This window comes from Lonchura striata, chromosome 15, assembly GCF_046129695.1.
Source record: "Lonchura striata isolate bLonStr1 chromosome 15, bLonStr1.mat, whole genome shotgun sequence".
Classification (NCBI taxonomy): domain Eukaryota; kingdom Metazoa; phylum Chordata; class Aves; order Passeriformes; family Estrildidae; genus Lonchura; species Lonchura striata.
This window is the reverse complement of record NC_134617.1, coordinates 9727692-9799780: the sequence shown is the minus strand read 5'-3', so window position 1 is coordinate 9799780 and position 72089 is coordinate 9727692. Positions and strand designations below refer to the sequence as shown.

The 72089-nt window shown below is 42.6% G+C and overlaps 2 protein-coding genes across 2 annotated transcripts; both read right to left on the bottom strand.

Annotated features, from left to right (window-relative positions):
- Window positions 1-44926: 44926 nt before the first annotated feature.
- Window positions 44927-50993, bottom strand: C15H5orf15 (chromosome 15 C5orf15 homolog). The gene is made up of 3 exons (XM_021549478.3): window positions 50881-50993; window positions 47538-48109; window positions 44927-46493 (listed from the first exon to the last, which is right to left on the bottom strand). The coding sequence occupies exons 1-3, from the start codon at window positions 50981-50983 to the stop codon at window positions 46362-46364; spliced, it is 807 nt and encodes a 268-aa protein (XP_021405153.1). The 5' UTR covers window positions 50984-50993; the 3' UTR covers window positions 44927-46361.
- A 1016-nt stretch (window positions 50994-52009) lies between these two features.
- VDAC1 (voltage dependent anion channel 1) lies at window positions 52010-67403 on the bottom strand. Its single transcript, XM_021549463.3, has 9 exons — window positions 67295-67403; window positions 60842-60911; window positions 60233-60282; window positions 59869-60021; window positions 59726-59778; window positions 57376-57603; window positions 54306-54456; window positions 53774-53831; window positions 52010-52947 (listed from the first exon to the last, which is right to left on the bottom strand). Exons 2-9 carry the CDS (start codon window positions 60906-60908, stop codon window positions 52856-52858), a joined length of 852 nt encoding a protein of 283 aa, XP_021405138.1. The 5' UTR covers window positions 60909-60911; window positions 67295-67403; the 3' UTR covers window positions 52010-52855.
- Window positions 67404-72089: the final 4686 nt, after the last annotated feature.

Sequence of the window (72089 nt, the reverse complement as noted above, 5' to 3'; positions counted from 1 at the left end):
CTTCAGGGCTCCACACCACCTCAATCAACACAGAAGAAACAGCAACCTCAAGCACCTGCAGGCACTCTCATCTGGCTCTGAACGTACTGTAATGACCAACAGCTTGAGCACTTTTTTAAGCTATTATGAAGAAAATAAACTCATATAACTGTTTCCCCTGCCATGGGCAGTGACTGGTCAGGACAAGGTTGAGGATAAACACAGATGTCCCTCACCTTTCCACATGCCATGCCATGAAATCTTGAGCCTGGCAAAGTCACTGCTGATCCAAGGAGCCTGATGAGACCAAAGTTGTGTTTGTTTGGGGGATGTGACCCCTGCAGAAGAGCAGTCTGGCATTAACACCTCTCACTACTCTGCAAGCTGTTTGCCCAGGAGGATACAGCCCAGATGAGAGCTTGTCTTCAGCCCAGGCTGGTGCAGGGGAAGAGCCCTGGCCACACTCTTCCCTGCTCCAGGCAGCATCCCTCACTCCTGTATGATGGGATGAGCTGAAGGTGAAAATTTCAGTTTGCTGTGTCTGCTCTGGGGCTGAGAACAAAGCAGGGTCCAAAGGCGATGCTTCTCTCTCTATGGCAATTGTTAAATCTACTTTTATTTATTTATTAAGCACAAAAGCTGACATGAAAGCCCATGGATAGTCACTGTGGCTGGCACTGGCAGCCAGCTCAGGCTGGGACCTTCTCAGCTCTGTGCACAGCAGAAGATGAGGGTGTGAGCTGGTGTCCACAGGGGGCTGCTCCCCTCCACTCTCTGCTTCGTGGGGAGACTCAGACCCCTCAGTGTCTTTGTCCCCCCCTGGGATAGCCAGGCACCCACCAGCCCTGGTCCAGCCCAGCACATCCTGGCTGTGACCACACAAAAAACCCACCCCAGCAGCAGCACAGCCTGCCTGCACCATGGGACAGGGGCTGCCTGGCACAAACACCCCAGCCAGGGGGATCACGCTGGGAACCCTCAAAGAGTGCAGGAAAATCAAGGATATTTTTATCTGCATACATGAATCCTCTAGGAAAGGAGTATAAATAGAGGAAAGGCAAAAAAAAAAAAAAAAATAGGTGAGCTAAGGTCCTTTACAACTTTTGTAAAGTATAAAATACATCAGAGAAAAGAGGTCTGATTACCCCTGATTTACAGAAATATGCAACCATGGGGACACACATGTTATGCTGATAAAATATACATGTCTGCAGCTGGGACCTGCAGCAGAACTAAAACATACTGAGAATACTCAAATCTTTTCCCTCCCGTGTACCTTAGCTGTTCAGAGGGATTTTTTTTTTCACTCAAAATTGAAATGAAAGTGAAAAAAAAAAACACTTCTAGAATTAGATCCTAGAAAAACAGATTCCAGCTGGGAGCTCAAGCACCTGCAGAGAAATATTTATAAATGAAAGGACTGACATGACTTTAAATACAGTGTCGTCAGAAACTTAATTATGCAGCAGCAAGTCTCTAATTGGAAGTCACAGAGCAATATATTGGCTTTGTCATTTGATTTGATACTCTCCAAACTGCTTTCCCAGGGTTGTTTGTGTTATCTGTCTCAGGTTTGAACAGCAGTGTTTGTTTGCAGGCTGTGGTGGGATTAGCCCTATTTATCTTCATGGGCTTTGTTTCCTTGAACACAGACTGAATTCACATGGGTTTGTTTCAGGGTTCCAGGAAATCCTTGGCTTTTCTTTACCCAGCCCAGAGGCTGTTTTGTGCTGGCTGAAGCTAAGTATCTTGGACACCCAAAAACTCCATGTCCAAGTCAGCATGTGTATCCCACTAGCAAGAGGAGGGGAAAAAGACCACCTACCTGTGATAAATCAGCTTGAAAGTTCTAACATCTGTGTAGTTTCACACCAAAACATTAATTTCTGTAATTACGTTTTTACAGAATAATTTTAGTGTGCTATTATTCCAAACTGTAAATAAATACTTCTAGAGAAAATTTTGAAAGAAATGACTCTCAAAAAAACTAAAAGTCCATTCTCAATGCCTTCCAAATAGTCACATTTTCATTTGAGGGAATTTTGTAGATACAGTTATGCAACATCTTTCTCCTCCTTTGGATTGTCTTAGCTCATCTCAGTCTAAAAACACAGTTATTTCAGTTCCTAAATTTAATTCTTGCTTTAAACTGAGTGCATATGAGTTAAACATAATTCATGTTCCACCAACTTGTGTTTTCTCAAGTTAGGCATCCTTCTGGTATCACTGACAAGTAGATACAAATATTCCAGATTGGGGGGAATTTCACATTTGAAAATAGTTCATTACATTCCTCATCTCTGCCTCACACCATATGACTCCTCAGGGCCTCCCAATCGTCATAGAATCACAGAATAGTTTGGGTTGGAGAGGACCTTAAAGCTCATCTCATTTCACCACCTTCTGCTACCCAGGTTGCTCCAAGCCCCATCAACCTGGCCTTGAACAAACACTTCCAGGGATGGGACACGGCTTCTTTGGGCAACAATTAATTGAAGGACAATCAAAATCACACTAATCACACCTATGGTTTCCTTGCATCACATCCTCTGGTAGCTCCTGCCTGGGAAGTCCTCCCACTGTTTTCCTCCCTTTTTCCTGTCCTTCCCCTGCCCTCTGCTCACCCTGCCACAGGAGCTCTCCAGTCAGGGTCCAGCTGTGCTCCACTATTCCCCTAACACCTGGAGGCTGGTGTCTGCAACACCAAATTTGAAACAGGAGATGACAGAACTATGATTACTTGAGCCAGAAGCTTCCAGCCCAGCTGATTCCTCATGTCATTTAAAAATCTACTTGTTTCCAAACGGGGTGGGCAGAGTTACAGACACACAACCCTCTGGCAGGGGTCCAGGCAGCACCAAGAATGCTGAGCTGCTCACAGTATGCAAGTGAGGTTTTCCATGGCTGAAAAAAGACAACAGTGAAATTGATACCATGTTTTAACCTAGGGGTCATGAAAAGATGAGACAATATATTCACTCCACTTCAGATAGCCTGGAGGAGTGTGACCTTTTCCCTATCATTTATAACCCAGACGGCTGAAATGAGCACCAAATCCAATTACAGTGTATTTTTATTTACCTAATCTACCAGCAGATGGCCTTTAATTCTAAATTTTCTTAATTTTGGAAATCTGTTTGGGCAGAGCTGGCAGCACAACTCACATTCCCCTCTCCACAGGGAAAGGCTTAATGACAGCCCCATGCAAGCTGCCACTTGGTTATTGCCTTCCTGGGCCTCTGCTCATCAGACCCTTCCCTTGTAATTAGATACATATATTTTCTTTACCTTCCTATTGGATTATGAGGCATTTAAGGCAGGTGTCATCTTTCTGAGCTATGATTGTACAGTATCTAGCAAAAGCAGAGGCTAACCCTTAGCTGGAGCTCCTAATCACCACGGTAATGAAAATATTTCCTTTTCAAATGTAAATTGAAGACTCAGTTCTCCAGTACCTGGAATTACCAAAGGATAAATACCTCAAGCATAGCAAAAATTGCATTTAAAATGCAGGTAATTTAAGCTGAGCACAATATGCTTTTATAATTTATGTATAAAATTAAATCATTGAATGAAACCACGTTCCTTTGTTGTGTCAGCCTTACTAACCACATGCCCATAGAAAGGCTCAAGCTCATGGATTGAACTGAGAACATTTCCTTTTGTTTCAATTTGCACAGTGTTTTAGGAACATTTTTGGATGGGATTTCTCCAAGAGAAAACACTCAACACAGCCAAAGGTGGGTCAGAAACCTCCCATCTGTCAGCTGCAGCATCTTCCAGCAGCTCAAGGCACCCAAAACACTGCAGCCTGCAGGGATCACTGAGGCTGGAAAAGAATTTAATCTCAAAGCCAGATGTCCAGACAGGCTGCAATAAATGCCCTTCCCACTCCCCAGAGCTGCCGTGAGCCCAGGCTGGCTCCAGCAGCCACTGGGGGGGCACATTCACCACCCAGCCCTGCTCACAGAGCCCAGGAGCTGCTCTGCAGGGGATGAGCAGGTTCATCCTTTTCCCCACTCCTCTGCCCAAAGGAGCCCAGCTGAAATGAAATGCCTTCACAAGTAAAATACCCAGACCTCAACAAATCCCTGTTTGCACAAACCTGTGTTTTTACTAACCACAAAATGTAGTATAAATTACTCAGAGACACTTTCTATTTTCCTCACCTTCTAGCAGAGCAAAGCACAATTTACATTCTGTTTGTGGGTGAATCAAGTGAAATGCTTAATTATAAATAGCGCTTATAAATATAATCCTTTCAGCTGGAATATTTTTATTAAGAAAATAAGCAAGACCTTAATAATTATTTCAGGTACAAAACTTAATTAGGCCTGTTTCTCATTCTAGCTCAGGCCCTGTGCAATGATTGGTTGTAAATTTGCATTTCCTCAATAGGGCCATGAAACACCAGAGAATAAACTATGGATAGGTGTTAGGCATGCAAGCTCCACTGGCTGCAGTGATGCTATGAGCACCACCTCAGGAGCTGTCCACAACTAGATACAAGTGGTCCCTAGGAAAAATTAAAATTATACCCATTAGTTTTATTTATGGAGAGCTAAAATACACACTTCCTGAAGCCAAGTCTGTGTTCAGCAGATAAAATATGCATGGAACTTGCCACCAAGGTTATGGAAAGGTGGAAGAGAGTGTTTATCAATGTTGTTAGGATTTTTTTCCTCTGGATATATCTACTAGGATAGAGCATCTTCTACAGGAAATAGCATACAAGATATTAATTTTATGCTTAGTCTAATTGCTCAGACATCCTGAGATGCTACCACGTTGGAAAGCACTAACTCACCAAACTCCATCCTTGAGGTCACTAAAACCTGCTAGATAGCAGGCAGCTGAACAGCCACTCTCTCACTCTTCCCCTCCCCAGTGGGACAAGGGAGAAAATCACCAAAAAAAAAACCCAAACCAAAAAATAAAACATACACCAAAGAAAAAAATCACTACAAAAGAAAAAAAAAAAAATCACACCCCACAACAAACAAAAAACTCCAGTAGTGATGGGAGGTGGCCAAGACAAGAAACATCTCAGGCTACAGCTGTGTAACCCAGTTGGCCTGGGATTACAAACAGGTTTGCATCCCCCTGGTAACACGGGCTGTCCTTATCAAATCAGTGAGAGAAGCCCTGAAGGCTCCTCTCCATCTTCTCTGTACATGGCTTAACCATGAGCAGGGGGGACAACCCCAGCCCTGACAACAGTAAAAAACTAAAGGATTAACCCTTCTGTGATCAACACCTTGAGAACCTCTTCCTTAATTTTATAGGGAATAATAAAGGCTCATCCTAAAAACTTGAGGTGTACATATAGATGTCTGCACTGTACTAAAAGCATAACATGCTAAGCAGGATGTGAAAATGTTAAAGAAACACTCAGTCAGATATACCTTGTGATTTCACAAGATCCAAGACTCATTAAACCAAAAACGAACACAGGCAACACTGGAGCAACAGAAATTAACTCAGGGTCAGCTCTGGGTTCAGATGCACCAACACAGCTCTCCAGTCAAGGAGGGGGTTTCCCCAAAAAACAGCCAGCAAAAGCTTTGCACAGATTTTTGCCTCTGGCCCTTGGTTAGAAAAAAAGGAATTCTGTACTCTCCTAAAGCCATCCACCAAACTGAGTTTCATGAAGGAAAATAAATATTGAGGACTGGAAGCACTGATGAAGCAGGGACTAGTACCTGTCAGCTTGGACAAGCTTTAAACACCTCATAAAGCACCCAGCAGCTTCAGATACAGATTTCTGCTTTAGAAAACGGAACATACTGGAGGCAAATAATATTAAATTTAAGAAAATAAATAAATAAAAAATAAAACACAAGAGTTTCAGTTCACTAAACCAATGCATTTGTTAAATAGCCAGATATGTTACACAAACAGAGAGACGTACTGATGTGCTGATTTGTAAGGTAGGAAAAAACTACCATGTTGTGATTACACAGCTGGTTAATTTTAGGAAGAAACTTCATCTTTTTATTAAGAAAAAAGAATGCAATTATAACTTTGACATGAAACAATTTATCCCATACTTGGTATTTCTTCCTGTTTCTTGGTTTAATGCCTCAAAATTATTTATCTTATTATTCACCTCTGTGTTTATTTTTGAAGAACATCTTTTTGTGCCTTCAAGCCACTTTACTCATTAGTTCTCTGGAGTTCATGTCCTATTTCATTATGTTTTAATCTTTACAGTTGTTAATTTGCATTTCATTTCCTGTTGTAGCAAAAAAAAATTACTAATGAAAAAGTGATTGTAAATATTAATACAAGTCAACTGATAGTCATCGAAGAAAGCATTTTGCAGCAATAGCTATTACCTATGTTTGAGGAAGAAAGTAGCAATTCAAGCAGCTACAGAGACAAAGCACTTCAAGTTGAGGGCACAGCACCTTCTTAGAAGTGGAGACTGGGCCATCACAGAACAGCACTTACAATTAACAACAACTAGCTGAAAAGAGAAGCTGCCCCGAGCAAAAACAAGATATATTGGGAAATCAGGTGTCTAAAGCACATCAGAAGTTTGGGTACATACTCCACATCATCTGTTACATGCAAGCAACTGCTTAATAAATACCATGACACTGACCTACAGAAATTTGGAAAACAATAAACCAAGCAAAAAACCAAAAAATCCTGCACCAGAAAAGCCAATAAACCAGGTAGGTCCAGCTTCCCCCTCCACATACCTTCTCTTTCACCCCTGGCTCCTGGCATTGCACCACAGCAACTCCAATTTTCACTTTAGGAAGGACACACTTGGCTCAAAAGAGGGGAAATCCTTTCACTCCGACCTGGACCATCGCTCTGCAGGCTTTGAGCTTTGCTTTTGCTTCCTCAGGCCAGTTCCCCACCATGCTGCTCTGCAGGGACAGCTCAACCACCAGCAGGAAAGGTCTTCCCCATCTCCAGTTGTGGTGCCTTAGCACCAGGGGATCATATTGTTCTGACAGTGGCTAATTATCCTCGTTAGATAAATAAAAGGCAGGATCGTAAATACACCTGAGTTTTAACAGAAGAAAGCACTTAGTGACTCCTAATGTGTGACCAGGGCCCCAGCTCCACCTGGCTCCATCATTAACCTCCCACAGGTGCTGCAGAGGAGTTGGAAGGGAAGAGGGCAGCAGGAGCTGCTCATTAAAAAAGCTCCACCAAAGAGAAAATGAAAGCTCAGGGACTGCCGTTTGAACTTGCCCCTTGTAACTCTGCTTGTTGGCCTCAGACAAAGCCCCTGGTTGAGAAGGGCCTGGCCCACAGAGAGCTCCATAAACTGTATTTCCTGCCTTGGTCACTGCTGCACATCCCCAGCACACGGATGGTACCAGTAAAGGAACAGCCACATGCAGTGGTGACAGCGGGATTTTGAGCAGAGCCTTGTAAAACTCGGTCCAGCCTTTCAGCTTCCCAGCGTTTGCAAGAGGATTGCCTCTAATTCCTTTCACTTGTGACTTTGTAAAAGCTCCACCAACTCACAGCAAATTGCTCATCTAAAGCCATTTCTCCGAGCAGCTCCTGTCCATCTGTCACAGCAACCTGCCCTCCCAGACATGCTGCCCGCAGGCAAAGCATGACAGCTAGATGGACTTAATACCGACAAAAAAAAATAAATTAGGTTCTTTTTTTTTCATTATTTCCTTTCCAGTTTCTCAGCTTTTCTGTGTTTCTACAACTGTTTTGGTAGGGACCACACTCAGGCCAGGGGAGCTCTGCAGCCACTGATCAAAGGAGCTATGGTCAGGCCAAAATGTCCCTACTAAAACTCTGAGGATCTTACAGGATTGATCCTTGCAATAAAAAATTAAAAGTTTAGACCTGGCAAAATAAAACTTTTCTTGATGACAAATTTGAGATAATTTACTTTCATCATTAATTTAGAAAAACTTTGGAGGTGACCTTTTAGATGAGCACAGTCCTCACAGAGTTCACTCTTGCAGGAACAGGAAACCATTTCACAGGCGTTTCAACATCAAATTCATTCTGTTAACTCCCCTGCCCCCATGACTGGGAGGAAAATGGAGGGTGAAACTGGGGAGGGAAGAAGTCCTGCTGTCCTGCAAAGCTGTGGAAAAAAACAGAACTAGTGTGCTCTGCCAATGGTACAATTTCCTGGAGAACTGAAAGAAAACAGGGTTGGCCCAACAGGGACAAGAACAACATCCCATCAGAAAAACCCATTATATCTTTAAAGGAATAAAGACTGACAGCCACATAGTGAGAACTGCTGCTAATGAGTTCAAATAAGGAAGCACCCAGGAATTAACTGGAATTTTGCAGCTGCAAATTTCCTGCCGAGCAAAGTCAGGCTCACATCTGCCAGCTTACTACAGATAAAACTCCCTCCCTGCAAAACAGGATCTGTACCCAGCACATCCTCCAGATGGTCTGGCTTCCCTCAGTGCTTTACCAGTGCCACAGCCTGTCCCAGGAGCTGTCACCCAGCTTCACTTCTACCAGCCTTCTCATGGGACAGCCCATGTGTGGGAAGAGTCTCAGCAGCTTTAATGAATTTTCACATCCTTTAAAACAGATTATCTTCTTCTTTACAGAGGAACTAACAAACTCTGTTCTTGCTAGACAAAGTGTCGAGCAGCCTCTCTACAGTCGCTTGAGTTTTGCTGGGATTTAGAGTGATGTAGCTGGAAGCAGGGAGGCTTTAGCTGACAGATAAAGTTTGGCAAAGCTGTCCCAGATTCTGCAGCAGCTGCTCAATTCACATGTGATAAAAATACACAAGAAAAATGAATCAAAAAGGCAAAGGTATCAAACAAGATGAAACAAGAACTAAACAGAAGCACCCATCCAAGGTTTAGGCAGCAAATTGTCCCATCCCTGGTTTATGATCTCTGATCTGTGTTAATTCTTCTTCTCCCCCTTCCCAAGCTCATTCAAGAAAACTTGGCACAAGGGATGATGCACTAGTGCCATGCACAGGCACAACACTGAGCAGAAAACCAAGGCCCCCTCTCTGACCAGCTTTAATGTTAAAAGAATGCACAACATCCATCTTTATCACACTCCTTTTTTTCTTCCCTCCTGCCTTCCTCTCTTTTTTCCTCCCTATTCAATCTATTTCCATAGATTCTGAAAAGCTTGGAAACAGTGTGGGTTTTTAAGCTGCTGACAGCAATCCAAATCCTTCTTACCCCCATCCTTTCTTTGTTTCCTGCTGGATTCAAACCCATCCCTGACTGGCTGTTGTCACTTGTCTTGTTGCTGACTGCAGGCTCTCCAAGACAAAAATCCTGACCTTGTACTGGGCTTAGTGAAGCCCTGGATCATGACTAAGGCTTGAAACATTAAGGGACTCTCAACTGGAACAGGTTTCTGCAGTCAAAACTTCCGTCATAAAAAGCACCTATTTTATAATCACCACGAAATTCTCCTTTTTCAGTCCTCGCTGCCGTGATACCCTCAATAATGCAGAATTATACCTTTGCAATGGTTTTCTCTACTCAGGGTTAAACTCTGAGTGGTGCAGAAAGTTACATTCCCTTTGCACCATCTTCTCTCTAAGCTGTGGAATGATGACCACAATCCTCAGCAGATGGTGTGGTCACTGAGGTTGGTAGGAAGCAGCTGCAGCCCCTCCCCATCAATAACAGTCAAGCACATGCCTTGACTTTGGCTCCCAAAACAATCATTAGTAATGATCCATCAAAAAGTTTTTTGATGAGTGAATGATAAAAGTAAACAGGACATGGTAATAATCAGACTTTATTTATAGCCAGGTAAAACACTACTGTTGTCAATTTTACAAAGTGACTTTGAAGGAACTTTCTAAAGGGGATATTGAGAATGTTTTCCCCCCACACCTGCAAACAACCATAACCATTATTGATAGCATTTCTAGAATGGCAGGTACAGAGAAACACAGACTGTTATTTTGTGTCAAAATTGGTTTATGGTGCCATATTTTTCCCTTGTTTAAGGCAGCACCGCTCATTCACAACATTAAACAATGTGATTTATGGACTTTAGCAGAGCTTACTACATTTAAATGTTTTAGGCATTTCATTTTTACAACGTACCTTGTTCCAATATAATCAATGTGCTTTTTTCTTGGGCTGTGATAGGAATGCAGTTTGTGTTTTATAGCAAAATCAATATAAGAATTAATGGGTGACGGACAAAGTAAATTGTAAAAAGTGCAGTGAGGTTGTGAGATCTCTTTCACTGTATTGATTCCATTAGCATGAGGTTGCCCAGTTGTACACAGTTTCATATTTGATAAGCAAGCAGCAGACCTCATATTCTGTGGAAGACAAAATGGGCGAAGCTCAGCACTGGAATAACTATGCCAAAGTCATTGAGGTTAAAGCAAGAATGGAGACAAGCCAAGGTGGCTGCTGAAACACAATGAACTTCAGAGGCAGCAGCCGTAAACATCAGATGGTCACAAACGGTGCCACTGACTTTTATTAAAGGCTGTGATACCTGAGAAATGACATTTTTGGCTGTTTTATGCTGCTGGGTTATCTGTCTTTTAATTAATTCCAAAAAAACGATGAGAGGAGAATGCTGCTCCCAAGGTTTCTTTGCTAGTAGATGAAAAGCAACATTTTTTTTTTTTTAATGCATGCAACCTAGATTTCTTGTTAAAGACAAGCAGGGAGGAGCTGTAGCAAGATACAAGCAGTGTAATATGGAATAGATTTTTTCTTTCCTTTGACATCTTTTCACTTCTGAATTTTATTCTTACTCTTAGGGGTACATGTACTAGGGACTGGAAAGGCCTCCCTTGAAATACCTCTGGAGTTATCTCCACTGGGGACTCATAGCAAAGCTCATTCCACGCTCACAGGAGACAGAAAGCATCACAGCACCTCGTATCTGGGTGTCCCATGAGCAGAGCAGCAGCAGCCCTGGCACAGGTGAGGGGTCCCCAGCCCCATCCCCATCCCCCCTGGGTCCTGCTGCCCTCTGCTCTCCATCCCCAGCAGCACGGGCACGCTCCTGCCAGGGCTTCCAGCTCTGCCAGACACAGCCTGGCCCTGCAGCTCACCACCCAGCCTTGTGCAAACTAACAGAGGGGGGTCAAACATCTTTCCCAGTGTCCAGCTGTCCTGGTTTCAGCTGGAGGAAAATTACTTCAACCCCAGCCAAGACCAGGACACCAGCTAACTCTGACTATTACTTCACAGTCCAACTTGTATTTCCATTTCACAATCTGTATCAACAAATTGCAGTGATGACCTTCCACCCCAAAAAGCATCTATAATCATTCTTATTCCAAATAACAGATTAGATGCATCTGCTCATGTTGCTACATTACTTTTCAAAGCTGTGACCAAACAAAGCAATTACTGTTCAGATTAGATTCTGGATACCTTCCATAACCAACAGTAAAGAATTCTGGGGTGCTGTAGCATCTGTTGCTATTCTCATCTTCTCCTTTTCCTTTGGGAACCTCCTTTTCATTTCCATAACCATCAACAGAGCCCAGAATTTTAATAGAGCCCAGCAAACAGGTCCAGGAATGGTAGCCATGACAAACATTTTCTGCAAGAATATTATCCTCCAAATGTTCAAAATCATCCTTACATGGCACATTTGTTCCCTCTTTGTTGTGAAAGTCTGAAAGCTTATTGCTCTTCGGGACGTACTTGGAGCAAAATAATTTAATTATATTCTATTTCAAAACAAATTGTTGATACAGACTCGAAGTGTCAGTAAGTAGATAATTTCACAGTGCACATTGCATTGTTACTGTCATACCTAGTGACTGTTTATTTGAAGAGTCCTTCTAGCAGTGCAGCTACCCCAGTATTAAATATAATAATAGATGGTGTGATTGGAAAGGTTCACCCATTGCTCTCATATTTAAAGTAATGAACTCTCCTACTCAAACATGGAGATTTAGATGGCAAGGAATAAAATGCTGGCCTTAGTGGAATTGGTAGTAAAATACTCATTGGCTTCCCAGGGCTTAAATATAATCAGTTCCTTGCAAGTAAATATGATTGGTAACATAAATTAAATATTAAATAAACAATTATTATGAACTCTATCCTGACTTTGAGTGTCAAGAGGGCTAATGTAGGAAGACCCTGTTCATTCACTCATGGATCCCTCAACCCAATTAAAAGCATGTTCTACACACTCCAAATCTGCATAACAGCCCCTATTGAACGGCTTAAACCAACACCCTGTGAGTTTTGACTATTTACACATACCTGGAGATGGGGATAAAATCCCTCAGCAGGGGATGGGAGCAGAAGTCTTCAACCACACGCAGCACATCTCCCAGTCTGGCCCTGGCAGGAGAGGACAAACCGTGGCACTGCTGTGGGAAGGGTGCTGCTATCCCAGCACAACCTTCCTGTGAGGGATGCAGAGAGCTGGGAAGGGGGTCCCATTCCCTCTTCTTGCTCTGAGCTTCCACCTACTGCAGTGCTAAAGTCACTGAGGTTTTGTGTCGTTGTGCCATGAACTTCCTCTGGGATATTTCTGCAGCAAAGCACAGAAAATTCTGCAGCACTTTCTAATTTAACTGAAATTGCATTTTTAAAATATTTAATTTTTTGGTTTACTTTTTCAAGAGAGCATGATGTGCAGATAATAGTTTTTTTAATTATGCTATTAAAATGCTGCAAATTAACCATCTGTATTTTTGCCATACCTGATTTTGGTTCCTTTTCAAGCTGTTGATTTTAAATACACAGAGCACTGCTTAAGCCACACACAGCCAAGCATAGTGATTGCCAGTCTCATGGCATAGGATCCTACAATTCTAATGTTATTCAACAAGACATGGACTAAATTTAGGCTCACTTAATGAGGCTGCTTTGAGGAAGCACCAGCTGAAGGATCTGTCAATATGTGGTGATCTCAGCCCCAAGCAGCTGGAGCTTTCAAATGAAAGCACAAGCATCATTATGGGCTGGATATTAAAGATGGTTTACTTTCAACAGCCTTAGCTTAGCAAAGTGTTGGGTAAATAGAATTATCTATTTTTAAAAGAGGCCCTGTTCTATTGCTGAAGCTGTGCACTACATCTGGAAATTAGAGGGAGCTCCATAAAAAGCTTTAGCTTGAGTCCACTTATCCTAATGGAGTAGGAGCCAAGGTCTTTATCTGAAATAGAGTGCTTCAAGAAATGTGTTACTGTTTATTAAGAGTGAAATGCCTTTAATGACCACAAAGAAACACAAGCAAGGAAAACACACTCCATTTTCAGACACAGTTCTTCAAAATGCATTGGGACATGTTTATCCCCTACATGCCAAGATTTATCCTTTTTATTTTAACTTAGGCATTCATTTGAGCAGCTTGTATTTCTGGTCAGCAAAATAATCTAATGCCAGGTTCTAGTGGCATGGGGGATAGAGGCTCAACTCCTTAAAACAGGCACAACCACTCTCCCAACACAGCAGGTTCAGAAATGCCCTTGCAGTTTCAGTGCCTTTTGGTTTGGTTTTGGTTTGCTGCATTTGCTGCAGCCAGCCCCTCTTAGATGTCTGCTAAGAACAAATCACCAAAAATGCATAATAACCAAATTCACCCTGGTTTTACCTGCGCCAAGTTTTCTTCCACTGCTTATTGGTGCAGCATTTTCAGAGATTTAATATCTCTGAGCCTTCAGCTGATCAAATTCAGGCGAGCCCAGTCAAGGGATTCAAAAGGGTTTGGGCAGGAGGTGATGCAGGAAGGTACAAAATAGACTCTCATAACTCTCGTATGCGTTAAAAAAATAGGCCTGCAAGGGAAAAGGAATCAAAATGTAAAATACACAAAGGAAGGTTACAATAACAGCTATCTGAATATGCAGGATGTCTCTGCAGCCTCTTTTCCCCTTAAAGTGAGTAAAGAAACTGTCAGATAATGGCCAAATAAATCAGTCAGTATTATCAGCCACAGCTGCTGCCTGTGCCTGTGAAGTGCAGCATAAGCTCTGCTCCAAGACTTAGGAAGCACTTCAAAATTCAGATTGTTCTTCACGAGGCATGCTGAGATCTGGATATCATATTTCACTTTTTAATTAAAATATATTTTTCACTCTCTACCTACATAAGGAAAAACAACATAAAAGTAATTGAGACTTCACATTTCACATGTCAAATCATGATAGCTTTTATTATTCACTGGCATGCCAAATAAGTACTTATAGCAAGATTCACCATCAAAAAGCAAGCAACCTCCTTTCCAAGGATGACGGAATCAGGCTTAGATAAAATAGGAACCAGCTCATGCTCAGAATGAATCCTTATGTCAGGCTTCTGCACCTTTGCAAAGTCCTTCATCTCTCTAAAACCTGCCATACTTCATTATAATATATGAGAAAATGCAACAGCTTCTCTAGGCATTTCACAGAAATTACCAAAGCAGACAGTATTCAGAAATTAACGCCTTTAGTACCAATGAGCAGGATTGAGCCATATATTGCAGGCTGTAATTCCAAGGTCTCATTTATCCCTCCCAGGTATCAAATATTTTGGTGCAGCCTTTTTGTGGAAAGTTTTTATTTCTGGGGCTTTTCTGACACTAATACAGTGTTTAAAAGGAAAGAAAATAATTTCCTGCACTTGGAAGACACTGCAGGTCAGAAGGGATATGAAACCACAGAACAGGCTGGGAGAGATGGGGTTGTTCAACCTGGAGAAGAAAAGGCTCCAGGGAGACCTGACACCCTTTCAGTGCCTGAACAGGTTCCAAGAAAGATGGAGAGGGATTTTGCAAAAGGGTCTGGAGTGACAGGGCAAGACACAATGGCTTCACACTGACAGAGGCCAGGGTTAGATTGGGTGTTAGAAAGAAATTCTTCACTGTGAGGCCCTGGCACAGGTTTTCCAGAGAAGCTGTGGGTGCCCCATCCCTGGAAGGTCAGGTTGGATGGAGCTCTGAGCAGCCTGGTCTGGTGGAAGGTGTCCCTGTCTTTGGCAGGGAGGTGGAACTGGATGAGGTGATTTTTAAGGTCCCTTCCAATCCAAACCACTCTGTGATGCTTCTATGATGACGTGTCACCAGTGATTCAGAGCTGAGAGGATCTGACAGCTCGGGGACTGCTCCTGCAGCACAGGAGGGGTGTGGTCCTCTAATGGATGGATTTCACAGGGGTCTAGCCCAAAAACAAGCTTACTTTTTATACACACAAACATGAACAACATTAAAAATGAACTTTCAACACTCATTTATTCTTATGAGGATTTTTAACACCTCCTCTAGTGCTGAGAGTGGGAACTCCACTGCCCTAAGATAGCGATAGGAAATGCAAAATTTACTATAATTTAAAATGCACCTGCCTCTGCCATGATGCCTTGTCAACTGCAGAAGTAATTTGGCAATTTATGCTATGCAAACTTAGAAAATACGGGACTGAATGGTGCAGAAATAATGATTAGTGTAGTGAGAGTTTGAAGAAACCCGAGATCACTGTTGAGGAATGCTGAATCTGCCCATTACCTCAGCTTAATGGAGCGCTTTCAAGTCTAAACAATTAATTTTCTGGAGATTTTCCACAGCTTCCTGAAGATCAGAACACAATCACAAACTCCCTACACCAACCCAATTTCCTCTCTGCAACAGCTTTTCAATTAGTCTAGGTAGAGTAAGTGTAGAAAATACAGCACTTATATCAATCTATATACCTTTACAAAAATTTCCAGAAGCAAATGACTGGTGTCAAGGTTGGATAAAGCATAAAGGAGAGTTATTGTACTGGATCTAAGACATTAGAAACCTTTTCAATTACTGACATTTAATTTCCTTATTATTTTCATTTGTTAGTTCCACCTCATTTTAGATATATTCTTTTATTTCACCATTAAATCTGTTTAGTTCACAGCCTACCTCACATTTAAGGTCTGTGGGTAGCCAAGACATCAGACACAAAAGAAAAGTGATTAGAAACCCCACACTTAGCATGCTCTGTCTCATATCTTCTAAAAGGTTGTTACCGTAAATGCAAAACCAATGTGGCCTGACACTGGTGAAAGTTGGAAGAGTAGGAGACATAAAATGCATGAGTTATTTTTTACATTAGGTAGCAAACTGAGTTCTTCCTTAACCACTTAATTACCTTTGCCTGTCAGGAAAAAACATTGCTATGAAAATTAGTATTATCTTTATTATGGATGTGTCCCTGAAGATGTTGATGCACTGACAGATCTCCATGTACGAGGCCTGCAAGCAATGAAATAATTCTACCTTGTGAGCAGATGCAGGTTTTGCACTATCACCAAGGATTTATTACGTAGTTTAATGGTCGTTACTTAGCATCATCTGCTCTTTTTATATATTCTCTATCAGCATACTCATTTTCATCTTTCAGCCTTATTATCTTATGTATATGAACAAAGAATATGTGATGGGCAGTGGGATAAAAACCAGACCTAACTGGCCACAGGCAAGTCAAGCTCAGTTTCCCTGACTCAGGTAGAGCAGACTCAGCATAATGTGTCTTGGGTACACGACAATGTTAGCACAGTGCCCAAGGGAAGGACAACCTGACACTTAACAAAGCAGATCTGCCTTGTTTTACCAATTTGTGGGTACTTTCAGACTCCTATGTGCTATTTGCTCATTTCTGCCCTCAGTGAACAGGACATCCAAAGAACCACAGAATGGGTTGAGTTGGAAGGGACCTTAGAGACCAGCTTGTCCCCCCCTCCTCCACCAAGGGCACGATACCTTCCAGCAGACAATCCAAGCCCTGTCCAACCTGCCCTTGGACACTTCCAGGGATGGGGCAGCCACAGCTTCTCTGGGCACCCTGTGCCAGGGCCTCCCCACCCTCACAGGGAAGAATTTCTTCCTCAGATCAAATTTAAATCTACCCTCTTTCAGCTGTGCAGCTCTCTCTTCTCTCCTGGAGGCTCCATGCTCCAGAGCTGACACTGCCAGAGAGGAGTATGAAGTGGAAAAAAAATTAACATTTCCTTATTGCTGTTGAGACTGCAGGTTCCTCTGTGGGAGCTGAGCATGGCATGCAGGACATCTGCCCCAGACAGGTTGTTTGCTCCAGCACCAGGACAAAGAAATGGTCAGAACCATCTCTGGTATCCTCTGCTGCCATGCTATACAGAATAAATCATTCATATTTCAGAGGAGCAGAATATGTATAGTAGTGTTAGCAGCTACCTGTACACACAATATTTCCTCTTTCAATACTAGTTTTTCCAGCATCCCCCTCCATCTGAACACTCTGCAATTAGTTCTAAAAGATTTGTCGCATTTTTCTATAAATTTCCAGCCTTTACTCCAGATGAACTGTAATTTTTCCTTTACATAGATCACAAGTACAAAGAAGATCCAGACAGACTTTTTTTAAAAAAATTGATATTTAGGGCAGCAAAAATAAACACTCATTGTGAATTCTCTACTATATCACCAGGAGAGATAAAATGCAGAGAAGGAGCTGCTGGACAGAGATCCCTCCACTCTCCTAAGTGCATGGGAGATCTTCCTCTGCTTTTCAGGCTCAGGTGCTCCAAGTTCTGATCCAGGCCCTTCCTGCACTCCCTGAATACATCTTAAATTCCACTTTAAATCCCACATGGAGCAACAACAGCTCTCCAGTGATGCAACCTATGAGCCCTCACATTACCCTTTCTCTAAAGAATACATGGCTGGGAACAGGACAGCTTTTCCTTCTGCAATCCATTTGAATTCTTGAACTGGATGCTCCTGTGGAAAGCAAATGCAACCTCAGTTACTCTGGTGGCATTCCCCTATTGCTTTTAGGATTCTTGTCACCTCCAAGTTTGGTTCTTAGTTACCCAGGTGCTGCTGCTGCTATGTGCTGGTTGTTTCCCTGGCTCTGCCAGGCATCCTCCTCTCCAAAACCTCCAGCTGAAGTTCAGCCTGTGACAGCAAGTTCTCACACTGTGACCTGGGTCACTTTTGAGCCTATTGCATTAGAACTGAAATAAAAGGGGGAAAAAACAGAGATAATCTGAAATAAAAGCATAAGTAAATGACGTGTGAAAACTAAATTGCCATATCACAGCTTAGTGCCCAGCCCAGATCTGGGTATTATGGCACTTATGATACAACAAGCCATTGACTCATCAGCAGCATGACAGTTAACTGCTCTGCTGACAAGCATAAATCTATTCCAACACTATTTTGTATTATTAATTAGGAGAGGGGGGAGCAGTATTTGTAGCATATACTGGCGGCTCATCTACTGCCTAATGTGATAGGTTTTATTTGTCTTGAAAAATCATCTATTTAAATTGTGCATCAAGGTCATAACACATGGGTAGTTTCACTCACCGTGGCATTTTGATGGTGGCTGTGCTAGGTGGGAGCTCATATGCCATATCATTATTTCCCACACATCAGCTGGAGAGGCAAATAAACTTTTGATTCATAATGGGAGCACAATGGAAGCAAGCTGAAAGCCTGCTTCAAACAGCTTCAGTCAAAGGTATTAGGAGTTAAGGTACAAGCTTGCACAAGGATAACAAGATAAATCTCGTCACACTGTACAGAAATATTTATCACTATTCCCCAATATTGCTACCTGTGTATGGATCTGATCAATATTCAGTATCACTTCCACTTTACCCAGAGGCTGTGCAATATGCTAAATTAGCTTTTTCTATTACCATATCAAAGGTATGCTTGAAATTGAACATCTCTGTAATTTAACTGAAATTACAGGCAGACCAGGTCTGTCTTGATCAGTTTGCAAACCCCTCTACATTAATCATATTAAAGACACTGCAGATGAACAAATCAGCAATGCAGGCAGGAAACTGGCTGCTGTGGAGAAAGTCCTCAAACGCCCCTGACACCGGGGACACAGGGAGGCCTGAATGTCACTGCAGATGTCTGGGGGCCGTGCCAGCACCGTGGTGCCCACGCTGGTCCTACTCCCTGTCTCCCATTGCCCAGCAGTGTTCCACCATCCCACATTCCCCATCAGCAAACCCTCAGCCAGGCCAAAGGCTGGTCCCAGTGCACTCCCTGGGGTGTATTGGCCAGTCTAACACCATCCTTTCCCCCAGCTTCAGCAATCCAGTTCCCAGTGCTGCCCACAGCCAAAGGTGCTGGCACTGTGCAGGGGCTGGCTGGCTTGGAGGACACACTGCTGTCCCAGCACAGGGGTGTGGGTGGCTGGAAAAGCCAGGACAGGAGATTTTTGCATCCAGCTGGGCTCAAGCAGCCCCTGAAGGATGAGGGAGACACATCCAGTGCCCTTCCTCACCACAACAGGTGTTTGGTTCCTGGTTCTGTCCATTTCTAAGATCAGATATTTAATTTTTGGTAGAATTTTCTTTTTTTCTTTCAGTGACTTTCTTATACTCGGGATCTCTCTGATTTTGACAATCTTCAAATTATGTCCTTAAAATAAACCTGACAATCATCAATATATAAATTATAATTTCCTTCTCCACATGCTTCAACTATTATCCTAATCAAGCAATCATGTCACTTCACTTATAGCCCCCAATTATCCAAGTCGTGCCCTGTTTGTATTATATCATCCTTATCTGATGGCACACCAAGCCATCTGCAAATCCTCAGGGGTGATGCAATCCTGAGTTCTTAAAGATTTTCCCATTCTTTTGTGCTGCAATAACTGATTTCTATGTAAAGCACTGACTATGAGATGACATCCAGGTGATGAGAGGGTTTTCTTCACACATTCACCACTTTATTTGACCTGTTAAACAAGACCTAACAGAAGAAAAGCCTCATTCTGCTAAATACAAGTGACCCAGGGTACCACTTAATCTTTAACATAAAACTCTAGAATCAAATGTCCTTGCTGGGATGACTTGCACAAGTGAAGCTGGCAACAGTCACATGTTTTTGGAGACATTTTAAAAGCAAAAACTCTCTGTGGCATTTCCATACACTTGCCTGGAACATGAACCTCCAGCTCCTCAGTCCCCCTGCTCTTTATGGTCCTCAACTTATGAAATTGTCCATGAGATGGAGATGCATTTTCCTGGGACATGGTCCTCAGCTCCTCCAGCTGAGCTCTCCAACTCTGCAGCACTCTGAGCACCAGGAGCAGAAACCTGACCAATGAAACACAGAATCCTGATTCTGCAATCACAGCTGACCACTCAGACCTGTAATTTCTCCACAATCTCTGCACAGGGAGAAAATTTCTAGCATGGAAACACCCCATTTGTATGCTTGGAGCCAGCCCACCTTCTCACCCAGCACCAGCCTCCCTCCATGAATTATTAATGAGCAATATCAGTCTCCAGTTTTCAGTCAGCTAATTTGTTCTCACAGTCATGATTCCAAATATCACACAAGCAATTCATCACATTATTTTAACTGTAGTTAGATAAGCCTGTTAGCCATCATAAATTTAAATAAATTATCCTTTTTCACACATGGAGGTGCAAGAGGCAGAGCACCTTGGCAGGTGAGATATACCCCTCGGCATTTTTGATGACATGTACAGTACTGGGTGGAAATCTGTGTGGAAATGTGCCCCAAAGATCTCCTCCCTGCTCTGCAGCAGGGAACAGGGGAGCCAGTCCTGGCCACTAGCCCTGGGTCACCATGAGCACTTCAGATGGAAGGTCTCAGCCATGAGATCTCAGTGTCTCAACTTCCAGAGTTGAATGATGAACACACCCCAAAATGGAGAGTCTTTGCTTACTCCTACCCCTCAGGAGCTCTTGGTTTTCACTCAGACATCTTATTTCATTTACTGAAGCCAAATACCCTCTTTTCTCACTTGCTCCACTCCTTTGAAAGAGAGATTTTTACAGCAATTCAAGATTTCAGGTGTACACCATCCCTTAGGCTTTGCATTGCAGGATCCCATTCAGTACCTTGGAAGTCTTTCTTTCTCCCCAGTTTTTGAGAAACAAGGTGTATCAATGCCAGAGCCCTGGGACTACAAAAGAAGAGGCACATCCAGGCAATATCTGTCACTGTCACCTCTTGCTTTGATCATGGGGATTCTGCTCTAGGGAAGAGGAATAGCTCCATGTGACCCCAAATTCCTCTGAGGCTTAGCCTCCCCAGAAACCAACAGAAGAGGGTGAGACACTTCAAAAACCCAGTGTGAGTAGCTGTTATAAGCACTGACTGTCATACAAGTAACCTCAGCAAGTGACATTTCACAGATGTAAATCATTCCTGACTTTGAACACGCCACGTGAGGAGCACCCTGTGCTGCCACATGGTCCTGTGGGGGGTTGTCATGACAAGTTAGCAACTGAATTTTGCAGAAAAGCCACAAAGGTGTTGTATTTATTGCAGCAGGATGATGGCAAACAACTGTACATAATATAAAGGGAGTCTAATTTTAGTAGGCTGAGAAATGAAATTACACCAATCTTAGTTTAAATTGCTGCGATGAGGTTTTTTCCAAGAATTTTAGATAAAGGTGCAGAAAATCAACAGAGCTGACTGAGGTTTATAATTAAAAACAGGAGGAAACGTTACAAAGAATATCAGACTTTGGTGTTTCTGGGACTAAGACACCCACTGTCTCTTAGGGTTAGGATCAGGTACTGAGAGGCAGAGGTAGATTATCTAACATCTGCCTACCATGAGGCTCTTTCAGCATTTGATATCCACCACCATGAAAGAGAGACAACACAGCCTGGAGTGGAGTCACTCAAGCAATTTTTAACATCCTTGTCTCTGCAAGGATGCTACAGCCTATGTGGGAAAGGTGTTTCATTTCTTAATATCACAGATCTAAACAAATAGTTTTAAATTAAATTAAATTAATACAAGTACAGAAGGAGCTTACTTCCAAATATTGCTTAGGAAGCATAGAGAATAAAAAAGTCCTTTTCAATCTAACTGTCCAATTTATTTTTAAAAAAGGCAAAAAAAATATGAGTTCTCTGTGAAAGGGAATTAGCCTGTGGGTTTGGATTATTCCCATTTCTGAGGCCAACAGAATATTGGCTTCCTTGTATCTGTGGGCTACCCAGAAAGATTCAATAACCTTAAATATTATGGACCTCTTCCTTCCCATTCATTGTTGCACATAATAGGCTGCAGATATGCAGCCACATCAATCACAGCAGCAAAGTTCTTTAGCACATCCTTCCAGGAGGACAGCGAGGGACCAGGCATTGATAGGGTCACCTGGCTGGAACTCCAAATGCCACAGTGGGAGAGAACAGTCCTGGTGTTGGATGATCCCAGTCAGAGCCACCACCACACTTAATCTGGGTCAGAAAAACATCTACACCTCTCTAAAAATAGGAAGTGTTCAGGCACTGACTCAGCCACAATCACCCTGCAGGCAGAGCAGCACATGGGTGCTTACAGATGCTTTCTAATCCCTTCTGGTAACTCTCATTTTCCCAGACCATTCTTTTTTGTGAGTCTTCAATGGTCTTTTTCCTGCGCCTCCTTGTCACCTTCCAGGTCCTGCTTTTGCCATTCCCTTCTCACTCAGGTCTGCCCTTCCCTAAATTTTCCTGCTTAATCTCCTGTCCTTTCCATCTGTAACTTTCTGTCCCAAGATACTTCAGTTCCATCTGCCCCAGGAGAACTGATAAATAGGGCACAATTTTTGACCTTGTTCTCCATTTCAGTCCCCTTTTATCCTTCCACCTGTACCAGTCTCTACTCAGGACTATGTTTAATATTGCTTCCCCTTCCTTAAGTACTGGATCCAAAGCTTTCCTGTCATTCCCACAGTGCTGGAGGCACCCAGAGGTGCTAGGAACTCTGTCAGAAAAACCCATAGCACCCTAAGGAGAGAAATGGGGGTGAGAAGTCCAAAACAGGGTGCCTCTATCCTCACTCAGCAATTAGCAGGTGGAAACAGGAGCTGAGGTTTTACCCCCACCCTGGCACAGGCTCCCTGCACAGCAAGGGCTCCCCAGATCTAAAATTAATCTCAGACCTCACCATACTATCACAAGACTCAGTTAATAAATATTAGTGAAATGCAGAGATCCCTGGATGAAAACTGGAGTGGACTTGTAGGCTGCCACGTTTCATTAATTTCTTATTATCTTATAAGGGCTTCACTGGAGCCCAGAGGATTGCATGAATAGTGCATGAATCTGAAGAGTTTTGCTGTCATCCTCACCTTCAGCTTGAAAATGTGGCTTGTGGGGACCCAGACCTGGAGCTTTGGCTGAGGATAGAAAACATGCTCAAGAGCTGATCCTGGCTGTTGGGAGAGGGCTGGGCTCTCAAGTCTTTTAAAGCTCAGCACAATGTAAATAAAGCACATTTTATTATGGGAGAAACCCTTCCTGAAGTTGGAGTGAGCATGCTGGAGTGATGCAGGAAAGTGCTGGACTGCGCAGGTGAAGCAGGAGTGGTCATGGGCAGATAGGAGGTGGCAGGAGAAGAAGGATGGTGGTTTTTAGAAGATCACAGAATCATAGAATCATTAAGGTCGGAAAAGACCATCAAGAGGACATTCCAGTAGTCAGCAGAGCAGCGTCACCCAGCACCTCCAACCACCCCAGCTCCCATAAAAGATTTCTTCTGTCTTCTCACTGAGACACGAGGTCTCAGCTACCACAGGAAAAAGCTAAGGTTGGGATTTGCCTCTTCTAGGAAATCTGCTCTGCCTCCAGACAAGATGGGGTCTGGTAGGAAAACAGCACTGCCACAATTGGCCATGCATCACACTGAGCAAATAAGTCATCTCTTACTGCATTACAGAGACTTCCCAACTACTCCTCTAATCAGTACAAGGTAACTCTCATTCATTTATAACCACGTCACCATGTTATTTTAAAGGAAAATTATCTCTCTCTCATTTTGCTCAGCAGTCTGAAAGTTCATTTGGCTGAAACATACGAACATCTCTCACCAGGAGAGATAGCAGCAACCAAGTTCTGAAAACAGCATTTTAAATCACTACTGGCATTTATTTTCTACATATAATAGTACTGGTATCAGTTAATCTGCTTAAAACCACAGTGCTACTGCAACATTCCCATGGAGAGTGTGAGGAGACAGCCAAAAACTCTCACTTTCCCACCAAATCCAGCATAGCTCTGGTCCCCACACTCACACCTACACACATTCTGTACTCTGTGTGTTTTACAGCTGAAGCCCAGCTACCTGGAGCGTGCTGGGCTCCAGCTGACCAAGCAGGAATGCTGGGCAGCGTGAAAAACACCAAGTTACAGATCCTGGATTTGGCTGTCCTTGGCACTGTATATTTTCTCACCTGTACGTTTAGAACTTATTTCATTTCTAAATATAATCTGTTCTCCATCAATGATCTCAGAATCATGGGAACACAGAATCATAGAATGGTTTCAGTTGGAAGGGACCTTAAAGAACATCTCATTCCACCCCTGCCATAGGCAGAAACACTTTCCACTATCCCAGGTTGCTCCAAACCCCATCCAGCCTGGCCTTGAACACTTCCAGGGATGGGACATCCTCAGCTTCTCTGTGCAGCCTTTGTCAACACCTTCAGGCACAGTGGAGATCTTCCTAATATGCAGTCTAACCCTGCCCTCTGTTAGCTTGAAGCCATTCCCTTCCCTCGCAGCTGCTGGGCTCCACAGCTCATCTCCAGCTGCCTCCTGCTAAAACACACAGCAGGAGATGAAGGCAAACACCAGCACACAGACTCAGGGTCTGAGGGTATTTTTGAGGTGCTGGTGGCACTGGGTGGCACATGGTGGCACTGACAGCTCAGTTTGAAGCTTGGAGCAGGATCTGGGCACAAGGGTACAGCTGGAGGAGCAGGAGGTGTTGCCTCCTCAACAGACATCAATGTAGCTCTCTTTGTGAGCAATGTGCTAATTCCAGGCAGAAATATGTGTGTATCCTGCTACACAAAGCCCTTTCAGATGTTAATGACTCAAGCATTGCAGCACTGGTCTTAGTTCAAAGTCTTTTGATATTCCCTTCCCTCATTTCACTGCCTGCTCCTGCTCAGCATTGGGTTTTGTTTTGGCCCCTTATTTCAGGACAAAGCTTTTGCACTTTAATAAATACAGAGGCTCCTTAGACTGCTGCAGTCCATGAAACACAGACATTGAAGAACTTCATATTAGGGACATGGATAAACCTTTCATTTTTCTCCAAGACATGGGGATCTTACAACCCTAAAAATCTGCCGTGTGTCAGCAGTGCAGGGCCAACAGCACACAGCAGAGCTACTCTTCTTCCAACTTGGCAGAGAGCACTAAACCCAAAGGAAAGCATCCCCTGATGGCACTCACCAGCCTGGCTCTGATGCCAGCCAGAGCCTGAGCCCACCCCAGTGGCTTTGCAGTGACTTTGGAAGTTGGCACAGTTTGCTTTCCCAGCTGACATTGAAATAACTTTGCAGCAAGAAACCCACAGACACCCTGTGCTCCATTTACCTCCCCCGAAACAGAAAGACTGTGCAAAGCACTTTTCTCCATCCAAACATATCATGGAGATGCAGTAAGCATCTTTGCTTCCTAATTGAAATCATACATCACTTACTTAAGTGATACTAAATCAGACGCAAACATCCCTGGCAATTCAAGCATTAATAACCAGTTCCCTGCTCCAAAGACAACAGGTCCTCTGACAACATAACCCTCACAGCTTCCCACAGAGCCAGCCCCTACTCTGCTCCTGCCAAGCTGCCCCCACACTGCTGCTGTGCACATTTTCCCACAGATGAGTCCTTCCCTCAGAGGTCATGCATTTTGATTTAAGTGTCAGGAGAAGGCTGCAGCTGAGGGAAATGGGGCAATGACACATCCCTGACTACTCTTCCCAGGAGCTGGGGGCTGCAGACATTGTCCTGTCAGTCCCAGGGCAGAGCAGGCTGAGCCACCCCAACTGCAGCCTGCCCAGCAACCTCCCACATGGGGGACAGAGCCATCCCAACTCCCTGTCCTGTGCAAATCCCAGTCCCACAAGTCATTGAATCACAGAATGGTTTGGATTGACACTTTAAAGCTTATCTAGTTCCAGCCACCCTGCCATGGGCAGGGACACTTTCCATTAGACCAGGTCACATCACTGTAAGGCAACTTTGCCTTGTGGGAGCCATCCAAGAGATTTTTATCCAAGCTGTTCTGATCCACAGCTCTTAAAAACTGACTTTATTTCTTTATTTTAAAAACACCCAAAAATATTTTATAATGGATTTTTAACTTCAAAGCAGAAACAAGTTTTAATTCACCTTTTAATATGTGGCTTTTTTGCACCTCATGGATCTCCCCTTTAATGATTCTTCCTCAATTCTGCTTTTGACAGATCCTATTGTGTCATACAGAATACACAGAATATAGATTATACACAATATAGACCATATAAAATCATAGAGTGGTTTGGATTGGAAGGGACATTAGAGATCACCAAGTTCTAATCCACCTGCCATGGACAGGGATGCCATGCACTAGATCAAATTTCTCAGGCTCCCATCCAAAGTTCCATAGCTTTAAACATGAAGGAAAAATCATCTCACTCCCACAACGAAGATTTTGCTTCACTTTCTCATTTAATCTCTTTTTGTATCCCAGCAAAAAGGAGAGCCCTATGTGGTTATGAACACAGCTAAGTTAACATGCAGTTAGCAATTAATTTCAGAAACTTTTCCTCTTCAAAAAGGTGCAGCGCCCTGCCCAGTCAGCCTCCATTGAGCTGCCAGTGGGAAATGGAGATGGAGAACTGACATCATTGAGCTCTCTCCCCTCTCTCTCTCTCTGCTATTTAGTTTACCTGTCCTGTGTCATTCTCCTCAGCTGAAGCCTCATATCAATAATAATAATAATAATAATAATAATAATAATAATAATAGCTATTATGAATAAACTCTGTCAATTAACTCATTTACAAGACTGTTCAAGTGGTCTTTGAGCTGAAATGTAATTTGCTTGTTACTGATCTCTCTCAACTGTCTCGCCCCTGTGCCAGAGGAAAACCACTTCCAACTTCATCTGTACTGCAGAAACAAAGCGTTTTCCCCCTAACTTTGGTTTTCATTTCCCATTCAGCTATTAGAAGAAACCCATTCATCACAGCTATAGGTTTTCCCTCTGAAAACCTCCAGCATTTAAAAGCTTTTGACTGAAATATAACATATTAATGGAAGCTGTGATTGCACAGCCCTCTGCTGACCTTCCATAGGCTGAAATTGCTTATTTTGCTAAATTTATTTGCTACCCATTTATCAATCTAAATCTAAGGCGGTTTTAAAGGTCATAAACCAAACAGCTACTGAAATATTATTAAGGAATATGGAAATAAATTACAAACTCACAATGTTATCCCTTCCTGTGACTTAGTGGCAGAAGCTTGGATGAAGTATCAGAACTTTTTTAACATCTTATGTATTTGGGAATTCGTTTACCTCCAGAGAGTTGCTCAAGCTCTGTTAATTCATAATGTGGTGCTTTGTGCATACTGAAAGGAAGATTAGAGGGGACAAGCTCCAGGTCAGAAGCAGACCAAGAAAAGGGTTTAACTGTCCTCAGAGGGGGAAGTCTCTCCTTGATGACCAGGCACATTGTGCTGAGAAGTTCCTTCCCTTTGAATGAGGAGCTCAGTCATTACCATGTGCAGTTCCCAGACTGCCTCCAAAATAATTAATGGAGCACTAAACTACCTCAGCACTGCAGGATTAGCATGAAACATGCTGAAGCTTTTAGGGAAAACAAGCAAATGTTTTCTGTCTGGAGGACAGAAGTAAAGAATTTTCACATGAAGCTTTGAGGCATGTTGAGCAAAGTTGGCTATGGTAGAATAGTCAAAACAATTCAGTGGTGAGCACAGGCTGGAGGAGCTGTGCATAACTGAAGCTGGGGAGAAGAAGCATGATCAAACTGCCCTGCATGAGCTGCCAGAGGAGCACTGGAGACAGCATTGGTGCTTAGACAGCACTTCTTTGGGAGCAATTAGATATGAGCACAACAGCAGAGTCTCACAGCCTTGTCCAGCTGCCATCCAGCTGCTTTCCTTTGGGTGTTCCACAGACCAGTGCCCCAGTCCTGCCTTGCCATCAGGTAGAGCTTGAGGAGCTGCGAATGTCCCGTCCCTGGAGGTGTTCAAGGTTGGGTTGGATGGGTGTTGGACCAGCCTGGTCTATGAAAAGTGTCCCTGCCCATGGGAGGGGATCATAATTGGATGCTCCTTAAGGTTCCTTCCAACCCACACCATTCTGTGATTCTTCAAGGTGAGCTGGACCAAGGAAGACTGCTCTCTCTCCAACAAGTATTGAAAGTAGCTGGCAAATCATACAGGCTCAAAAGCAAAATGCCTGCTCAGAATGAGGCATTAATTCCTGCATGTCATAGAAACTATTTTTGCCTCATTACCAGAAGCTTCCAGAGTGTTCAGCCACTGGTGAATTTTAGTTCTCAATGAACCTCTAATTGCTTTGCCCAGCAGATATGGGTAAGCACCACTAGTGTCTGCATCCCCACAAAAATCAACCACCTCCAGAAATACAATGTCATTTTTGCTCAATATCACTTTATTTCCCAGGGAACATATTTCCATGTAGCAAGAAAGAACTTTTGGGGTTTTTTTAAGCTGATCTCTACTGGAGCTGAGCTCCAGTGCTCTCTGGCAGGAATATTGCAGGTACCACTCGCAAATGATGAAGCCTGAGGTGCAAAATATGCACAGCGTTGTTCCTGAGCTATGATCACTTTTAGCTGTTGGTTTTGGTACCTTTTATTTTTCCCTCTGGTCTAAATTGATTAATGAATTATTAATAAAAGAGACGTGCATAGAAGACAGACACTGTTTCATAAAGGCCTCTTTAGAGAACAGTGGGATGAAGACAAAAATAAGCAAGGCAGTAAAAATCCAAGATGAAAGCAAGCAGCAGCCTTGTATTATAAGTAACAATAAACCCAACAGAGGAACAGAAAGGCAAGTATTGCCTGGCACAGCCCCTGCAAGCAGCTGTTTAAATGGATTGCTGAAAAACTTAGATGTACCAACACACTACAGCAGCCAGAGCTACAGCTTTGCACATCAGACCAGTAATATTAAGAGGTACACACAGGGAAGCTTTCTGATTGCTGTATTTCTGGATTGACTCCAAGGCAAAGAATCCAAAGATAAAATAGAGGGTATGAAAGATGTCTTATAGCAGTTAAGAAAAATAACAGGGCTTGTGACTCACTTGGAAAATCCTGCTCCTCTCCTAGATCTAAAAAAGAAGTTTTGCAAGAGCCACTGCAGGTCTTGCTTGCATTTAAAATCCTGAACTTTGGGGAAGATTTCTGCTCACCTGCAGCAACCTGTGAGAGGATCCCTCTCCTCTACTGATTCCCCACTGCTCAGCAAGGACTTGAGGTAATACTTTAGCCTTTCCTTAGTCTAAATCTCTGAAAAGGATTTTCTCTGCTACCTGTTTTCACTAATTTTGCAGGAATATCATCACTTCAAAGCCTCCACTATCAGAAAATAGGGTTAAAAATTAATGAATAGGTTCAAAAGTGACAAGAAGAAATTATACACCTCCACACAAGCATGAACACTGCAAGCCTGATACCACAAGTGTCATTTCTTTAGAAAACCACGCTAAGAAACAAAATTGGTGCTTTCTGTGACCAGATCACTTCTGTCACTTTTAGCCAGTTTTTAATTCTGTACTCTGCAGATCCAAACTACGTGGATGCTATTCTGGGCATAAGGAACTGGAAAGGGACCAGATGTCAGCAAATTGATTGCACTGACACAGATCCAGAGGAATGCTTCTGTGGATCAGACCCAACTTTCATAAGATATTTTAGCAATTTCTCCAAATCCAATTAGCAACTGATGTGTAATGCATTGAGAAAGCCTGTGGTTAAAGAGAGCATTCCTATTAACACACTTATTACCTGCAGAGTTTGACATGTTGTCAGGTTGAAATGAATCGTAAAAAACTACATTTTAAATAAGGGTCAAGAAATTGAATGAATAAGCATAAACAGAATTTTACAGCTATCTATAATAGAGTTGCAGCAATAAGAAATGAGTTAGAAAGAATACATAGCCATTCTGAATTATATGATCACAAAATTACATCTTGATTGACTCTTAGCTTTAATGCTTGCATTGGCTGGCACAGTTGGATCACAAAATTTCCTTTGAATATATTAACATTTATTAAAAAAATGATCAAGTTTGAAGTTATGAAATGCCTTTCTAATTTACTACACTGCCATTTACTGCTAGGGAGCTGACCATTTTTCCAGACAGACACCCTAGGAGTTCATTCTGGACTGTTATTCATTTGAAGAAAATTAGTTGTTTGAGTTTTAGACTAATGCTGCTGGAGGGCAGCTGGGGGAGATAATGCAAGTTAGGCAGCAACATCACACTGGCTGTTAAGGACAGCTTTGTTTCTTAACAGCAGCTCTATAAAAAAAAATAAAAATAGGTTACTCCACTGTGAAAGCTGCATATCAGAAATTATTGCCCAGAGAAGCTGAGGATGCCTCATCCCTAGAGGTGTTCAAGGCCAGGTTGGATGGGGCTTGGAGCAGCCTGGGATAGTGGAAGGTGTCCCTGCCCATGGCAGGGGTTTGGAACAAGACAAGCTTTAAGGTGCCTTCCAACCCAAACCATTCTGTGATGCTATGAAATCAGAATGGAACCATTTTAAATTTTGGGACAAGCAGCCAGAAACTAGAGCTTAATCCTGATCTCATAGATATGAGTTGGTGAGACACCCAAAATAACAATGTTTTCATTTTGCGAAGCACCTGCTCATGAGCTGCGCTGGACATGGAGCACACTGGGCCTCTGAGTGCTGCCAACTTGCACAAAATAAAATGAAAACCTATAGGTCTCCACCCTACCAATCACCTGAGCCTCATCCTGTCATTGAGGAGACAAAGAGCTGGACTCATATCCAAGACACCATTGGATGAACTATAAATCTCATAGCCCGTAATGGTCCAGGAAAAACAGTCCCCATCCCCTGTGAGGCTGATGGACCTGAATTAAGCATCACCACCATGAGTAGATGGAAACCCAACTCTCCCTCCACCACAAGGACTTTGGGAATAACTTCCTTCCAGCATCAGAAGAAACTCAGGTTTGAGGAAGCTGCACCTAAAGCCCAGCCCAAGCCAGCAGTGCCCAGCAGCACTGCCTAACTTGGCTCTTCTCCACCCAAAGCCTGAACAATGGCAGGTCTGCAGAGAAACAGCCCTCAAATGTGGGTTTGGGGCTCAGCTTAATGAATGATGGCTCTAAATCAAGATCCACACTGTCCATGGGTTTTTGATTTTTTAAGACTGGAGTTACAGGAATTCATAAGGCTCCTGACTAAAATGTGTTTATTTGATAATGCACCTTCTTCCAGGTGAAATAATAGCCACATCAATTAAACATACAGCTTCAGAAAATACAAGGCTCCAGGGCAAAAGATCTTCTACCTCACTGCTGAGATTTTCCAGGCTGACAGCATTTTGATTGCCAAGATCTCAGTAGGACTTGAAATAATCAATTATTGACATTGCAATCCTGTGCCTACCACGAAGCTGTTCACTTTGCTGGAAATCTGGCAGCAGCAGAAAGCACTCAACAGCTCTGTGAAACATCTGGACGGGGAACTCAGCCCCCAGCACCCCAATTCCAACAGCTGCTGTCCTGGGAGGCTCAATCCTGCCGAGTGGGAGGAGCAGGGCAGTTATAAGGAGATGCTCCAAACCACGTGTTTTCAGTTTAATAACAGCAAGCAACTTGCAGCACATTTGGCTTCCAATCATATGCATCCCTGTTGTCTCATTAAACATTTTGTGTAAGTTTGGAGACTCAGCTTTAGTGAATGTTACTCCTAATTGCTTTACTCCTCAGCTGTGCAACAACCAACCACCCTGAAACACAGTTTTATATTAGCATCAGACAAGGATTAACTAATTAGCAAAAGAAATATCTATTTTCTTGAGATAACATTATAGATATACATTAGCTCATTAAAACTTAAAACCTATGTCCAAGAAGGACAACCTTTTTCTTTGCTTTTTTTTCTTGGGTATTCCCCAGTCACACATTTTCTTTTCCTCTGCCACATCTCAGGCATAATAAATCACTAAAACTGGACACGTGTCCAATTAAGTAATGAGATATTATTTAGTCTCATCTTCGGGGATCAAAAAGTAAATGTACCTATTTCATTACTTTCTAACAACAGCAGTTCACTGCTCCCCAAAAGAGACATGAGGCCATTTCTGTACCTGTTGGTTTAACCAAAAAACTCAAGCAAAGGGCTTGAAACTTTTACCTGGGAGGGACCCATAGCTTGCCTAACAATAATTCCACAGTTCAATAACTCAGAGGTGGGAAGTGGGAAGGAAAAGGAGGAAGGGTGATAGTGTGGTCCAGACAGGCACTTGCCATGAAGGAAACAGCAATCCTGTCCTGGGGGAGAGAAGGACAGCTCAGCAAGGATGAAGGCATCCCTCCAAATGTGGGAGCAAAAGGAGCAAGGAAAAGCTAAGGAGTTATGCTCTATTCTAAAGGGGATTACTCCACAGTGAATGGGAATATCACTGGGTAGGACCATTAACAAGCACCAGCGAGTCTGAAACTCTCAGACTGCAAAGCCTGAAATCCATGAGCGACGGCTCCCGTACTCAGAGAGTATTTGGGATTAGGCATGGCCTCTTCATGCATCCTCTCACATTGTTGAGCTGTGAATCCAATTTCACAGACCACACAGACTCTTTGAAAGGAACTTGTCCATATTTTCTTTACATCAGCCTCTGCACTGATCCATTTGCAAAAGCTGTCATTTTGTCTCCCAGATTCATGAGGTTCAGAAATTAGAGCTCAGGAAACAAACTAATCCAAATCAAATGAACCTAAAATGTCTTCCCAAATAGAAGATTATGGAACTCCCTAGTGCACATTCATGAGGTCTAAACATCAGGCTTCCTTCACAGGAATACAATCAAAAAGTTCTCCTGGCTAGCAGCAAACTCACCTCTTTGCTGTATTTGATAATACCTGTTCTTTATGCACAGACAGGAGAAGGGTAAAGAATGGTATTATCTCATTACTGATACTGATCACAGTTCAGGCACTAAATCCTGCCTAAGAGGATATGCCTGCAAATATTCATAACTTCTCTTTGGATGAGAAGCAAGTATGATTAATCAGCAGCATAGAGAGCCACTGTCCTGTAACACTCCGGAGAAGACCAGAGCATCCCCTTCTGGTTTCATTATTCAGAATTTCATTATGATCTTATTAACATTATGAGATCCCAGGAAGTACATGGAAACAGACAAAATGTTTTGTTGTTGTTGTTGTTACTACTACTACTTCTCTTATTGTTATTTATTCAATCTACCCACAACCAATCAGCTCTCTTGCATCCCAAGCCTTTCCCTTCAGTTTCCCAATCCCATCATGAGTGCACACTTGAGTCCTGTTCTTCCAGGAAGAGCACCAAACCAGTAAAACATATTGCACCTGTGAACTGAACCAGCAGCCAACACAGCAGCCTCTGTGGGACACAATTCCTGACATTCCTAATGTTTGGAAATCTGCTAGTCTGGGGATTTATTTCCCCTAGGATTTAATTCTCCATTGCTCTGTAATGCTGTGCATGTCAAACACATGCAAGACAGAAGGGAGGACTTGCTACTGCAGCAGCAAAGCCCCAAGACGAATTCAATCCTTTAAAAGTTCCCTTGAGTGCTCACTAATATTCAAGTATCTGTCGAGCACCTGGGTTTTGTTAAGTTTTCTGGTAGTGTGGCTTTTGAAACTCTATTACTACATGCTGGGGTATGATTAAAATGTTTGGCTTTACATGGTAACATTACTCATCTTTAATCTTGTTTCTTAGTGAGAGCTGAGCCAAGCATGCCAGTAATTTCCTTTAACAATAAGTGTTCAGTAATAACTCTGCCCTTTAAATGCAAAATCTGAGGCAACACATGATTGACAGATATCATGGCTTTCAGCTAATTAAGTATTCTGAATATTCAGTCATGGGAGATTTCTTTTTTTAATGGAAATAATTTTAGTTGTCACACTCCCTGTGGCAGCTCTGCCATTACCAAAACCCTGGCAGAGCCCTGGGGCGATGCTGCTGAGCAGTGGAGCTGCTCTCCCTCTCAACACGGGGGGGCTCACCAGGCTCCCTCCACCTGGCTGGAGGTAAATGGAACTCCACCCTCAATTGCACAAAGCACTTAAGCATGCTGGGTTAATTAGTTACAGCAAGGATGATCTAGGCAAGCAACGTGTTATTCCTTGTAAATGATGCTGCCACTGAAGTGTTAATTCCCTTTGATGATTAAGCTGCCTGGGTATAAATCAGATGCTGCAACCACCCCAAGATACCAACTGCTGTGCAAAGATCACAGTCAAGAGCAAAGTGCTGAATATTTTGCACATCATGGATAGGCTTGGAACACTTGTGAGATGGATCTCATGGATGGGCTAAGAGCAGTTTAACTTTGGGGTTTTTTTACAGTGTAGCAGCATGTTCAGTTCATCACAGCTCTGTGTAGAGTTTGGGCCTTTGGACAACACTGCAGTAAAATTATTTGTAGTAAATTCTAGAACAGCAAAGGCAAGGCACATGGCCACTTTGCAGGTGTCAGAAAGGATGAGCTCTGCTGGAGTTTGTCACAGCTTCAGCCCCACTGCTGCAACTGCTGCTCTTCCACCACAAACACCTTTGTACACCTCACGTTCCTGAGTATTTGAAAGCCCACCTCCAGCAGAGATGATTTGTGATAATAAATCTCAACCAAATCAAGCGTTTTGCCAAGAGCAGTTGGAAAGAGTCCATGTTTTTATTGCCTGCACATTCTACATATCCCATTGCTACTGTTCAGTAATAAATGTATTCATAGCTCATACCAGCTTCCTACCTCAGATTAAGAGAGGGTTGCAGCTGGAAAAGACACCTGGGTGGACTGGAAAACACATACCTGATCTAACAGCCTCTCTCTCTGTGTGTAACACAGAACAAGTCAGGTGCTGTTCACAATTTTGCTGCAAAGCATCTCCTCTAGAGCCTCCAGGATAGCTGTAACCTGGAGTAGCCTAAGGCTCTACAAATCCTTGGGCTGAGCTTTGAACAACAGGCTCCCTGGAAAGAGAAGTGAGCAAAAGGGAAAAGCAAAAACAAATAAAACAAACAAATAAACAAAAAAAAGACAAAAGCTACATTGTTGGGGGGAAAAAAGGCTTTACAACCTCTGCTAAAGCTACTCACTTGGCAATGGAGCCTCAGGAAAGTTTTGGCCGCTCTGCACAGAAGGAAGTATTTACATCCTTTAGTCACAGGATGCAGGTGGTGATATTCTGGAGATTACAAACAGATTGTAGGCATCTTGCAGTTTTATTGCTGTGTTATTGCAAAGAGATGTAGGTACATGACAGCATACCTGAGCCCAGCTGGGGCACAGGAATCAGAAACAAGCCCTGAAGGCAGCAGCAGCAGCAGGATGGAGCTGTGGTCCAGACCCCCGACCCTCCCAGGGATCACTCCAAGCTGCAGCACGTGCAGGGCTGGGATCCTGCTGCTTAATGAGGACGTGTGGATCAGCTGCACAGGCAAGGAAAGGCTCATCTTGCAGCTTGGCATCAAATAAAATACATGTAGCATCACGCTGTTAATGAACACACATCACTGACAGGGCTGCTGCATAATTTATCACCACAAAACCCATCTTTCTCCAGAGTTTTCATAATTCTCATATCTTTATTTATAAAGTGGTAATCTGTCTTTAAAAAAGGGAAAGGCAAAATTTTAAATGTAAGCCCTAAAATGTGGTGAAATAGTGAAAACTCTAAATGGAGAGGAAGGGATTCAGCTACATAATTTTGCAACTATCAGACACCAAGCGTTCCTGAAATTCTGAGTTTGGGGCAGTTACACTCTGCATATGATGTCTAAAGTATGGCCTGAGCTTCAGTGATGCAGAAGAGAATGAGTAGGCTCTGCTAGAAGCAACAGGCTTTTGGTGTTTTCAGAAGCAGAAAATATTTGAGGGTTTGGCTTTTTCTTTCCTTTTTTTTAAGAGGATTGATGGTAATAGGAGATGCATTATGTAAATAATTTCTGTAGTGAAGACCTTTATCCAACCAGCAATTTCCACAACAAATTGCTGGTATAAAAATCTGTAAATGCCCCATTTAGGAAGTAGAAGGTATTGTGACATTTCAATATTCTCACCTGAAGCAAAAAGACAATCATTAGCAGACCAGAAATGCAACAAGCAGATTATGTCCCCAGAGATAGAGGAATATGTTTGGAAAAGCTTTTAAGTATCTCAAGAATAAAAGGCTACTTGAAAACCAACATATCAGTCAGATATCTTGACATGAACATGCTGGTTCCATCAGCCCCTCTATAGTAAATATTTCAAGATAATCTGTCCTGAAATAGAAAACTGGCTGCTTGGTTTGAATGCCCTCATCTCTGCTGGGTTCCTCACAGCAAACTAAGGCTCAGCAAGACCAAGCTGTGGAGCTGTGCATTCCTGGCACTGGGGAGAACATAACCAGGTGAGGGGGTTGATGGCAGTGTGGGGAGGTTTGCTGGTACAGCAGAGAAACCCTCAGAACCAAAGATTTGTGAGTGCTTATGCAAGATCTACCTGCCCATCCCCAGCCCTGAGCACTGATGTGGCAAGAAGTCTTCTTCCCAAGAAGACTTTCCTAATTTGACAGGAATGTAGGCAACTCCTTGCCTCTATCAGCAGGGCATTTTGAGACATGCTTTGCAGCAAGTGCCATGAATGGAGGAAAAAAATTATTTACTTTTAGAGAAGTGGCATATTTTCCTCCTTTCACAGTTGGCAGCTCCCACGCATACCCCCAGCAGAGAAAGGGGAAGAAATTACATTCCCCCTGCTCTCAACCCAAGGCCAAGCAGCCAAAACTCCCCATGACTTTCTGAATTTGCTTTTCTCTACTTTCCTCACTCACATAGAATGTTGCCCCTCTGCTCCTCACCCTCTGAGGAGCCTCCTGCAGAAACTGCTGACATTAATCTCAGAAGCAATTCAGACAGGGGGGGAAGAGCTCTGTAAACCCAAACAAGATTGAGACCATCTGGCAAAAAGAAGCAAACCTGTTAAGAGACCACTTTGTCCTTCCTGCAACTTCAGCACAAGCTGTCAGAGGCATTTCAATAGGAACAGTTTTCCTTTACAGTGCTGCACACATTGCTCAGTTTAGTTTAGGCTTTTTTTTTTTCCCTTCAGTATTGTTTTGTTTATTGTACCAAAGCTGGTGGGATTGCTTTTGAAGGAAGTGTAATCCAGCCTGAGTAACAGCTTCAGAGCCTGGACATCATCTCTAAAGCCTCAGCCCTCAATTACCTAAGCATCTGCTTGCAATTCTTCGTAGGGAGGGAACTAAACAGCACTCAAAGCAACAAGATACTGGACAGAAAGACAGAAAATTTTTATCATTATCTCTGCTGATGCTGTTTCCACCTCTGGATCATGTTTTGTGTTCTAGGACTGGCAAGTTATAGAGAAACAAAGTTAACCTGAAGACTTGGTGGGTGCCACCATTATAGTATTATTTTTCTTTTAGCAGCTCTGATTAACATTTGTTAGGAAATTTATCACCTTAATCTTGGGTAAGGAGGCATGCTAATGGAAATACCAATTGTAGTGATTGTTTTGACTTTTATGTTTAATTTAATTTTTTGCATGGAGCATAAAGAGGAATAGTATGAAGGACTGCCAGGCTTCAGAGGCACATCAGAGTCCTCTGACCATTAGCAGAGCTCTGCTCTGAGTGCTCCCTGGTGGGAGTTACAATCAATTTTAACAGAAGTTAATTGCTGCTGTAAACATGAAAATGAATCAGCAATACAGGACTGACTTGAGTTACTCTGGGGCTGGGGTTTCTGAGGACAGGGATGGGAGACCCTCTCCTGCTCTCAGCTGTTAGGCATGGAATAACTCATCTGTGCATCTTCCACAGCCCTCAGAAGGGCTCTCTTGGCCCTTGGTGGCTCAAGAGCCATTGGAGGACCCCTCCAATGGTCAAAACTTCAAGAAGGAGGATGACAAATGGATACTGCAGATGATGCACAATTCCCAGCATTGCTTGTTGGCTTGGAGCCTTTTCCAGCACTGGGCACTTTTCCTTTAGCACTGGGGGAGGAAGGAGGCCTTTACTGGAGATCTCCCAGATACAGCAGCTGCCATAGAGTTGAGAACTTTTGTGTTTCTCCCAAATTAAGAAATTTCTTTCCTAAGTTTCTTAGACTTTGCCCAACATTGCAGCTCCACAAGCATTAGCAATTCCCATATGATAGCTGCACATGTGTGTAATTGGAAGGAGAAATGGCTAAGCAAGTAATTGGGTAGGCAAACTATTCACAGACATGAAATAACCACTTTTCAGACATTGAGTTCAACAGGAATTAGGTATTAGCAGTGTGCATGTAATTAATAGATTAACTGGTGTTTTGGTGATGTATTTCGAAATCTGTACTTACTCAAGCACGTAGCAATCATTTGTATATTGCTCTGGAAAAGGTTAGGTGCTGTCACGTAAAATTCATCATATTACGATCCTATAAATAGCAACATTTTTTTTCTTTCTAATAATTTCTGCTCCCATGCAGTAACATTTAGGGAGATTGGTGTCTTTGTTTTCCAATGTTTTCCTCTTGCAAATTAATAGAAATATATGTTAGATTGAGGAAACACATTTATTTTTCCCTAAGTTACAGAAGAACTGTGAAATCACTTCGTGCGATTTCAAAGCTGGAGGATATTTTTCTGAGGGCCCCAGGAGTAAAGACTATTTTTATTCTTATAAACTTATTACAGCTGAGATGGATTAATACATAAGAGCTTCTGATGTTAGAGACACACATTTTTCAGGACAAAACTAAAAAATAACGGCCTGGAAATGCAGTGTAAGAAGATAGAATCACTTAGATTGTAAAAGATGGTGTAAGATCATCATTACTCCAGGGTAAAAAACTCTGTTTCTTGAATATTTTTTAAATAAAATAAATATATTTTACAGAAACTAAAAATGTTTTTTAAAAGTAAGTAAACATCCCTTAACACCTCTTCACATCTCAGTTTCTCTGTGGGCTCCTGCTGTCTGTCACACAGTGTCAGTTTTGTCCTTTGATAAAGGAATTTATCCTAACACTCATTCTTGAACTTATTTTTGCACCTTTCCAGCCCTTTGCTGCCTGCCGGTGCCTTCCATGGTGCAGCCACACTCCCCCCTGCTGGCTGCTCCAAGGGCTGGCCAGCATCAGGGAAAGCTGTGAAAATAAATTATTTTAATATCTAAGGTGATTACTATTTTTCTTCTGGGTATTATTTCGAGAAAAGTTGTCCTCAGCAATGATGGTTTCACAGCCCCGGCAAGGTAAGCTTGCTTTCCAGATAAAATACCTTCCTCTGCCTCACCACTGAGTTCTTTTTGCAATGTAACTTTTATTTAATAGTTTTAATGCCTGTTTGCCCAGGCAGGAGCAGGCAGCACTCCAGGCAGGTGCCACAGATGACAGAAGGATCCTTTCATTCTAACAGCCACTGCCCACCAGCAGCAAAATACATCTTGTTTGTGCTGTGATACCCAAAATATTCACATTGAAATGAGAAAGGGTGAGCATAGGGTTTTTCTGGGGTTGGAAGATAAAGAAACTGCCCGTTTTGCTGTCCTAGTTCTCTTTAACAAGCTCTTCCTGCAGATCAGTCCCGTGCAGAGCAAGGACAATGATTATCCTTCTCACAAACCACTCAGCCATAGCAAAGGCTCCTCGCCAGTCCCTGAACTGCTCCCTGGGAGTGCCCATGGATAAACTGCACACCTTATGTTAAGCTAAAATTATAACAAATTACACAAAAGAAGGGTGCCTCTCAAATTGCCCCAAAACTGCTAGGATACCATATGTCACAGAGCCTTTTTGTCAGTTTGTGGCACAACCCAGCCCAAACCCTCTGTACTCAGGATCAAAGACAGCTTTCCTTCACTAGGGATCACCTATTCCAATGCAGAGAAACTTTCCCAGGAATGATACTGAAAACGTGGCATTGCAGCTTGATAGATTTTGGCTTAATTTCTGCATGATGCCATTATGCCCTTTGCTCCATCCTTTTCCTCCCCAAACAATGTGGAATTCTCCTTTTTTGAACATCTGGGACTCCAGCTGTTAGGATTCACAGTCAGCATGCATTAGAAATTAAAACCAATTCCAGATTAACTGGTAGAATTTGTCAGCTAATACTAAAAGCACCATTTTAGATGTTGAAAAACCTTTGCACCTTTATAAAGGTTCATCAGCTGTTCCTTGCCCTAGTGACTGCAACTCCAGAATGTTCACCCTGTTACAATTTGGAAATTTAACTATTAACAATAAGCATGAGTTAACCTGAAAAGCTACATCTAAAGCGAGTCATTAGGACTTGTTGCAAGAAAAAACTATGCTGAGTGGGTACTTCTGAAGTTTTAATTCACTGTCCCAAACTTGCAGAGGGGGAAGTTATGTGGAGAGCATAAACATTTTCCCAAGGACAAAAAGCACTTCCACCAGTCCTCACAAGCCACCATGTGATACAGCAAGATGGTGTTGGAGATGCTGACAAAAATATACAACATAATCCTACTGCTTTGAACAGCCAGCTGATAATGAGGGTCAGCTTTGTGATCAACAAATACAAGGATCCCCCAATTCATGTAATCTCAATTTTAAATATTTCAGTAGCCTGGGTACACCTGTGAAACTCAACTCCAGTTCTTAACCCCATCAACTTCCTTAAATACATTTCAATATTGTTTACGGAATTGTACAAAAGGATTAAATCTCATTTCACTTAATCTTTCATAAAACCTCAATGAGTGCACATCAATAAGGATAACAAAAACTACATTATTTTATTTTTCATCAAGATAGGAAATTGCATAGATTAGTGATTTTCAGTGTTAATAACAGGGCAACAGACCTTGTAATTAAAAATAAATTTTAGAAGGTTGCTAAATGATTTTGATAATGATTTAAAGATCAATTACAGAAGAGATGTCATTCTTCTCCTTCTAGCTAGATATACTGGAAACAGTGAAGCTGAGAATCTCTTGTATTAACCTTTTTTTTATTAAAGCAAGGACATTCATATGGTCTGTATCAGAAAAGTTTAACAAAAACCAGTACAGGGTCTTCTCTGTAAAGGACACTTGATGGTAAAAAAAAAAAGGTGCAAAAATGATGCTGTTAGTTCTGCTGCTTTGTGGAGGCTGGGATATATGGCCTTGAAGATTACTGCTCTATCAGCCTTACATGAGGATTTAGCACTCCCATAAAGCTACTCAGCCTTGTAGGAACACAAAATGCAGCTTCAGTTTGGATTTGGGACAGGCCAGGGAAGCTGCACAGCACAGGGGGTGCTGTGGTGTTGCAGACCATGCACACACCAGCCCTGCCACAGGGCAGCACCAGCCCTCAGCTCCCCACAGAATCTGCCTGGGGATGTCCCCACAAGAAACAATGTGAGCCAGAAGAGACCCCAAATCCTCCATCTGTCTTGGCCTCTCAGCAACAAAAATGATACTGAGACTGTAGCAACCATGGCTCACCTGGCCTCTAGAGAATAAATGTTCTTTTTGGGCTTGGCTTTCTGAGATGACTTAGAAACAGCTCTAGAATCACAGCACCCCAGTATGGTTTGGGTTGACAGGGGCCTTAAAGACCACCTAGCTCCAAACTCCCCTGGCATGGGGCAACACAAGATTACAAGAAACCTCAATGATGGTAATGATGATATAACTGTAACAATAAATAAACAGTTTGCTGCTACTGAGCAGGGATCAACACCCCCATCATTTGCCTTGAGCCACTTCTGGTGCTGGTCTGGCTGCACAGTGAACTAGCTCAGCACCCTAAAATGACCGAAAATCAGCCCAGGAATAAGATTCAAAAAGAAAGTGGAATTTTTTCACTGGGTTAGGAACCCACTTACCTTCCAGAGCAGGCAGCATGGCAAGGCAGGGACAGCAAGAGCCTCCCCTGGGGCTGTCAGGCTCTCAGTGCCCAGGTCCTGGCCAGTGCTGCCCACAGGAGCTGCCAGCACACACCTGCAGCCTTTGCCCCCTGACAACAGCCCAGGTGAGGAGCTCTGCTGGGAGACCCTGCTGCTTCCCTTCCAGAGCAAGAACAGCTGCCAGGTAACAAGTCCCCCCTAACTCCCCAACCCCAGGAAGCTGCACTGCCTCCAATTTTAGGCAGAAAATCGAAGCCTGAGCAAGTACCTGCTGCCAGACAGGTTTCTCTTTGCTCAGCATGCCAGATTTCTGCCAACAATAAAAGCAAATGAAATCTTTCCCACTTTGGCTCATCACAGGTTTCCTAAACTGACCATAACTTGGAAAACCCCTGACCAATGTTTTTATTAATAGGAGTCTGTGTTAGAGACTCTCTTTTCCCTTTCTATTATTTTCCCTCTCTATTATTTTTATAGCCTTGAAATTCATTTAAGAGATATGACATTTTTCTTCTCCACCTTGCAAATTAATTTCCCGTAACTCAAAGCACCCTGCTCAGATAAACCCTTCGCTCTTCACCTTGTACACAACTGAGCAGCAGCCAAGGACAGTTGGGTTCAAGCTGAATAATATGCACTGGTGCTAAATGAAAATTAAACCATTAATATTTTAAAATACCTGATTTCCTGGATAGTAAAAGTGAAATGTATAATTTGTTTAAACTATCCTATTCATTATTTCTTTCCTCATTTCATAACACCCAGCCACTAACAAGAACCTACATAAATAGAGCTTGAACTTTCATCTGGGGAAGTTTAATCAGAAAGCTCTTCAGGAATATTTTATTCCTTTTATCAGAATATTGATGGAAGTCATAATTCACCTTAATGTGAGAAAGTTTCCTTTCTTCACTAAAGAAATTCATCAAGACATTTCTTGTTGGTGAGATGTGACATAAATTGCTTGCTTTTTCCTCTGTTTCATCTCAGCACTTTCTGAATTTTTGATTGCCTGCTCTTAATTTTCCACAGGCAAATTCAATTAAAGAAATTAAAACCCAGTAGTTCAACCCTGATTGCCCCATCAGCAAACGGCTCTTTTATTGCACAGTGGATGACATATGCCATGCTCTCCTGGTGCTGCTGGAGCCCTTGTAAAACCGGATCAGGAAAAACCTTTCCCTCTTTATTGGTGCTATTAGGCAACAGCTATTGACCGCCCAAGCCAATTCAGCAAGCACTTCCCCTGCTCAGGCAATAGTCCAAGGGCTATTGAGAATGAAAAAACATCCTTGGAAAGGGAAGTCAGTCACTGGGTGCGTGTCAAACCTTTCACGTGCACAAGGGCGAGGTCCCTTCTGCACGGGAGAATGACACAAGCGAGCCCGAGGAACAGCTGGGCACCGCCGCGGGCCAGGGCGGAGCTGAGACGTGGCGGTGGCAGCCCTGCACCCGGGACCAGCCTGCGGCAAGGCAGCTGCACCCACACTGCCACAGCAGGGCCTGGATGGCACCGCGTCCCGTCCAGGCACAAACCACCGCTGCTCCTGGGCACTGCAGCCTCTCAACGCTGGGCATCAGCAGTGCTCAGCTTTCAAGAACACTGATGCTATCGTGACAGTATCATTTGCTCGATGCATCCACAAAGTTTGCTGTGATCAAACCATCTCCTGGGGCAACTTTCTGCACTAACTGCCAACCTAACAGACTCACCACAAGTCCTTAAAATTAGTATCCAAAACCAGCATCTGTTTAGGGAACTCCCCAAACTAAACCCACTGTTTAAAGAACTTCAAGGATTTCAAATTCATATAAATTCCCTTTGAATTTAAATCGTTCTTATAAGCTGCCCTTATTATCATTAGTGAAGAACATAGAGGATGTGCACCACAGTAGAGCAAGCAAAGAACAACTGCTCATCTTAAGTGCTTGTAGTACTTGAGTGAAGCAAATCTGTACTCTGCTAGAGAAGACACACGTGCAAACCATCATTTCTTGACCTCAAACATCACTTACCCAACTCATAAGGTTTCAGTCCTGGTATGACTTCATGAACACAAGGCTCATAATGTGATTTTCTCCTCTAAGGTAACCTCAAGAAGAGCATTTTCAGAGAACAGCTACATGGGCAATTCAGCCAAGGACTGATTTAAGACTTGCAGTCCAGACCAGGGGTCGTTAGGCCTACATACCTAATGAACAGCCTATCCAGAAGGACAATTTGAAGGAAGGAGAGAAAGGAAATGCAAGATTACTCCTCAAACATATAGAAGACACTGTTAGTTGTTCAGAAAGCCGAGAGAACATATTTACATTGGTTTGATTCCACCAGTTGAACTGTGATTCAAGAGCTTTGGAAGACAGCCAACATGGATGAAGTTCATATCTATGAACTCCAGAAAGTAACAGAATATGCCTTATTTCTACTAATTTAGACTAATGTTAATTTTCTGTATTCTTTAACATAATTGTAGCTATTATAATGAGGGAAGTGGCTGAAAATGTAACATTTGTCTCTTTGGCCTAATTCACTGGGTGGGTTGAAGAGAAAATGAAACTTCTCATGCGGGTATCACTGTACTTCTGCACAGGCAGGTTGCTCACTCTGGGTTCTGTGTAAGGCCTGTGGCACCCAGCTGAAAGGAACACAAGCTTCTGCAGAAGGTGAACGTACTATTTTCTACTGTCAAAATCACTTCACTTTATAATCAGTAACTTTTTTTAAGGACAAAGTTACTGAATTTCCACTAGCCACCTCCTCAAATTCCAATACTTAAACATCCTAAAGAAGCTTTGAGAAGTAACCTTTCCCTTTAGATCTTGACCACAGCAGTGTTACACTTCCAAGTAGGTACATTCAGGTAAGAATTTCAAGTATCTTCCACAAGAATTATAGACTAAATAACTTAAGCTAAACAAATATTGTAAAAGAATGTATTAATTCCCATAGCTTGAAATACTTAATTTAAGCCTTGCTATCTACCCTACACACCATTTAACAGATGCATATAACAAACCTTCACACATCCAGTATGGGCAACAGAGAAGACGGTTTTGAAATGGTTTCCAATTCCAAGCCTAAGCAAGTTCTTTATCATAAGTTACTGTATAAAAGCAGTGAAACAGTTAAGGTAAGAAACACAGGCTTATTATTGTCATTTATTTTAAAAACCTTATTCAAAATATTAAGTGATACAAGTCCAAGTACAATAAAAATTACTGCAAGAAAAGAGTTTTGGGAATTTCGTTTGTGCTTTACTTCCTGTGGTTACAAAACGAATGCATTCAACAGTAGGATATAGAACTTTTAGCATTTCATTCCTAAAACAGTATCATGCCTTCAAACTCCTCATGCCAACAGGCGTGAAATTGATTTGTTTCCAAATGTTACATAACTACTTGAATACCAAGTCATTAATTATGGGGTTCTGATTCACCATTATTTACAAATGTATCAGTCTGAAAACTAAATCACAAACAGAATGTACATGAAACTAAAATTTTATATTTTACAACTCATGAAAACATAAATAGCGGAAGTACAAAAGACAAAATTAAAAAAAAAAAAAAACTACTGTAGCAGTAACTTGATTTACACTAATGCATAAATGTTCGTCAAAAATGAGAGTGCACTGTCCACAGACTAGCAGCCCCCACACCCTTACTTTCACCTGTCTGTTACCTGGGTCAGAAAAAGAACCAAATAAATTATTCTTACAGTTTCTCCCATTTATAATATAATGAATCACATAGCCATTTCCCAACTGTCTTAAAACTCAACAGAAAGCTTTGATGTATTGAAAGCCTGACAGCTATCTATATTTTAGTAAAATTATTCAACAAGGCTTGTTTTCCACTCATTAATTACAATGACAATGAAGTCATAAATAGCATCAGAGAATAAAAAAGACAGTCAAGAAGCTGCATACCTTCACAAACACCTTAAACATTTTAGGAAATATATGGTACAGAACTTCTGAAATAAAATTGATTATACATAATTATTTTTAAATTATTTACGGCATGAATACATACATAAATTATTAAATTGTTATTCTAGCTATTTTGCCAAAATAGGATCAAATTATGCAACAAGAAAACAGAATCAGAAAAAAACTAGAAGACTTGCAGCATCAGAATTTAAGCACAGAAAAAAGTAATTATATTTTAAGTTTGCAATATAGAATTTATGAGCCATGTAAGTGATTAGCAAAGAGATCATTAATTTGATTTAGTGATGCCAAAGTCATTAATTTATTAGACCTAAAATATTTTATGCTTATTTTTTGTAGTATGACTATTAAGACTGCTCCAGACAGAAGAGAATGATGCTTAATGAATGGAAAGAGCACTAATTTATTAAATTCTCTGTCTTTACAGTTGATATAAAACCCGACCAAAGTAGCAAACAGATGGATCATGCCCTTGATCTTCCACGAGATTTAATCTCCAAAACATCCAGGTCAAAGAGAGTACATCTCATTTCTGTACAAGCAGCTTATTTAGAATACCTGAATATCATTACATGACTGGGCAGGCAAAGAGTGATAAGTTCAGCAAACTCAAGTCACAGTGCTTTCAAAACACGTAGTCATTGGTTATTTTCAGGGAAGGCATTGCTTCATTAACATTTTGATCTAAACGATGATATTCCACTGTCCTGGAGCACAGGCCATCCCTCCATCTTCGACTCTGCACCAGTAAGAATATCTGAAAGAAAAACAGGACAACTTAAGAGATGCTGTGCAGAAACATTCTGGGTTTCACAGTGGTACTGACACCATGGTTTTACCCTCCATGCTGGCAGGTGCATTACTGGCCAAAGACAATGCATGTTTTAATCACTTATTTGAACTGCTCTCAGATAAATTTTCAAAATGCAAGGGTCTTCAACATCTTCCTCTATTAAGAGCTGGCAATGCTCATTACAAATAGGCCACTGCACAGTAAAGGAAGTTTTGGGGTTTTAGTTGCTTTGTTTTCAGAGTCCTGCAAATCCTTACCCAGATCAGTGCTCTCCCCCAAAGATAAACACTAAGTTTCTTCATATCTAAAAAGTAATCTGTGGTTTAATGCAAATTTGTGCATACCTCTCTTGTGCCTGGTTGGGCTGAAGTTAATTTTTAATGCTAGCAATATATTTTGGAATAACAACAATCAGGCTATTTTTGAAACACAGAAAAATTAGTTTGTACTGAAGAAACATTCACCTGACAATAGTAACTTAGTGGCTTCTCTGTGTAAAACTGCAAGCAGCATTAAACATTTTCTAAAAGTATCTAGTTACAACCTCAGAATGTCTATGATATAAAGACCATATTCAAGTGACTATTAGAAGGATTATCACAATCATAACAAGAACATTCCCACACCACTTGCAGTCAAACCTCCCTTAATTTCTTGTTTTCCTGTGCAGAAAAAAATTAGTTAATTGTTCACCCCCACTTGACTTGGCTCAGGTCTCCTTTATAGAATTAATGTTGTGCACTGCCAGTGTCCATTACTGTACTGACTGATTACTGATGTTACAAATTAACTCATTTTCTTATTGTAAAGATTTGATTCAAGTTCATTTTCATTGTGCAGACAAAAATTACACTAATGATCTGCATATGATTATCACCACAAGACTAAGTGGTCAAAGATTTAATTCTTCAAAAAGCTAAGTTCCTCTTCTTAAAAACATGTACAAGGGAATGCAACTTTATTTTAAACAGTCCATCTGTTTCTTTCAATCTTTCAGAGCACACCTACCTTCCTCTTATTGTGATAGGTGACATAAACAACAGCTACTAAGAAGGCAACTACAACCAGATGAAAAAAGAAATGGCTGTCTTCTTCTTCATCCAACCCTGAGACAGAAACAGCTTTTATCTTCTCATCAAGGGTCTTGATCTCCTCATTGTAATTACTGATGGTGTCAGAGTTGTCATCTTCTGGTATCTCTAGAAGGTCTGGATTGTATCTGGAATTCGGTGTCATTTCATAAGCATAGTCATCTCCATCTGACTCCATAGTTTCTTTTATGATGGGTGGGGAACTATTTAGTGTGTCTTTCAAATCTGTTAGAAGATCTTCTTCCTCAATTTTAGTAACTTCAGAAGCATCAATATCCACCTGTGACACTGGACTAGCAAGGACAACAGGTGACGAAGAGTCGCCGTTTGCTGTCGGTGGCTTTCCTGCAGTCACCAAATTGATTTTGGCCTCCTTTTTTACTGAGGTTAAACTCTGCAAGCTGTCTGTCAAATTTTGGGATCTACTCAGTGTTTCATTCTCACTTGTAGAAGAAATATTTCTTGTAGCCACATCTGCTTTCACAGAACCTGAGAAAAAGATGAGAAACAATCAGCACTATGGAGAAGGCACTGACTTCTCTGATAGAAAACTATTGCCACAAATTTCCTTCATAGACAAGAAATCATACAAAGAACACAGCATATGTCACACTACAAACTTTTTAGCATTCACATTCAGAAATACATACGCCTGCACTTTGGCAATTCCAAAGAAAAGTCTTGAGTGAGACAGGAACTAAAGTTTGTAAGCATATGCCTTCTAGATTAGTGTGGCAAAGAAAAACAGCACGTCTGTTTTCCAGACATAAGAACTTCAAAGATATGTCATCTTTCCCTCTGCAGATTCACGACATCTTGTAGAATCATACATGATTAGCATTGTCTCCCTCCCAAATTCTTCTTCCCACAGAATCAGCTGAGGTCTACAAAGGAGGATTTTCTCAGGAAAGCTTTTCCTGCAGTTAAGTTTTTCATCTTTCACCATTGCATGTTTTACCAAGAAAAAATGAGAAGACATTGCAAAGTCCCCTTCAGTCAGGACACAAGAGAGCAGCATCTCTTCCCAGGCCCTAATTTTTATTGGATTTGTAGATACTGAAACAGATTTCCTGCCTTATATTACCTTAAATAAAACTACTGAACCACCGGTTAAAAAGAAGCACTGCCATGCTCTGGGAGGAAAGCCTTTTGTTGGCAGCAGTTATTGTAACTAAATAAGTCAGAAAGAGCACGGTAACAATACACCCTCAGGCAAATTCAGCATGTCTCCAATGCTGGGAGGTCTTTGCAAAACTACATAAAAAACAAGGTGAGCATTAAATCCAGATACAGACCCCACTGCTCCTTTTCTTCATCCAAAGGCCAGTAAAAAAAAAAAAAATGCAGCGAGAGTTTAATAGCCAATTTTCTTAATCCTAAAAATTACCAAACTATTCATGTTTGCAACATATCAGTGCCAGATTCAAATCCAGAGGCACCTTAAAAAATGTAGAACAAAGTTTAGACTTTCAGCCTGTATTTTCATTTAAACCAGGAGACCATACTTGCCTTGTTTTTTGGCATGCCAAACTAATTTTTCATTTTACAAAAGCAACAATACTTTCATAAAACATTTTCAAGGCTCACGGGAAAGTTCAGACTCCAGAAACGAAGCACTCAACCAACTGCTCGTGTCAGGTTACTTGTAAATAAAATATTATAGAGGGGACACTGAATCATGTCATTCATGGAACTTGTATATTTGCTGAGGTTCAGTTACAACAGAGCTCTTGTTTATACGGCACACTTCTGCAGTATGAATTGCTCTTTAACCAACTGTAAAACACAGAAGACTCAACTCCTCTCATGTGAAGCAGGCACCACGATGCCTCTCTGCTGAAATTCAAAGTCAACCATCTCACATCTACTACACTTTTTGTTGCTGAAAAAGCTACTAGTCTGAATTATTATACCAACATTAACTTGTTCAGTTCTTATCCAGGACAAGTTTAGGGAATTCTGATCTCTCCCTCAGGTTTAAGCCAGCTAGTTGCATATGCAGAGATAAAATATGAGGAAAGTCAGTTGCAAGATAATTTCATAGTTACAGCTAGCTGGCATATTGTGAGTGAGGTCAACCTTACTGCTACCCTCACCAAACAGATAAAAACTATAAGAGAGTAAGAGCAAAACTTTTTGAAATACATACAAGCCTATTTTGCCTATAAATCCATATTGCATCTGGCCTTACACCTCAAGTTATTCTTGAATTCATTTTAACACTGAAGTTTTAGAAGGATATACGCTTAATGCAAGGGACTCCCAGTGCACCTTCGGACTGAAAAAGAGCTATTTCCTATTATTCCTAAAATATGCCTGGGTTTTTGTTTTAATAGCAGCTGGAAGTTTAGCAGCTAAACCACAACTGATTTATAATATTTACCCAAAAGTATTTGGCATTATAAACGGAGGTTGCACTGTTTACAATTACACAACACCGTCAGACGATTTTAGATCCTGAGATGCCTCAGCTTCAGAAACAGATACTAATGTTCAATCACGGTGACAGAATTAGCAACACAAACACCGTACATAACTTACTTCCAGGAAAACTGCTTTTAGAAAACAAGTTGTTTCATGACTCCTGAAGTTAAAAACTCTCCGTTTCCTACAGATTTGTGTCCCAAATTCTTACTGCCTACCCATTAAAGCAGGGGAGAGGCAACACAAATATAGCTGGTGTGGAGATACAGACTGACAAGCACGGAAGGAACTGATGGATCAAACAGTTCCCTTTTTTCCTTCCCTATTCTTTTCTCTTCACTGCCCAGCCAGTACTTCATCCAAAACAAAGAGAAACTCACTGCCCCTGAAACATGCATTTCTTATTAGCCTTTGGCTACAGCCGTCTGTAGTTTTAAAGGGGAGAAAGAAAAACTTAACTAGGAGTCAACTTGCACAAACTTAATTTCTAGGGGAGGGGAGGCTAAAACCAGGCACGCAGCCAGAGTGTTTAGAAAAAGAACCGCAGGTCTGATGAATGAAATAACCAGCAAGAAAAGCGCTGCACACCCGGCAGGCGGCCCCCCGCCCCCGGCCCTTCCCTGCGCACAGCCCAGCGCTCGCTGCCCCAGCCCAGCCCAACACAGCAGCGGCCGAGGCCGGGCCCGGGCCCGGGCCCGGTCACCTCACGGCACGACCCGCGCCGGCCGCGGCCGTACAGCGCTGCAGGCCCGACCGAAGAGAGCGGTGAGAGAGACCGGCGGGGCGACCGCACAACGCCCACAGGCGGTCGCCCCGGCCGGCCCCGCGGCGCTCACCGAGGGAATCCTCGCCGCGGGCGCTCAGGGCCCAGCCGCAGAGCAGCAGCAAGCACAGGGCGCGCCCCGCCGGGCCGCGCCGCCCGCCGCCGGCCGCCGCCATCTTGGCCCCCTCGCGGACGTGGCGATGGCACCGCCCTCGGGGGCGGCCGCGCATGCGCACGGGCGGGAAGGCGCGGGGCGCGCGCGGAGCTGAGGGCGGCGCGGCGGCGTCGCGGGAGCGGGGCGGTGTGGAGGGATGGAGCGGTGCCGGTGGAACCGGGGCCGCTGCTGGAATCACACGGTCAATCATGGAACCAGCCCGGCTGGGAGACCGTCCTGACCAACCCTCCACCGGCAGCGCCGCTGTAACCCCTAAACCTCATCGCCCAGCGCCAGATCTCCGCACCTATTAAACCCCTCAGGCGGTGACTCCCTGGGCAGCCGGTCCAACGCCCGGCCACACCGACAGTGAAAAGATTTTTCTGAATATTTGATCGGAATGCTCCAACCTCAGCTTTAAAGCGGTTCTGGTGCCCTCGCTGCTTGCCTTGCCATGCTCCTGAGCTGACTGCAGACGGTTCTTCGGAGCGGGGATGTCTGGAGGGGCTCCGCTCCCCCCAGCAGTGCTGGGTTCACTGTCCGAGATAGGAAATGCCCAGGAGCGGCTCCCGGTGAGGGCGAGTCAGCATTGCCCAAAATGGCAATTTGGCAATTTGGGCTGTCGCTGGGGTGGCTCTGCAGTCTCTCAGTGTCGCAATGGCATTGCCCCATCGGGCACATCCTGCACCGCAGCTCTTGCCATCTGCAGCCACCCACTCGTGAAAATACAAATGCTAACCAACAGCCACTGAGATCCAAGCTCATAACTGCTCATTGCCCACACTTCTTTACAGAGATAATTCACTTACTGAATTCTGTAATGAAGGACAAATAGGTCACGTTATCTTGCTCTACCCATGGGATAAACACGTGTAATGTGCGGTTGTCAGAGCTTAGCACAAACAGTGCCACATCTGGAATTTAATTCTACTAAGTATTTTTGGTTTGTGTAATACAAAACATGCACCAAGATGTTGCCAGTCTTCTGCTGGAGCCATAAATGTAGAGGAAATTGTTTTCACAATTAATATAAAGACAGAGTAAAAGATGACATTTCAATATTTTATTCAAGTCAGGTTTGGGTTTTTTATCCATTTTTAGTAGTGTCAAGTACAGCATTTTGGGGTCTAGTTCCACACAAAATGGAAGACTCTCTAAAAATGTACCCATTTAGTTGCTAAAAAAAAGTGGTAATAAAAGAAAACTCCGTTTTAGAATTAGTGATGCAACTATGTGATTGCAGTTGCAAAGACTCTTCCCTGATTATGTCCATTTTACAAGCTTTTTCATCAGTGCAAGGGGACGAACCACAACACAGGACAGGCAGTATTGGCTGAGTCACATCAAACCTCCTCCACAAGGACTTGGACAAGGTAGACAACCTAAAGCATTCTGGAGACAGCAGTAGGTGTGGGATAACCAAGTAAGACAAACCATTGATGAAACACATATCTAAAAAAATAAATTCTGAAATCCCTTTTTCAGACAATTTTGAACATTCTCTCATTGACAGAAACCTTAGGTGTCAGAACATTTTGCTTATATAATGAACAGTACAATATAGTGGTCTGCAATTCCCAGGTTTTATAACACATTATCACATTCCTTGTGCCATCAATATATTAGTAGAGGTAATCAACACCTTCCTTCTTCTTATCACATGGCAGCTGACAGATGAGATGAGCAATTACATAAAGAAAAAAAGCTAGGATTTTTTTTTTATGATTTTGTCTCCACTTCTTTAACATCATTTTTAAAGCTTAGCTGTCTTTAACCAGGACTAGCAGGACAGATACGCAGCAAAACTTGCACCCCAGACAAAACATTGAAAGGTACACTATTTTCTGAAGGTAGCTATGCTGTATTTTCAGATTAGCAATTGTGAAATCACTCCTTATGCTTCAAATTCCAATCCTAGACCAAGTTTATGACCCCCTGCATTAACATTCTTGCCATCCAACAAAGCTGACAACGTCAGTTTGATACCTGCAAAAGAGAAAGGGAGAGAAAAGTCAGCTTAAAACTTGGAATGAGCTTTATGTTCAGAAAGTGCCATGTCTGTTACTGCTTTAATTTATTGGGTAGCCAAGTTAATGGGATTTGGCAGCTGGCCTTGGAAGGACTGGGCATTTTAAAACAATTTACAGATAAGAAATCTTTCTGAATTATGAAATTTATAATAAACCATGATGATAGATTCTGCTTTTTATCACTTCAAATAATTAAAGCTCTGAGCCAATTCACTGCTGCTGGTCTACTGATGAAACTAATTTTAGAGTTCAAAATTACAAAAACCTGGGACCTTGATGCATACTCACCTTTCTAAACCACTTTAAAATCTGGGTATGAAAAGCCCAAGCCCCATCTGCTGTAATATCTCATGTCAATCTGCTCAGTATTCTGGCAGCAGACTTATTACACTACATTAAAACCAATTTTGCAGCAGAAAGATTGCCTCTTCCTGGGCCAGGGGACCTTGAGAAAGTCACGTTTTTAAGAATAAACTCTGTAATAGGAAGTCTCTGAAATATTAAAAATTTAGTTACTGATCTGTGACACAAAAAATTATACACATATTTTATGTCAACATGAGAGACTATTTGACTGGTCAGTGGACAATGGTCTCTTATAATTCTACTTCCAGCAGATATCCAAATTTAACAGAACAGTCCCTAGCAAAGTTCATCACTGGCTTGCCAAGCAAGAAGAGCAATCTTACAAAACCCATCATACTTTATCACCAAAAAACTTCTTATATTTCAAGATTAAAGTATCACTTTATTGCTTCTGACTTTTTTCTGCATAGACTTACCTGGCTTTAAAGTCTGAGTGTATCCTAACCCAATCAGACTGGAGTTGTTCACTTTAGCCTTAAAAGGAAACAATAAAGCATTATTTAGTAATAAATAGTAAATAATTTAATATCTTTCTTCAAAGTTATCTGTGCCTGAGAATTATGCAACAGCTTTTAAGCATGTATGGATTTCAAGTTTTAAATCCCAGGTAAATCTAGAGTTAAGTTTTCTACAACTTAAATCCCAAATCTCAAAGAATCTACAATCACTGTAGAAAAGAATAGGTTTATTAACATAATTTTTAATTTTTTCCAGACTGACATAAAAACAGTCTCAAAAAAGGGCCCAGTAATACAATAAACCATTCTGTGTCTCTTAAGGAAACTCCAGTAACTGTGCTCTCAGGCTGCCAAAAGTAAAACTAACAGATCCAACTACACAGCACAGAACTGCACCAAGGCCATGCTCTGCTGATAGAAAGGCTGCTTTCCATTTCCATTACAAGCACTTCTTTTCAAATGCATATAAATGTACATGCACAGGACTCACAGAAAAAGAGGCATCTGGGTCAATCTGATACTTGGCTGCTATTCCAAAGCGAGTGTTGCTATTTCCAGCTGTCCAAGCCAGATTCACAGCAGTTTCCAGTTTATCATTCACCTTCTGGTAAATGGAGCCTCCAAATTCCGTTCCATCATTCCTGGAAGGAATGTATTAGTGTCATTTTAAACAGCAACCCAAAACAATAATCTTATTTTTCCAGTAAGAGCTGTGTTTGCACAACATCCACTTACACCTCATTAAATATCCCTGTAACAACTAAGATAGAGACATTAGGCCAGATTGGTTATGAAGCTATTTTTAGATACTTCAATTCACTGCAGATTATTATACTTCAACAACTTCTAAAACTGAAAAAAACCCATGACAAATTATCAAAAATTAGACCAACAGTGACAGCTTCTAATTTTCCCTTTCCTATAAATGGGAATCTTTGTAATAGAGAGATTTATTTTTCCCTGTGTAACTCTGAAATAATTATTTTCCCTGACAAATGTCTCCCTGTGCCCTTAGAGGGCTGTACCCCAGTCACAGAGCCTGAGTCATCCCAAAACTGCCATGTCAGCATGCTTTTACCAGACACAGAGGAACTGTATCACAGTTGAGGATGCCAATTTAATGTGCAAGTCTATAGGCTTTTGCAACTGAGTTCCATTTGCAACAGTCTTTATGGTACATCTGTGCTATGGTCTATGGACTAGAAATGGAAATGGAACTAATTGTGCTTTGTAGAGAGCACTGGCCCACAGCTGAATGGTGAGTAGCACCAATTACTCCAATTACTACTGCCCCAATGTCACACAGGAATAAAGTGTGGTAAATAAAAGGCAAAAAGTTAGAGCATGCAGATCATAAAAAAAAAAAAAAAAAAAAAAAAAAAAAAAAAATCCTGCTAAAGGCCTTGCACTCCTTATAAACCAGTGAGCATCTGAATTTCCATTTTTGCTTATTTTCTTAAAGTGAGGATACAAACATATTGTAGAAAACAGGCTTTAAACCCCAGGAAGATCTGGGGTTATTTCTAAACTGTGCAATAATCTGGTTCCAATTACTAGAGTACACCAGACCTTTAGTGATGACGAAAAGGGGTGTACTTAGGATTTTTCCCTTTTACCCCTTTGGTCTGATATTCTTTAGTCCATAACAGTTGCACAAAAAGCAGCCTATTTAGAAGTTCAAGCAATAGCAACAGCCTTTTAAATGGTTAGAGCAATTCTTCCAGAAAAACACTACAATACTTACTTCAGATAAGACTGAAGCTCACATTAACTGCATGTGCTTGGCTCTCAAGAAAAGGAGGGATTAAAAAGGACTGAGGAGAGATGGTTATACAGGCAGATTTTGTGCAAGGTTCCCACACAGCTCTGTCTTGACCTGCAACATTGGGGGGGGGGGGGGGGCAGTCTGAGCTATGCTTAAAAAATGAGGAAAGTCATATTTAAAACTAGAAATTATCCAGCCCTACCTCCCTTGGTTTTAATATTTAATAATAATAATAATAATAATAATAATAATAATAATAATAATAATAGTAATAATAATAATGTCAACTTCCTTTTAACTCTAATAGTAATAATAGCACTTTTTTGTGGCAATAATCGCTCTTTTAATGTAGTTATATTTTAAAAATAACACTAGCCCCCTATGAAAATTAATATATTAAAGCACTCTGAAGGCAAGTAACTTGCTAGAGTCCCCAGCTGGTTTGTGTAATGCCAGGAACAAAAAAAACATGCTTCATGCCCCACCTAGTTACATTATCTGCTCTGCCACAGCATCCCAGGGAAACACTGACCTGTGTAGATGTAAAAACCAAGCAGCCTAGTGAGGGGAGTTCCACACACAACTCTTTTTGGGATTATATAAAAGCTCTGACACATTTTCAAAGCTGAAATACATCAACCACCTAACTAATCTATTATTAACAATAAAAAAGATTTCTATTTGTATCATAAATTTATAGTTTTTTCAATAACAGCAACCTGAGAAGCAGACCCTCAGGAATACAAGAAACAGATCTGAGCCCTCGCTGCTGTTATGAGTTTCTGCTGTTGCTTTAATTAGGAGCAATAACCACAGCATTTTATAGCAAAAGCCAATAATACAATGTTTTGAACTGCTACAGCACAACCAAGTTGAAAGTCATTGCGCTTGAAGGAGTAACTGAGTGGAAGGGGACCCCACATATTGTTCTGATGGAAGTTTTCTGCCCACATTTTTGTGCTTTGGCAATCCTTCAAACATACTGTGGGGGCTGTGGGGGTTCAATTGTTCTGTAAGGCAGCGGGAGCTTCCTACAGCAGCATGAAACGGAACAGAAGGCCTTTGAAGAAGTAGCTCTAGGAAGGCAGAAGGGCTGCTCAGCCCCCAGATGGAAACAGCCTGGAATAGCTCTGCTACATGCAAAATATCCAATTACCCAAGGGCACAGAAAGGGGAGGCCAGGAGAATGGATTAGGGATTGCCTAATCTTAAAAAACTGTCTTCCCCAAAGGCATAAATTGTCCTTTTAGGAGTTACAGAAGACAGAAAAGTTAAGGTTTTCATGAATTTCATCCTGGTTTCCCACTGTTACACCATATCCCTTCCAGTACTAAAACAAAGCCAGTGCCTGTCTCTTCCAGTGACTCCCTTTTGCCTGTTCTTCTTCATCCTCTGATTAACTCTTTCATCTACAAATCAAACTACCATTTTGTTTGGTGTTGACAGGTGTAAAAGGAAAGCATTGCTTTTATTTCAGCTTTCACAAAGTGTATTTTTATAACTTACTTTTGTAATTATACCATTAATTGATTCCAACAGTCCTTATCTGTTAGACACTGGACTCTTGGGTGCTCAGTGAGTTCCAGTTCCTTCCATCATGCATTCCCTCACCCACACAACTCAAAGAAAAGGTAATGCAGCTGAAAAAATACAGCTTGACAACTTTTATGAAGAATTAATTTCTAATTCCCCATTCCCTTCTTCACCATTGCTGAACCTCTGAGACCCTTCCATTGTTTAGTAAGCAGCAAAATCCTTCCAAATTCCTTTTTAGTGCCTGTCTGCCAGTACTTACACATTAGTATGAAGCTGGAATTCATCAGTCTTATAGCCAACAGCGAAGTTGCTCTGGGTTACTCGAGACTTTGCTGTCTCAAAAGACATTTGGTAGCCTGCCAGCCACCCCTCATAGCCAAGCACGAGAGCTCCACGTATTGAAGGACCCGCAATATCAAAATCCATGTCACAGCCGATGTTGATGTGCTCCCTTTTGTACCCCGACTTAATTTTAGCACTCTTTTTCCTAAAGAGAAAAGACAGGTATCATATCTTTGCAAAGGCACACCTGTAGGTAGCAATTCCATCATATCACTTACTTTAACTCAGTGTAATAGTTCCTGAAGACAACACGTTCATCCCTAGAGGGCCACATGATATGTCACCTTCTCAGTGGTCACCTTTGCAAAATCCTAAGTCAGCTACAGCGAATTCTTTGCAAATGAGCTATAAAAGGTGGTGTGGTGGCCCACAAAGCACTTCTGGACTGTCTTCTGAAAAGCAACTCCACACAGATTGGAAGTGACAAAATCATATCCTCATCTCCAACTGATACAATGGTTTTGGAAGTTTGGTACATACAAGGAAGGAATGGAAACTGTAGGAGTTTACAGGTTTGCCACCAGAAGTCCACAGTAGTGAACTTGCTTGCCTGTCCCAAGAAAAAAACTTTTGCCTGTCCCAGGCAAACAATTTTTGACAATCCTAGTGAACTGGGTTATTTTATTTACTGTGACAGACATTAGGAAATCACTACTTTGTGAAAATCTCTGCTGTGAAGCAAGCAAGCTGCTTCAGTGGCTCTGACACCCTCATTTCTCCTTATGGTATTTTGTGAACTTTAATGGTTACAGCCACTTACAGCCACCAGAAAGCTGCCAGGTTAAGGCAGAAATAAACTTTCTTGAGTCACCTGTTTATTTTTATACTATTGGCCAGAACAGTATTTTCTCATGTGTCCTTAGGTTGATTTTCATCAAGGGTTCAGACTCTCACAAGGCAAGAGAGTTATGTCTAATATGTTCAGCTACTCTTACTTAAGATTTTTTTCTTCTCTTTTTACAAGTGTCTTCTGTCTTTGACCAAATCTTTACTGAAATCTTTCTGGAAAAGTCAGGCTGATTTGAAATTTCAAATGAACCTTCCATGTCAGCTAACAGAAACAGCCTCCAAGAACAGTGTCGGTGCTGTGTCAGAGCCACACAGAGACTGATCTCTTTTTTATTATTACTATCTCAGACCCAGGAGTTTCTTGTGTTTTGCAGAGTCAGAAATAAAGTGCAGGACTGCCAAAAGCACTCATCTGCAACTTCTGTAAAAGTCAGCAGTACCTCTCCCACCAATGTCACAGGGACAGAGGTAAGAACACAGAGTGCTCCAAAAAATGACTTTACCTGCTGAAAGATTCCTCACAGTCAGTAAGTGATAAGGAGGGGGACAAGAAGTCTCATAGTCAGACATGGTGCATCACTGTCAAACTAAGCCAGGTTACACCAGGATTGACTCTCACTCCATTTACCCACATTTAACAGCTCTCTCAAGGCAATCATAACTACAGTGTCTGTGAAGTGCCCAAGAAATAGTTCTAGACCTGTAACATCATTCTTGAACAAGGTTTTTCTTCTTAATTTCTCTAAGAATCTGATTAACAAAAATATCGTGTTAATCTAGAATTAGGAGTGGACTGAAAGCAGCTGGCAATGCAGAACACGAAATCTAAAAGGGTGAAAGCTCCCCTGGGACTATTACCCTGAGTGCCTGCAGTGCAGTCTGCTGCTCTGGGAAGCTGATGTGCAGAGTATTTTGACTCCCTGGCAGCACTGCTTGCACAAAGATAATCAGGGGAAAAAAATAAACCAACATCTAGACCTACAGCTGCTGCTTAATCCCTCTGGCCCACATAAAACATGGCATCCAATCACCATGTCAGAAATACCCATCCACCACCCAGCACACTGTGCCCTGCAAGAATTTGGATGATAAATTCATCTCGGGACAAGAGCCCAGTTCTGTGCCAGCCTATCAGAGCTGTGGCCAACTGGGCCCTGGAGCTTGTTAAGCTTTGCATTACAGCTGACTTGTTTAGGGCTTTCATTAAGGCAGCAGCTCATCCTCTGACATGGCCAGAAATACACAATGGAGCAAAACCACAACTTTTTCTTCACTCTCTAATTCTAACTATAATTTTCAAGCTATTGTGTTGAAGTTTGCTTGCTATAGTTAAGGATTATAAAGGGATTATTAACACTAAGGTCGAAGTGACACAGACATGATTTCATCATACACAGGCTGATTATTACCTGTCTTGATATATCAGGACAAAAAATTTAAAATGCCTTTTTTGTCATTTTAGCTTACTCACTTCTTACCCAGTGTTAGGAGAGAAGGTGGAGTCAAAGGTCAGCTTCAGGCCCCGTGCAAGCTGAACAGAAAAGAAATTCAGTGATTGGATTTCTAATTATACATCAGTGTAAATGAATTTGCAAATTGCTTTACTGGAGTCAAAAATTACCTGATCTTCAAGAGTAATCTCAGTGCCTAGTGTGTTGTCAGTGTTCCACTTTTCTGTGAACATCAATCCATATTCCGTCCATCTGTATTTTGTTTCCAAACTACCACTGACTTTGCTTGTTTCTGTGTTTGCTGAACCTGAGCTTGTAAATTCCTAAAAGAAAAAAATAATTTATACATATATGTATTTGTCAGTATATACATACATGCAATCAGACAAATGCTTATACTTGTAGAACTATCAGTCATTATAATTTCTAAAATATTAGTTCATATAAATACAAATATATTTATTTTAAAAATAAATATACAGTAATCACAAAACCATTGCAATGTTTTGGATTTCAATGTGCTTCCAAACTCACCAATCCATTTTCAGATCTTGTTTTCAAATCAAGCTTTATCAACCCGAAACCTAGAGAGTGAGTAAAAAATATGAATCATATATATGTTGATTAGAAAAGCATTTCTGATTTATTTCTTAAAACTTTCTTCTAAATCACGAGTAAACTATTAAACAGTTAAACCAAGGGCACAGTTATCAAACCATGTGTTTCTAAGAAGCAGCTTCTTCTCACTTCAGATAGCACTTGACTGATGAATCCTATTGACCTCAGCAACATAATTGGGACCAAATTAGGTAATAACACTTTTATTCACAGTGAGCAGCATTCTGTTCATAAGTAAATTACTGCCACCAGTGATCCTGTTCATCAATACAAGGGCACAGCCAAAATACAGCACACAATTTTCTCACAAAACCAACAACAGTTCTATAGGGAACAGGAAGAATTTTATCAAAGAAAAGTAAGTTACCCTCCCTTTCCAAAGAGCAAGGGCATTGTGAAGCTGTGATTCTGTGGATTCCAATGGAAATAATTTGAGTATTTCTCAGGGAAAAGCAAATAAAAATCTTAACAGTTTCAGGAATCAGATAGACAGCAAAGGGCCAAACTTATTTTGGTTTTATTTACCATATCCCTTGGTGAAAATATCTCTGGCAGATTTGCCCAGGTCAGCATAAGCAGGTGGAACAGCCATTTTCTGGAAAGGAAAATTTAAGAAATAAAAAAAAGGAAACTACAGTGTTCAGAAATTTACTTAATTCATTTAAGCAGCAAGAAACTTAAGCCCATTTCAGCCCCTTTCATTTTGTATCCCTCACCCACCACTTAAATACAGCCTGAAGAAAGCAGCTATTGCAAACAGGGTGATTTCATTTTGCTAGGGAGCCGGCAGCAGCAATGACCATGTACTTGCCACTGAGGATGTGAAAAATGCTGCAGAGCTAATATACATTAAAAGAAAAGGAACTGTCTATGCCTTTCCAAAGAGTTAACTGTTGTTTTCTTATCAGTATAACTGCATGAATGAACTTTGTTTTTTCAAACCATTTCTTGGAAATGTTTCTCCTGTTTCTCGCAATGGATCTCTGCATTCTGATGTAAAGCATTAGGACCCCAACTCATTCACTAAGGAAGTGTAACCACAACAAGCATCTACCATCAGAAACATCTCTCTTCCCCTAATTCAGAACAGCAAATGGATAACATTTATGTCAGCAAAATCAATAAATGGTCATTCTCATACTTTAATTTTCTTTGACTTTGCTATCACTATTAATGGGTTAAGATGTCTGCTTAGACATTGACCTTTATGTGTTTTTCTGTGCACCTGAGAAAAAATGACCTTGCTGATAAAAATGCAGCCTGCAGGGAGGCTACCCTGTGAATCCAGGCCATTGGGAGGGCAGCCACAACCCTGCTTCAGCAGCAAAATGCAGACTGGAGCTCCCTGCAAAGGCACAGCCCAGTGCTGGGCACACTGCAGGGGCAGCTTCCTCCACCGTGTTTTGTTTCTTAGGGATGCCCACACTGCCATGGAGGTCCTCACTCTCCCATCTTCAGCAGGCCCTGACCTTCTTAGTTCAGTGGCCTCCTGCAAAAGAATAAATGCATCCCATTTTCTCTGCCACTGGGAAAAGTGTCTCACCATATATAGAGGAGAAAATAGGATCCTGAGAGGAACAAACTAAGCAAATCTCCTTTTTTATCCAAGTACAATAATTTCTACTCTCTTATTCAAATAGTCATTTCTTTAGGGGAGACAAAGTCAAGCAATCTGAAATGCTTCACATCTTCCGTCTCTGTAGACAAGATTTCCAAATTCTACACAGCAAAGGGGCTAAATCGTACTTATAAAGCTAACATCTCAATACCAGATGTTGCACTAAAATTCCATATTCACAAACCTTTTGGCTATTCAAAAGTAATAAGCAGTTTACTACACATGCATGCAAATGCTTAAAAAACCTGCCTAACATTCTTACTCCAGAGTATTCAATGTTAGCAGAAAACTACTCCTTTAAATCCCACACAACCCCACTAGCTCTGAACACGAGGGTGCCTTATTATCACTCTGGCTGCAGACTGGGAGGCAGCTCTCAGGCAAGCTCACCACCCCATGGAGATCAGATAGGGACTTTGAGCAGTCACTCAGCGCCTCAAGCACTCCAGACAACAAGCTGGTGCATGTTAAAGCAGGATATTGCCATTGCATAAAGGAAGAATCCCTATCCTAGAGGGGACAAAACAGATCTGGTGGTTAAATAAAAGCAAACAGTCTTTTCAGAACATAAAGTAGGATATAAGGGCATATACTATGGTGCAGCTTCAGTTGTAGACTACTTGGGTGCATGTCATTTCTTCCCTGTTATATCCAGTATTAAAATGCATTCCCAAATACACAGTCAGCTAAAGAGTTTTATTGTTTTTTGTTTTGTTTTGGTTTGGTTTTTTTTAATTCATATTCCAAAGCAGTTTTAGCTGCCTATATGGCATCTGGATGTCTCTGCCTGGGTTTGTTTTGTGAAAACATAAAAGCAGGGATTTAATTTTTATACACAAAATCAGCCTTTAAAAGGGGAAAGAAAAAGGGAAAAAAAAAACCCAAACATAAGCAGAGAAAAACCCTAAGAAAGTATTACCATATTTGTGTAAGTAATTCCTCTGCTCCTCATTGAAGTCACTAGAAGCAGATTCAATATCCTGATTGGAAATCGCCCCCCAAAGTCAGGCAACACTCAGGAGAGGGATGGCAGGAGTCACTAAGAGCTGTCTGTGTACAGCAAATGCTTCTGCCTTGCCAGAGCAGACCAGCCCCATGAGAACCCTCTGATGGATATTCCCATTTAGCATCATCAAAAATTAAAAATATTACAAATCTCTACACTTGAAAAATCAAATAAGCATTGCTTTGAAAGATAATGCACCACTCTGCCAGCTGCATCTCAGAATCTATCAGATCTATTTTATCAACAGTCCCTTTGAGTCACTTCACAAAATCAAAATATTTTCTTCATAAGTGAATGCTGTATGCTTTTGGGTTGGATTTTTGCAGTCATGCTTTTCCCTTCTCCAGACCCATGAAGCCAAATTTTGTTCCCTGATGCCTGTGCATCCCCTCTGGCTCTGGCCAGGCTCATCAGGTGCATGAGCTGTGCCAGGCTACTCCACTGCTGCAGTCTGGGCCCAGAACAGTGGGAGACATGAGAGCTCCACTTAGACAATTACTATAATTAGGGGACAATACTGAAAGCCAAATCCCTGCTGGTTGTAAGGCAAATCATGTAGCACATACAGAGTAAGGTGTTTAAAATTGCTGAGTGTGGAAAACGCTAGGAGCTGTGTACTTGGTGGTTAACCTTGCCATTGTCAGCAAGAACAAAGCAAAAATAATTATTTCTGTTTGCACTGGCTAATAAGAAGCCTCTTGTTTAACAGATGGAAAACAAAACTGATTACATCCTGTGCGAGTACAGGTTGTAAGACAAGCATGCTTAGCAGGGATTCAAACTCTTAAAGGATCAAGGAATGGCCGTGGCCAAGTGCCCTTGCTTTTCACCAGTGGGATCCCTGCACATTAACTCAGATTAGGTTTGGACTGAAATGAATTCACTGCTTTTATCCTTGTCCAACTGTGCAAATAGCTCAGCGTGACTACGGACCTCAACGCCCGCACGGAGCAGGCCAAGCAGAGTATCTGTAACATGTTCTAAGTGAGAAAATATTTTGGTTTTCTTGAGTAAGAAACACCATAGCACATATGATGACTGAAGAAAACCTGGAGTAAGCTCCAAGCACTGCTGTAAGCATATCTCCAGGAATGCCTGATTTATAAGTGCCACAGGGAGAAAACAGGAGCTTCCTTTGGAGATGCAGGACCCAAGAGGCAGCCCCAGTGAAGATTTCATTACAGCAGGCCAAATATGAATATTTTCCAATGTCACAGATGGCAAAGTTTTCACTCTGAGATGCAGTTCTGGGCAATTAAATCAATTTTGGTCCAAAAAGTAACAAAACCACAGGGTGCCCTGGCAAATACAAGGACTGGCTGCAACCAAAGGAAAACTCATCTCTGCTTGATAATTGTCATACATGCCTAGGTTAAAGGATCCCTGCACATATTTATCAGGTCTATGATATTTACATGGGGAAAGGAACAATCTAAAAATTTAAGATAAGAATCAAGTCCATTATAAGAATGAAATTCCTATGAAGACAAGGGAAGTCTATCAGATTGAAAGCTAAGGAAGTAAAAGGTTGGATTTGTCCTTATGTAGCCACATTTTATTCCAAATAAATCTGAACTCATGTACCATTTCTTGATGGTACCAGTAGTTCTGAACATTCCAGCTCCCTGTCTCCAAAAGCATGAAAGTAGCATAGTACTTGCTACTTTTGCAAGTAGCAAAAGCTGCTACTTGCAAGGTGGACACATTACAGCTGCTAGGAACAGCTGGGAGGGACAGACAGCAACCAGATAGAGTCTGTCTGCATGGGGGAAAAAACCCACATGAGGGTCTTTTGCCTCAACGTTAAAAAGAATACTAATTTATTTTTCATTTATCTCCTTCAATAAAGGAAACATTATTCCTTGGAATGAAGCAGCTTTTAGGTGCCTTTCTGGGCCCCCAGCCTGGCAGTGTCATTTCCCAGCCAATGTCTGTTGTGGTGTCAATACACCTCAGAGGATGGGGCTTTGCTCTCAGAGCAGGGCCCAGCTCCCTCCACGTCTCATGGCTGCCTGGAGGAACCAGCTCCACTTGGCACCAGCGTCCCTCTACAACGTCCCAGGCTCCCAGAGGAGCTCATGCTGGCTCCACACATTGGGTTTTATGGTCCAGATCCCAAATCCCTTCAAGTCATGCCCACAGTCTGCTTCAGATCAGGTTCAGCAGCCTCGTTGTGCAGAGATTTAAGAGCACACTTACCCCTAAATACATGCGCAGTCACACAGAGGTCAAACATCAAGTTGGGCACATTCACAAGGCTTTTGAGAAGCCAGTAAAAGCACGTGGTTTGTAAATACTCGGCATTATTAAATACAATACTTAACAATACTTTTTGTCCCTACTTGCTACTATGCCAACACCATATAATCCATGCACCATTATGACTCAAAATTTAAGATTAGGAGTCCACAATTTCTTTTGTTGTAGGCTTTATAAGGCCATGCAGCATCCCTGTGACACTCACAGGATGCCAGCCCTCCTGCTGGAGTTTTGCTCTGGAGCTGCATGCATGAAGGTGCAGATTTAAAGATGGGTTTATGCAGTACCTCTGTAGCCCAATAAAGAGAGGAGCATAAAGGAAATAAACCCCTTAAAAGCAAATGTAAATATTATTATTTAGGCTATGCTAATTATGGAATTAAAGAAAGAGACAGCCAGCTCTTAATTGTATGGGTACACATTAGGATCTGCAGTGTTGTATGGCAACCCCTTATTAAACTATGACATGTAAGTATTGATTAACTTAGGGGGTGTTGCAGCTTGCTGTAGCTACTGTAGTTACTACACTGCAAGGGAAGAACACAGAACCACATCCCCACATGTTAAATTAACCTGTTTCTGTTAAATACCTGTGGAGGAGGAGAAGAACAGTGCTGCTGTCCCACCCCATGCCCCCAGCATGGCAGGGGCCAGGCCAGCGCATGCAGGAAGGGACATGTCCCTTGCTCCCAGCCCCACTGCAGGAACACCCAGCACCATATCAATGGGGATGAGTAATTAAAATGGAATTTTGTTTTCCAGCACAATGTGACAGCTCACACAGAAAAGGAGCATCTGCTACCAATGGTGGATGTGTTTTTCCCTACCTGCAGCAGATGCCAAGAAGAGCCTGAGCTGTGCATCCTGCTTCCATCCTGACAGTGCCAGGGCTGGGGACATTCTCCTGCTGCTACACCAGCCAACAGTGATGTCCCCCATACCTTCACACACCCATACACAAACCCCAAAATGCGGGCAGGAAGAAACGGTGGATCAGTGCAAACCTTTGATGGAGAGTGCTGGAGGGAGGCATTATTCTGGAATGTCATTGCAATAGTGCAAAAGCCTATTTCTGACAAAAATTCACAGGTGAAACATCATGAGAAAGGTGATTATTCAACCATCCACTGTACCCAACAAAACAAACTGCAACACACCTCTGTTCTCACTAAGGCATCTGAGAAACAAGCTGGGATCTGTTTCTGCTGGAATCACTATAAATATTCCCCAGAGATGCAACCCTGCATTGGTCACTGGTGATGAGTCAGCCCCACTCCATTTTCTGAAAAATTTGTTACCGTTTTTTATTATTTTGCAAATACCTAAAGACTGAATGAGTCAAAGACTTTTCCCCCCTCCAGCAAGAGTTGTTCCCAGCAAGGGCTGTGACAAGGCAGAATTGAGGCAGCTGCTGCTGTGGCCCCACAGTGCTCAGGAACAGAAAGCAGAAACATGGGGATTTTTAAACTAATATAATTCCCCACAAGTACAAACCTCTATTCTGAGAATAAGCAGAATGAAATGGAAGAATAAATCAGTTTGCCTGCTTGACTTGAGGTTTTGGTATATATCAGAACGAATTTGCCAACCCGCAAGAAGGATGCCGGGGGTGCAGAAGAGCGAGGTGAAAAGGATGCCAGAGCCAAGAAGGTGCTAAACGCGGGCAGGTACGGCCACCTTCGACCTTTGCTTCCCGGGAAGGAGCAGAACGATCCCGCACGCTGAAGCGCTCGTCAGGAGCCGCACGGCTGCCGTGGCCCTGTGACCCTTCTCCTCCCGGCACGGGGCAGCGCCCGGTTCGCTGAGCTCGGCCCCGCTGCGCCCGGCGGCATCCCGGGATGCGGCGCCGGGACCCCGCCGCGCCCCGCTCCCGCCGGCCGCGATGTCCCGGCCACCCGCGCCTCCCCAGCAGGCCCCCGTGTCGCAAGGCTCGGCATTACGTAAGGACACCGTTTTATCCCCGTTCCGCCGGGCCGCGGGTGGGCAAACCCGCCCGGGGCGCTGCGGGCTGCCCCCGCTCCCACGCGTGCCCCGGGCCCGCTCCCGCCGCCCGCATCGCCCCGCGGCCCGGGACCCCCTCCCGGGACAGCCCTACCTGCCCCCGCCGCGGCGGCAGCTGCGCTCCGCTCCGCCTCGGCCTCCTCCGGCGGCGGCTGCCCCTGCCCGGTGCCGCCCCGGGCTCTGCGACGGCGGCGGTGCGTGACGGCGGGCGGGACCGGCGGGCGGGACCGGCGGGCGGCGCGGCGCGGCGGGCGGGGCGGCCCGGGCTGCGGGGCCGCTCCCCGGGCGCCCGGCTGCGCCTCCCCGCACCGGCCCGCGGCTGCGGCATCCGCGGGATGCGCCAGCGCCAGCCCCGGCGCCACCCGGGGCATCTGCAGCCGCCTGGGTACCAGAATCCCGGGCTCTGCGGGAAACCAGACGAGGTGACTTTTAGAGGACCCTTCCCAGCCAAACCATACTGATTCGATGAAAGTCCCCATTTAGTCTGAATTGGATAAATTAAAATTGCCTAGATTTCAATTTAGAATTTAATTCTAACTCCCCGTCTTGTTAAAATTTCAATTCCCCGTATCCTGGTTGAGGCAAGAGTGGTGGGAAAGGAGGAAGGGAGGATTTGAAAGAGGATCTGTGAGCAGGTGAGGCTGTGTGTGATATCTGGTGAGTGTCCAAAGGAGCTGTCAGGGGGCCAGGGGCCAGCGAGGCAGCATGACTCCCCCCGTGGGGACTGGCTGTGGGGCGTGGAGAGGCTCTCATGAATTAGGGAGCTGACAGCTTTCCTAACTCTCCCTCAGATACACAAATCGGCCCTCACAGCTCACAGGGAAGCTGGACTGGGTCCAGAGCAACACTCTTCTGGTAACAAAACACTCAGGCAGGGAGTGATCTGCTATCAGAGGGAACAGAGGTGGAACTGGGCTACTTTCAAGATGAGATATCAACCCAGTCCTGCACTGTTGGAGGTCCCTGGGACACACAGAGCATCACCCACAAGACAAACAGGGGAATCATCTCAGCCAGGAAACTGCTGATGGTCACCCTTCTGCCCCCACCATGCAAGGGATATCTGTATCAAAAAAAGAATCATTGCTGAGAGTCTACATCCCACTCATGAGAACATTGTTTTGGTTTGGTTTTTAATTAGTTCTTTCCTGCTTTTTCTCCCTTGCACAGCGTCAATGGATGGCGAGAGTAGGAAGTTTCCCTGCTTGTGCTCTTAGCTGGCTCATACCTTTGCTTTCCCAACAGCATTTCTCTGAAAGGCACTGCTCCCACAGCCGTGGCAGGGCTGTACCCCATCATGTGCGTGGTGCCTGCTCTGGCACAGCCCAGCAGCAAGGTTGGACTCATGCAGCTGAGCACACACACAGCACTTGGGAACTTTGGTCAGGGTTCCAACTAAATAAACCCTGCAAGGAACTTAATGTTGAACTGAAGTATATAAAAAAATGAAGTGGCTTGTGGAATTCAGTGGTATCTCAGGAATGACAGGGTGGTAGAGGGGAAAGGATTGTGTGTGGCCACATATTGACCTTAGAAAGGCAGCTGAGGCAGCTAAGGCTGAAGGAATTGTGCTGGATACCAAATCCACATTAAAATAAAGTGTGCAGCCTACCACCAGGGTAGGAACCCACGGAAACAAGAGGCCTCTTTCAAATTTGGAAAGTTCTTCTAACCACAGTCATTTTGTTGATCCAGGCACCACTACGAGTGTGGGTGTTGTAACCAGAGCACTGAGTTGCAGTCAGGGTGAAGTGCCAGCTCTCAACACCCTCTCAGTTTTCTCTCTGGCAGAAGCTGGTACCTTCCCTCTTTTCCTGCATCCTGGGGCCTGTCAAAACCTGCTCTGGATTTCACTCACTGTCCCATGAAAAAATGTAGCCCAGCAAAAAACCAGTGGGCAGCTTTCTGCTGGGGTGCATTGAACCTCCTCCCCCAGGAGTCAGAGGAGCAAGGGAAGTGAGGAGGCTGCTGGTGCAGAGGCAGGACCCTGGAGGGGAGGAGGGGCACAGGACATTCCCCAACATCCCTTTGACCAGGTCACAAGGGTGCACTTTCACCCTGAGCAGCAGCTCCTCAACCTGCCCCTGCCAAAGTGCAGCCTCAGCTCTTTGCCCTCTGCAAAGGTAAATCTGATAGCAATGAGGGTGATTTTTAGAGCACTATCTCCCAGCCTTGCTCCCTCCCCATGCATCAACCTCCTGCTGCCCCACATGATCAAATATATTATTTTATTACCTCTGGGCATCAATAAGTATTTTATTACTTGTAAACATGCAGAGATTGCAGCCTGTTCCCTACAGATTTTCTCTGAGCAGCCAGACCATGAAGAAACCAGCCCAGCCCCTGCCCTGCACTGAGCCCTCCCAGCCCCACAGGCACGCACAGGGTTTTTGGGAGCTCCTTGGAGTATCATTGGCCGAGATTAATTTTCACAGGCTGCCTCTGCAGTAGAGGCTGAGTGCACAGAATCACAGTCATGGGATGATTTAGATTGGAAACGCCTTGAAGATCATCAAGTCCAACTGTTAACCCAGCACTGCAAAGTCCACCACTAAACCTTGTCCCTAAATGTCATGTCTACACAATTTTAAATCCCTCCAGGGGCTGATGCTGCAAGTGGGTTAAGAATGAGCAGAGGGACAAAGTGTTTCGTATCTGTGAGAGATAATTTTTCTTTAATTTCCAGAACACACATCTACCAAAAGATGGCAGCAAATCTCCTCATATGGAGTTGAGCATCAGTGCTGTCTGCTCTCTTGGGCTCTATTTTTCCTACAGGTTAAAAACTGTAGATTATCCTGGGGAGTGCCAGAAGAACAGGAGAATCACACTAAATGTTCTTAATGGAGAAAATCTGTGCTTGTGACTTCAGTTTAAATTTTACAAATTCCTTCTACAGTATAAGAAATCTCCTAAATGCTCTATGTGTCAGTTCCTTCTTTTATCTTGGCAGTTCTTAGTTTTTAGTAATGCTACAGCTTAATTTATTTTAACAGGTGAAAATAGAACAGAGTGCATCATAATAGATTTGACTAACAATAATTCCACAAATCATTCACATACAGGATCTGTCTAAATGTTCTTTTTCCATCACAGGCTTTAGGTCTTGAGAACTCAGAGCAGCTTGTTTAACACCAGTTTGCTGGAGAAATCTCCAATTGCCCCATCTTTCATTATATAAATCTGCATGTCAGTGGAAGATTATTTTTAAGCTCTGTTCTGCATCACTAATGGATATAGACATAACCCTGGTTCTGATACTATTCATACCAAATTAGCTGGGAATAGATCAAAGTTAGTAGAGTCATTGCAGGTACCAAACTGTGGGCTGCACTCAGCTCTGGTGACAGTCCTGGGGCTGGGCTTGCAGGAGCTGTGCCCTGTGCTCCCTGACAGGGCACATCTTTACAAAGCAAACCACAAAACAAGTGTTTTATTCAGGAGTTAGTGTTGGGAAGCATGGAAGAATCAGCCCTTTTGCATTTCCAAGTATGCTACTGATTCAATTTCTTCATAAAATGGGACCAGTAAATACTATTTTCAATAATCACTTTTACATAGCCAAATTGTTCAAAACTGTCATTTCCTCCAAAAATAACTTACCTGCCTAAAATAAAGCTGTGAGGAAAAAAAAAAAAAAATGCAGCTTGTGAATTCTACATGAACAGCTAAGTCTAATTCAACTGCAATTTCATTCACATCACATAACATGTTTGAACAGCAGAAAAACTCACTAGCCAGAGATCCAAGATGTATTTGTTCAATAAAGTTTGATTTGGCTCTCTTTCATAACAAAAACATTTTCAGCTTGTTAACCTGCAAGGAATCCATTCATCATCAGTCAAGAACATGCTGATGGAATCATAAAATAAGCAAGGATGCCTCGCTGCTGGGTATCACACTATGTAAACATATCTTCATGCCCTTACACTGATAAACTCAAGCCAGGCTGTGTTGCTCAGAGCCAAGCCCTCACTGCCTGCTGTGCTCATGTCAGACAGGTTGTTTCCACTGCAGAAAACCCTGAACTGGGAATGCCTACACAGCTCCACAGAGCATCTCTGTGCCAGAATAAACATTTTTACCCAGGCCAGTGTAAGTGGGCTGCTGCTGGTCTCTGCAAATGAGCACTAGCATCTATTTACCACCTCCAGCACAGCCCTCTCAGACCCACCCAATGTCACTGCTCCCTCCTTCCCCGTTCTCTCAAGGTGACACAAATATCTTCAAAACTCTTTAAAATAGTTGTGTAGTTTTAACTGATTGTTTTCACAAAACACAGTACGGACCAACTAATCATGCAAGTTATCCTTGAGGATCCACAACCTCTGGGCCAAGCAGCCAGGAGTGGCCATGGCAGCCAGCCCAGCTGCAGCCAGGACAGGCTGAAGCTGCTGCAGCTGCACCAGGGCAAGGATGAGCTGGTTCAACACGTGAGCTCAGGTCAGAAGGGTCCTTGATTGTCCCTGTTCCCATTTGTCCACTCTACCACCTGCCTGGAGTTTCCAGGCATTGTTCAGCTACTTAATCAAGATGTAGTTCCACAGAAGGTTGTGTTCTGCCCTAGACAGATAAAGCAGCCCAGAGCCTGGTTTTCCCCAGCACAGCAGGCTCAGTCCTTCAGGATGCTGAAAAAACCACTAGAGATGGTGCTGAAGGGAAAAGAGATTATTAATGGAATTTTGTGGATAGATGCTGATAATTTCTGGGGTGAGGGAGCCATGTGCAGGCTTCTGTCCTGGCTGCACCCAAACATCCTTCATCAACACAGTGGGGTGAGCTCTGCCAAGAGAGTAAACCCTAGCTCAAAACACTGAAGAAAGGATTATTACCATGTATCTCCTGAAGTAGCAGCCGGCAGGCTGAGCAGTGATGGGCAGTGTGCTACA

Coding starts and splice junctions, on each gene's coding strand:
- C15H5orf15 (XM_021549478.3), bottom strand. CDS start 50,983: ATGGCGGCGGCCGGCGGCGGGCGGCGCGGCCCGGCGGGGCGCGCCCTG. Junction 48,110..50,880: donor CCGCGGCGAGGATTCCCTCG/GTGAGCGCCGCG, acceptor TCTTTTTCTCAG/GTTCTGTGAAAGCAGATGTG. Junction 46,494..47,537: donor CCTATCACAATAAGAGGAAG/GTAGGTGTGCTC, acceptor TTTTTCTTTCAG/ATATTCTTACTGGTGCAGAG.
- VDAC1 (XM_021549463.3), bottom strand. CDS start 60,908: ATGGCTGTTCCACCTGCTTATGCTGACCTGGGCAAATCTGCCAGAGAT. Junction 60,283..60,841: donor TATTTTCACCAAGGGATATG/GTAAATAAAACC, acceptor CTCACTCTCTAG/GTTTCGGGTTGATAAAGCTT. Junction 53,832..54,305: donor ACCCAGATGCCTCTTTTTCT/GTGAGTCCTGTG, acceptor TTTCCTTTTAAG/GCTAAAGTGAACAACTCCAG.